General features: G+C 38.1%; 2 protein-coding genes across 2 annotated transcripts; both read right to left on the bottom strand.

Annotated features, from left to right (window-relative positions):
* Nucleotides 1-238: 238 nt before the first annotated feature.
* LOC117412050 (G-protein coupled receptor 83-like) lies at nt 239-5,002 on the bottom strand. The gene is made up of 4 exons (XM_034020016.3): nt 4,302-5,002; nt 2,866-2,991; nt 2,421-2,554; nt 239-2,079 (listed from the first exon to the last, which is right to left on the bottom strand). The coding sequence occupies exons 1-4, from the start codon at nt 4,677-4,679 to the stop codon at nt 1,455-1,457; spliced, it is 1,263 nt and encodes a 420-aa protein (XP_033875907.3). The 5' UTR covers nt 4,680-5,002; the 3' UTR covers nt 239-1,454.
* Nucleotides 5,003-37,025: 32,023 nt separating this feature from the next.
* LOC117412459 (hephaestin-like) lies at nt 37,026-62,064 on the bottom strand. Its single transcript, XM_059001387.1, has 21 exons — nt 61,935-62,064; nt 59,200-59,384; nt 58,145-58,389; nt 57,232-57,444; nt 56,843-57,022; nt 56,146-56,394; nt 54,642-54,810; nt 53,906-54,033; nt 53,101-53,232; nt 52,464-52,675; nt 51,208-51,358; nt 50,726-50,938; nt 49,430-49,628; nt 48,696-48,835; nt 48,043-48,174; nt 46,568-46,674; nt 44,930-45,155; nt 44,070-44,209; nt 43,490-43,652; nt 42,469-42,498; nt 37,026-41,835 (listed from the first exon to the last, which is right to left on the bottom strand). Exons 2-21 carry the CDS (start codon nt 59,358-59,360, stop codon nt 41,630-41,632), a joined length of 3,396 nt encoding a protein of 1,131 aa, XP_058857370.1. The 5' UTR covers nt 59,361-59,384; nt 61,935-62,064; the 3' UTR covers nt 37,026-41,629.
* Nucleotides 62,065-62,483: the final 419 nt, after the last annotated feature.

Below are 62,483 nucleotides of genomic sequence, written 5' to 3'. Positions count from 1 at the left end.
TGCAACTCGTTAAATGAGCCGGTAACTTGTTGCCAAATTGCTATTTTCTGGACAGAGGTGTGCCGTTCACTTACAGGGTTAGATTCCAGTTGCTGTGCTGTATTACGGGGGAGCGACTGGAGTGGACATTGACTGAACCGGTGGAGTCCCATGCTGGCAAGGATGCAGCGACGGCGCCCTCTTCTGGAGGAATTTTGGGTGCCATGTTTTAATGTTAACCTTTTGGTAAATAACAGAGCAATTAATCTTTGTCTCGGGTGGAATATTTACCAGACACGGAGAGGGCTGCAAGAGATGGAAGATGTTAAAATGCATGATAGCGCGTAGGCTGCTGTAATTAAAATTTAATGTAGTGAATCACTGCTCTCCATTTTTTATTCAGACAGCAACACCGATAAAACGGCTAAAAAGAGAACATTTATAAAAAGCCTGGGGGAGGGAAATACAAAACAAACAACATGAATATTAATATAATCCTTACAATCATAAGCAATCCTTAAATAGAAACAGGTGTTTATACACATTACCGTCACACATTAACATCTTCAGATCTGCAGATTACAATGACATACACATGATCACCTGAGCCTACAAACTGATGTAATTGTGATGCTCAAGCACTTGAAAGCGAATCATCGTAAGGATTTAAAAGGCATGGTGCATTTACAGCTGCCCTGTTCTTTAGTCCTTTAGAAAGCTGTGGGAATGGCCTGTTTCTCGCTCTTTCAAGATCTGTTGCAGTACTGTCTATTGACTTATGTGCCCGATTGGTTTCCATTAAAACAAACTATTTGAGAGACATCTTAAAACGTTTGTAAAAGTCTTGCATTAGATTTCTTAATGTAGCCATTGCTGGTATTTTGTTTACAAGTTTGTTTTATTGTGATGTTAAACAGCTTCTCCATCTACAGAAGTATTTATAAACTATAGTTGTAAATGTACAATACTGACGTGCCAGATTTTTTCTTATATTGTTCCATTCCAATAAAACTCCCTCACACCTTTTATCCTAACCTTGAAGGAGAGCTTTGAATATAACTTATTATCCACAGCCTATTGGCTAAGACCCCAGTCATTCCACATTTTCAAACACTGTACATGGAAGTGACCTGTGTCTGGATTTGAGCAAATTTGACGGGTTTTACAACACAACACATGCCATTTAAAATACATTTTATATCAGTTTAAGTTGGAATTTTTAAAACATCACGTAGACATGGGCTGTTTTCTGTTTTAAATAGCTGACCAAACAGCCTGTAGCATTCGAAGTCCCTTTTATTTATAAAGAATTTTAATTACATCAAGAAACTACAGCTAAAAATACCTTAACACTAAGCAGAACTGTACTGTATTTCATCTTGGCACTCAGGATCGACTGAGGACACATTTCATACACTCGACATCACTGTCCCCATCATTACCCTTGCTTGCTGTGTTTCCTGGTTTAGTACATTTTAGCTCACAACAACAATTGGCTCTGCAATGGAAATCTCAGTTCTCCCAGAGTTCACATTGGAAGTGGACCTCACACTTCGGCCAGGCTTGTTCTTTTTGTAGTTTGCATTCTCTGTCCATGCGTTTCTGTAAGGGGGTGAGACAGTGGGCAGGGCATGTGGGTTGACAGTCCTTTGTCTTCTGCACATGCTCAGCAGGGACTTGAGCTCCGAGCGGAAGCTCTCGTTCAGCCAGCAGTAGATGAAGGGGTTGTAACAGGTGCTGCTCATGGCAACCCAGTGGAACGCAAAGTACAAGGCATTGTTGGTGTTGATGGCCTTGCTGGAGACCAGGACAACGTAGCAGTTCAGTGGAAACCAGCACACGGCGAAGACCACCACCACCAGCATGAGCATCTTCAGGGTCATCTTCTTCTTGCGCTGGTGAGCATAGTACTGTTCCATCGTGACATCTCCGATGGCGTTCCTCATCCACAGCTTCTTGGCCACCACAATGTAAGCCACCGAGATGGCAAACAAAGGCAGGACATACAGCAGGACGAAGGTAGCCAAGTCTAAGTACTTCCAGAAGAGATCTGCTGGCTGGGGGAAGCTGTGGAGGCACACCATCCGGACCTTTTTGTTACTTGAAATGCAATGAAAGAAGACATTTATTATTGAGACATAATATTGCACTGAATGAGCCAGTCAGTTTTTGCTGAGTGCAGTAGGCAATGTTGCAAGGGAATTTTTTTTGTAGTGGAGCCACATATTGTCCAATTCATAATACAGCATTTCTTTAATTATACATACAAATACATGTTTATAATAACAATAGGGACAATAATAATTGTTAATGATAACGACAACAATATCCTTTTCAGTACATGACATGTACTTAAACATGAAGTTAAATATCAAGTCTAGTATATTCCAGTAAAGCATTGTTAACTCATGCATCTGATACAGGAACTGCTGCTGGCTTACCCAAATTGAAAGCGGAAAAGCTTCTGATAGATGGCATGGGGTAAGGAGAAGCAGGTTGCCAACACCCAGATGATAACAATACCGATCACTCCTTTAACTGTGGACATGCGAGGTTTAAGGGGATGCATGATCACCTGAAAAAATACAGTACCCATACAGCTCAGTTAAAAAGAACAACATAGACCCTCGTATAATAATATATATTATATTAAAATGATCATTTTTTATTATATATATATATATATATATACACACACACACACACACACACACACACAATAATTCAAGCTTAAGCTAGGGACAATGTGATGATGTTGTTTATTTCTGTTCCATTATTTAATAGTTCTTTAAAGCACAGGGGTAGGGACTTCATATTTCAGACTGAATCTTTTTCACCGTGCTTGTGCTTCTGTTACTACATTGCTGTGGTATGGAGCCTACTCACCTGATGGCGGTCCAGTGCAATAGCAGTAAGGGTCAATACGGAGACGTGAACCGAGCAGTACTGTGCAAAACGACTGACATGACACATCAGCTTGCCAAATACCCAGGTACTGTTCACAAACCTCACCTGGAAAAAGAGATAGCAAATATCTTATTGAACTATAGAGCCAAGAGTCAAAACTAAATACATAACCTATTTATTCTGGCGGCTTCTAAAACGTTTTTCCCATTCCCATAATAATAATAATAATAATAATAATAATAATAATAATAATAATAATAATAATAATCAGGACCGCATCTCTCGAGAAAATAAATGTAACAATCTAGCCAATATTGCAATACAGAAATTCTGGGGCAATAATCTACAGGGCAGCAGAGCTCTGTATTGATTTGTTTTTGTGTACTTGTTTCGTTTCTTTTTTTTTTTCCATAGGCTGATTCAGACCTTAACTCCCTAAAGGAACCGCAGAGAGCTTGCTGTTTACTATTGGACTGAATTTGTTTTAAGGAAACAATACTAGCTACAGTATGAAGGAACCCACGGTTTCCGATTCGCCGAGGTTCTGTGCATATTACGTACATCTGAAGGGGTTGTTACAAAAATATACGTTAATGTGTTGATCTGACTGTATCTGTATTATGTAGTTATGATTAAATATGCATCCTATGTGGACAGAAACAATGTACGGTACTAAAAATAAAAAAGACCAAGTACTTGCGTCAGTGTGTGGGCTGCGGCTACACAAACTGAATTGCAGATACTGAAAATGTCATTAGTGGACTACTTTTTTTTTCTTAATGTATTTGACAGTGACTCGAGTATCACGAGGAGGAAACTGACCATTTGGATGAGCAGATCCAACCTGTCAGTACATTTTACACCCTGCTTCGTGCACCTCATTGCAAAATAAGAAAGGTATCATCATTTTTTATTTGTGGGACACAGCTGTCCTTTGTACGTTAGTAAAGTATTATGTTACACCTGAATACATCAGCTCGACTGTCCGGGTCTTGCGGATCCAGTAATACATCAAGTTTCTAATCCGCATCTAATGTCCGATGCGTATAAGTATCACTGTGATAACAGTTATTGTTAGATGTTAGCTGAACAGGATTTCACCATTTAATAAGGCTTGCTACAAGAATGCAAATAAACAGTAGCCTCCACAAATAAAATAAGGAAAACTAAACTGTTACCCTTACGTAATAATAATAATAATAATAATAATAATAATAATAATAATAATAATAATAATAATACACTACTCAATGGGCTACTAAGGGGGACTTCAAAGGATTAGCTTCCTTTGAAGCGTAAATTACTTTATTAAAATATGATAATTAAAATAAAAGCATATACATATTTAATACGTCTCGCTGTAACACAGTCTTGACATGATAATAGACGTCCTGTTAAAATCAGCAAGCACTCACCAGTGTGAAAGGGGTGTTGAGCACGGTTATCATTATATCAGCGATGGCCAGGTTGACGATGAACAGGCTGGTACAAGACTGCATCCTCTTGTTCTTGATTATAACATGGCACACAAGAATGTTACCGAACAATGATATGATGATAATGACCGAATAGGCGACTATGAGCAAAGTCCTCACGATGGGGTTCTGCGAGTCGGTCTCATAACCGGTCCTGTTATCATAGATTGCCTCGTCGATGGTAAAGTTCCAGTTGAAAAACGAAGAGCTATTCGGGAACCCATACAGAGTTGATAAAAAGTCTGTTGCATTAACTCCGTCAGTCTTTCTAAAATACTTGGACGCATGAGGCAGAGGCAGCCACGTGTATTTGGTCATTTTGTCAACTTTAGAAGCTTTTCTGATCTTTGAGTCTGTTTTATCAGCTACCCGTGCATTAATACATCATTACCATGTTTTAAAAGCTCTGCTCTTCTAATAGTATAATGTACACCCGCGTTAAAGTAACGCGTATATTTCCCGACATCTAGTCCTGCTTGATAGGGCATATAACTTTAACTACTCTAGGTATCCAGGCTATTCTTCTGCTTGCTGTGGGACTTATCTGATCTGAAAAGTATAACAATCTTCACCCCTTTAATAAGACTGTGCTTTGAGTAGGAATGCGATCATCACAGGTAGAACCGAAACCCCGGTCCTAATACATCTGTTTCAGCATGCATCATACAGCAACCTCTCTCTGCTTTATAGTGCAGCACACAGATCTTGAGTGTGACGCCTCTCTGAAACAACCAATAAAACTCCATCTATACCGACCGACCCCCCCACTAGTGCCAGCTTCTGCCTGTCCACCTCCTCGGAATGTCCAGAGCGCCTCACTGGCCTGTCAAACGTGTTGATCTAGCAGGTAGCACGCAGTGGACGCAGAAACAGTACCTATAGAAAATCAATGTCAAGTCTAGCTACAGGGAAACCTCACTTGAGGGACTGCAAATACAACTAGGAGCTGCATCGTTTATTTAATTAAGTGACAAACAAAACAAAACAAATCAATAACAGCATTTCTTTCAAAGGAAATAATTAAATAATCTAAATCGATTTACTTACTACATTTTGACTGTTTTGTCGTTTATTTGCTTAATATAGCCATCATTAGGTTAATATAATACAAATCACAGAGTGAGTTCGGGCAGTACCATAACACATAGCATTAAAGTCTTATATATATTACTCCGATAAGTTCTATTCAATTCGAATTAATTAGCGTGCCAGCAAATTCATAGCAAATTGTCTTTCTGTCCTATTATAAATAAAAGCAAAAATGTCATCTATTTGTTATCGTGCAGCTGTGCACTGACTCATTATTGTTATTATGTATATTAATAACGACCCATTAACCTGACAACAACTCTGAGTAGAATTTTAATTTGACATCTCCTCATCCATTTGCTTTTGTGTTGCTTCATCAAAACCGCTGCCTGTGCAGGGATATTTCTACAGGACACGACATGCACACGCATCTCAGATAATAATATTTATAAATGCGACTGGAATTACGATTTGTAAACCCTTTCTGATTTTTGTTGAAATTTAAAAAAAAAATGTTGATGAAGGAATAAATTATCTATTGTTTTATTACTGCCTTACATTAAAGAACCTCTGACGGGCTATATTTTATGTTATGTATTTACTTACAGATTGAAAATACATAGTAAAACACTGAGACCAGCTCAGTCACATAAATACTGTACAACACATGACATACAATAGGATCCTAAACACTACAGTATTCAATCAACTGATATCTAGTGATGGGTACCAACGAGTGTTTTATAAAATAAAGGGAAGATATTTCTGTTCTTGTTTCTCTTGTAAACTCAGATGCGTTGTGGAGATGAATATGCCGATCCCAGTCTGGTATGAGTCACAGTTTTTGGTGGTTTGCCCGCTACAAGTCCGGTCTGTGCTTCTCGTTGTCTGAGCTTTAGAATTGTTGAGTGAATGTGATTAAAAAATGTAACGAGTTGACTATCCAGGCTCTCACATCCAGATTGCCTGGTGTGTTTCTCTCTCTCTCTCCCTGTGGCGGGCAGGGCACGTCGGCATTCAGTTCAAGAAAAATCCCTGACCTGAGTGCTCCAGATACAGACAGGTCCAGAGATGGGCAATCTGAACACTTCCAGTCTCTAAGTACTCAATCGAACCCATTTAAACACACGTCCTAAAGAACCTAATCATGTAACATTGCCTTCTGGAACGGCATTGCCTATCCATGGAAGACTGTCCATTTAATACACACTGTGCTCATAAGACCTAACAAAATAGCTATAACACTTTTTTTTCAGAAAGGAAAAAGAGACCCAATAAAGTTGTCGAACCAGAAATCAACAACTCAGATATTTGCCTAAGGGGCTTCTAAATAAAATATTATATAGGTTATTTGACAGCTGTTTCAAAATTGTGCTAATCACGATTTGCAGCAAAATCAAAGTCTGTCTTAAACATTAATCGTTGCTTTATTCAGATTTGATATTTACGCATTGCCATTTGGTATTATCATTATGCCTTACATTAAAGGGTACTGCATTTCCATGAAAGTCGTGTTAAAGATGCACAAAACAGCACTGGCAGCATGAGCCATTCAAAAACGCGTGCAGTAAGTAATGAAATATTTAATGCATTCTTGGAAATGTATTATGTCATATTAGTTCTTGCAAAATAATAATAATAATAATAATAATAATAATAATAATAATAATAATAATAATAATAATAATATTAAGTCTTGAAGGTCAGCATTGCAAGATACAGCTGCCAAAACATCTATGAACTATAAATGTCATATCACTTAGCATCACCTACAGTAAGTAAATGCTTTCAATTGAAATTCAGAGGGACGCTGGTTTAACATGAACTACAGCTGTAGCCTGCTCGCTCCAGTCTTGCTGGCTGGCTACATATTTTTATCTGCCTTCCTGAACATTACCATTGCCATAGGTTTTATATTTTTCTGTCTTACTGTTTCCATGGTAGCAATAAAAAAAAGTAAAGTGTGTGCGGGGAGCCCCGGTTTTGCATTTAAAAAAAAACACTAAATCTCTCCTAATATCCGTTAATAAAAACAAGATCTGATCTTCAAGTAGACAGGCGTCCCATGTGATTGACAGCACTGCCCTAAACCAAGGATTATAGAAAAGGAAGGTTATGCATGAAGCATAGTCACTCTGTGAAGCACTCACTGGCATTCAAACTTACCACCATACAGATAGAGATTCATAATGGAAGCGAATGGTTCCAGCCAGCTAGGGCATTGGTTCAGTTCTGCCCTTTTCTATTCCTATTCTCTGTGTTTTCATTGCATTGGTTCAGTTCTGCCCTTCTCTATTCCTATTCTCTGTGTTTCCATTGCATTGGTTCAGTTCTGCCCTTCTCTATTCCTATTCTCTGTGTTTCCATTGCATTGGTTCAGTTCTGCCCTTCTCTATTGCTATTCTCTGTGTTTTCCATTGCATTGGTTCCGTTCTGCCCTTCTCTATTCCTATTCTCTGTGTTTTCCATTGCATTGGTTCAGTCCTGCCCTTCTCTATTCCTATTCTCTGTGTTTTCATTGCATTGGTTCAGTTCTGCCCTTCTCTATTCCTATTCTTTGTGTTTTCATTGCATTGGTTCAGTTCTGCCCTTCTCTATTCCTATTCTCTGTGTTTTCCATTGCATTGGTTCAGTTCTGCCCTTCTCTATTCCTATTCTCTGTGTTTTCATTGCATTGGTTCAGTTCTGCCCTTCTCTATTCCTATTCTCTGTGTTTTCCATTGCATTGGTTCAGTTCTGCCCTTCTCTATTCCTATTCTCTGTGTTTTCCATTGCATTGGTTCAGTTCTGCCCTTCTCTATTCCTATTCTCTGTGTTTCCATTGCATTGGTTCAGTTCTGCCCTTCTCTATTCCTATTCTATATGTTCCCATTGCAAATTAAAGTACCAAATGCTGCTCAGCTTCTGAGATCCAGCATGGCAATAATGCAACATTAATTTGCTGCAGGATAGGAGTGTTTTTAACAAACCAGAGAATTGTAAAGCCAGCTGTCAATGGCTACCTGGCACAGAAGGAAGCCTATATGTCAGTCAACTTCCCTGAAACTGATTACTTATAACAAAAATTGCTCTGTGCAGAATTTGAGATTGAGGCAACAATTTGTGTGTCTCAGGTAATCACCCCACTTCTCACACTATCTTCGTTGTCAACTTGTCAACCAAAAAGCCTCTATGTGTAAAAAAAACCTCTTGTATTCTTAACCCTGCCCTGTTATCAGACACAAAAACAAAACAGGAAATGAAAGGTGGAAGCAAAGAAATGTGTTTCAGCGACCCTGAGGAGACTTTCAATGTTGAAAATGATTATGAGCCTTGACTGTATCATACATCAGTCTGTAAATACATATGACAATACTTAGATGTTTTTCTTTATTTCATTTTTGTCTTCCAGTCGATGTTGTGCACAATAGGTCTAGAAAAAAATACAAGCCAGCCAAATTGTGTTGCTAAATGCATTGCTTTGACAGGGTGATTGTAATAGGAGGTAATTGTTTGGTTTATGCTGTAGTTTAAGGAGTTTCGTGTTGACTAATGCAAATCACTATTAATTATTTTGTAAATGTGCAGAAAACAATGTTAGCTTTTTAAAGTGTCCATGAAGAATAAGAAGTGTGCATTCTTTCCTATAATATCAGCTGTACTAAATTGTTGCCATGGCATGTGGACAAGTGTAGTCTACTAATGCATTTGAAAGCTGTGTATAGAGCTGTCTAATGTATCCATCTATCTATATCTAAAAACAAATCAAAGCAGGCAAAACTTATTTACTGTAGATGTTTTTTTTTATTTAGTTTTCTTGCCTGCAGAAGGGAAGGTTTCAAAAATAGCACAGCCAGAGAAGTATAAATAATCCTTTCCATTTCCTCTGAAGAGTTGGAATATTCCACCATTCTCCCGGACTTTTGTGAGTCTTTCTCTTTGAATTGAAAGAATAAATCTGCAGAGATCTATACTGTATTTCATATAGAAATCCTGTTCCTCAAAATAATACATCTATACAGTATGCATAAGAGTTAGTCACATACTGGCTTTAGGATAAACTGCTTTATCTTGTGCCCACTTTAGGTCGCTAGACGATAAAGGGTTCATGGTTTGGCAGAGCTTTTATTGAATTGGACACGATGTATGATTCACAAAGGCTTTAAAACTACTTCAGCAAGCTAGCAATCTGCATAACCTGAGTACAAGGAGCATAATGGCAAATATGTATGTGTGTGTATGTGTGTGTGTATATATATATATATATATATATATATATATATATATATATATACTTAAATACTGCCTTTGACCAACACTTTGTAAATAAATTTGGTTTGTCACTGTCACTGTTCCATAATGAATAAGAGGACAGCCAAATTATTCACACTCCTGTAGAAAATGTGAAAATGTGCTGCAAATTCTCAGCAAATTCTCAGATAAACCTCTCTCTTTTCCATAGTATTAGTGTCCTCTATATAGAAACAACAGATTCCTATATTTTCCCATGTATTGCAATATATTTTGTTTCTGCTTGGTGTCCCAGTAGTGTTTATTTTTAACACAGTGTGGGTTCTAAGTGGAAAGGGACTCCAATAAAATCTTCTCAAGGTGAAGAAACATTATTAGAAATATAAAATAAAAAGTTCAACTGCAGGAGGATAAGAGCAGTGGAAAAAACAATAAAGTAATGGATTTTCCAACCCGGAGGGAGCTACAGTTCCTTTAAATATGTCCACAGAACAAGTGTGATAAAGTGAGGCTCCATCCCTACATTAACAACAACAACAGCAACACTGTCCCACTGTGCTGTGCTGTGCTGAGATGATTGAATATATTTGTGCTGCGCTTGTTTTTCCTTAGATATTCTTTGCCATGATCCGGGTACATCGTCAGTCTTTAATGATCTGTGTCAGCTACACTCATGGGATCGGTGGGAAAAAAACAGGAAGCATCACCCCACCAGGGCATTCCTCTTTAATCTCATTTACTCCGGCGGCAGGCTGTACACAGATATTTGCAGTTCCTTTTTAAAATGAAAATCTGGAAAGTTGTTTGCAATGCGTAGGGGGGCAGTTCAGCTTGTGAAATGGATCAGATGTGCTTGAATTAGCACAGTGTTATCTGTGAGTTTCGACTGTGACAGTGCAGGTAACACAAGCAGAATTCCCTTCCATCCTATAATGAATAATTACTGCACAGAGCGCATACAATCGGAGACAGAACCCAGGTTTTTTTTTTTTTTCATTAGCAAGGGAGATTGTTGTCTGCAGGTACACAGAGGCTCCCTGTTGTTGCAGTGATGGGTTGATGGGTTGTATTAATATCCTGGTTCTCAATGGTAAAATGGCACACTTAACAACATGCAAACCATGTTTTTTTGCACCTTGCTCAGGGTCACACAATGAGTTAGTGGCTGAGGTGGGATTTGAACCGGGGACCTCCTGGTTACAAGCCCTTTTCTTTAACCACTGGACCACACAGCCTCCTCGGGAATGTATCAAGGTAGTAAATTGTTAATAACTATAGGAGAGAGGAGGACATTTCAGGAGTTCAAACAGCAATATGTATAAGATGCTATTAGTGACTCACTTTTTACTTGCTTTCATTTTGCCTAAAAGCATTTATTTTTTTCTTCTTTTTTGGTTGCATTTACTTGAGTGGAAAGTGCTGCTGTAAGCTGAGGCAAGTTGAACAGCACACCATGAGTGAATCTGGTTCTGCGTCACTCTCAATGCTCATGGGTCTCCAACGTATTACAGGTTAAAAATAAACTGTCCTTTGACTAAATCGATATTTGAGGTGAACGGCTATTTTAAATAACTGCTGCTTGGGATGGTTGGACATGAACACTGAAACAGTAATCTGTGTCTAAAATAAAGCATGTACTGACATTGATTAACGTACTCATTACATTTCTAATTTCCTGGTGTCGATTAATATTGGCTTCTTAGGTGCTTGTTTTAATGCGTTGTCAATTGCTTGCTGTGTTTTTTTTTTGTTACTTCTGTCGCATCGAATCAGATTGAAAGGATTATTTCTCCATTTTTAACACTTCCAGTAAGTGTTTTACTGATTTCCAACATCTTTCATATTTTGAGATGGAAGGATTCATTGAAGGCTGGAGCATTTTAGTGTGGGATTGTGCGGACCAAAGAACTGTGTGTGAAATTAAGAACCTCACAGCACATGGTCTTGTGTGACCCCCCCTTAACATATTGAACATTTCTAAAGTCTTAAAGTCATATTTTTAAAAAGTTACAATTTGTGGCTTTTATGTTATACATTGACACGCGGTCTTTGTTTGTCTCGCAGCCCTGGTTCCCACCTGAGAAATGAAATATATATATTTGTCACTTATATCCTTTATATACCTACCTGCATGAAAACTTCAGGGTGTGAGAATGAACATTTTTGGTCAGTAGTGCTATATCAACAATAAGCACTCATGTGTGAAAAAGTTAGCCCACTTTGCGCTTTAATTAGGCATCTAAAATGTCTAATTCATGTGATCATTTGTGGCTTTGTGTTCCTTTATTCTTACTATTTAAAATTATTTGCACGTGCGGTCTATTAAAGACATCAATGAAGTTAGACAAGCAATCTCAATTTTTCTATAGCCAGTAGAATGCGGACGCCACTGGGTCACCAGATACTGTGTGAATCTTTGATTTACTAAAGGGCAAACTGGAAGCCTCAAGAGACACCAGGGGAAGGGAAGCGGTTTGCAATAGAAAGCCTGTCTCAAGAGCTCTCTCTTATATATGGATTTTCAGATCAATATGTTGAAAGCAATGTAACATAAATGATCAAATGGATAGAATCTGAGTGGTTTAAATATGATAGGTGATGACAGGCTATGATTTCAACTCTGTTAAAACTGATGAGTAATTATTCTGTTGTAGGTTTTAAGACAGCCAATGGATCACAGTGCCAGTCGATTTCTTGCTCTCAGCCAAGGCCGATTTTATTATTATTATTTGTTTATTTAGCAGACGCCTTTATCCAAGGCGACTTACAGAGACTAGGGTGTGTGAACTATGCATCAGCTGCAGAGTCACTTACAATTACGTCTCACCCGAAAGACAGAGCACAAGGAGGTTAAGTGACTTTCTCAGGGTCACACAATGAGTCAGTGGCTGAGGTGGGATTTGAACCGGGGACCTCCTGGTTACAATCCCTTTTCTTTAACCACTGGACCACAATGTTGAAGTGCCATTAAACTAACCCACTTATCTGGTAATGCAGCAGTATATCCTACCGTAGATGATTAAATTAACATTGCCCTTGGGAGCTACTTCTTGCTCAACCATGCCCTAAGGTTCTTCTCCCTCGGCAGTATGTTTGGTATGCAGAGCCTGCCAACAACACCTGATGAAAAAGTGTTGTAACCACTAATAACCTTTACTTTGCAATTTAAGAAATAAACTGTAAGATATAATCAAACAACCCCTGGGACTGCTGGTGAGGCATGCACTGGCAACTCAGCTGTGAGCTTGTTCAAGGCTGCAGGTAGAAAGCAGGAAGATGCTAAGACCAGGCTCCACTGTGTATTGTTTTGTGTGGAGATGTGTGAGAGTGAAAAGGACCTGTGGTTGCCAGAGACAGTTGTGTATCAAGCAGTTATTCTTCTGTTTGGCTATAAGGAGCTGGAATGCTCAAATGAAGCCCAAGCCGCAGTCAAGTAATTTGTAGACAGGTCCGAGCATTGGATCCATTTAATTTAAATGAGCTGCTCCTTCTTATTAAATAAGCCAGCCAGAGGGTTGCAGAGCCCTACATTTATGGAACACAAACAGAATCATACTTCTTCTTTTTCTTCTTCTTCTTCCTCTTCTTTCTCTTGTTTTGTATTATTATATCAATGGAAGTCTTATTTAATAATAAAAAATCCATACACACTGTAAGTGAAAATAAAACTCAAGAGAAAAGTAAGACTTAAAAGGTTAGGTATAAAAGAATCTGGTGGAAGTTCACAAGGCTTAGAAAAACCAATACGTAACGTGCATGCTGGGTTAGAATGGTCACTGAACATGAGGGGCTTCTCAGACTCTGGTTTCTTTGCTGATCTGGCCATGCAGCATCGCCTGGTAAATTAATTGAACCTGGAAACATTTGGTAACTCTAATTACTGTGTGTTCACATAGTAGTTACTTAATAAATACATGTGTACTTATACATAATTACAGTGTTATTATCCATAGTTACAATATACATAATGCGTAAATCTTTTTTACACAATATATGTGATTACACAATTGTATCAGGAAAAGGTTAGGATTAGGGGGGTAGGATTATGGTTATATCGTTTAAAAAGATTTACACATTAAGTACATTGTAACTGTGCATAATTTACTAAGTAACTAGTATGTACATACTGGTAAGCAGCTCCATTAATAACCCCAGGGTAAAAACTACAGCTGGATTCATCTTGAGTTACAGAGCGTGTTCAGATCCACCATTGTTCAGATAATTCACATAGACGCCATGCTGCTCTCAGACACGGTCCATCAGAGCCTTTAGCAGTCCAGTCTTTACTGCACATCAGAGAATATTCATCGGAGTGAGCTGCACAAGCATGTTTAATGGCTAAGTCATTATCGTCCTGTAAGTGCAACGAATATACAACACATCAAGAGAGATTTATTAAAACAAGCACCATAAAAAGCAATATGGGAACATACAGGAGGAAATGCTATTCTGTTTTCTGGAAGTTGTGTTGCATATCTGTGCATTACACATGATGGATTGTTCTGTGTAATTGTTAGCTTCGCTGGTACTTTTAAAATACTAGTTAGGGATATGAACAAGGCTCGCTTGACAGGAACATATGAGTTTTTAAATAGAAAATGGAATGGTTTGTGCTGAATGTTTTCAACAGGATTTGCCTTTGCCTTTTAAAACACAGTGATGATTAACACAAAAAGACTGAAATGAGCTTCTGCTAATTTCAGGATTCAATAAAACCCAAATCCCAAAGCATTTTTTTTATTCCTAATTTGTTTATCCCTTAAACCTCTTGTGTGTTCACTTGACCTTGACTGACACATTATTCAGCCACCTGCTCCTGTACCTACGTTACCCATTAGATAATGTGGCCCAGGGGCCATGATGGTTTGGTTTCCTTGTATAAAAAAGGGAAGTACAACATCTCCCAAGATAACAATTAGGAATGCATGCAAATCCTGTCCTTTTAAAAGAAGAAGGTCGTGGCATGTGCTAAACTGGCTCTGCATATCAACAAGACTCTTACACACCAAACTAAGAAGCTCGAGGGTGGGGTATAATAAACAGCTTTAAGTACCTGCTAAAAAGCACATCAGATATAATAAGCAATTTACTCAAACAGATAGATATTCAATTGCAGTACCTTCACTAAATCTCTGGTTTAATGAACACCAGAGCAGCAGTTAAAGCACTTTATTGTGGTGGTGAGGTCAATTCAGTGAGCTCTGCTTATTTAATACTCATTAATGTATACAGTAAGTGCTACTGGAAGGAGTTGACCAATGACAGTTGCATTTTACTACTTTAGATGAATTATTTGTGCCTTTGTCTCTTCTTTCATGTGTACATTTCTTAAATGTGGAGGATCTTTAGAACTACTGGTGATGCAGTGTTTTACTTTTTTACATACACTTGACAAATGAAAAGATGATAGATTGCTTTTTTCAATTTAATGGGTACATTTTGGTTTCAGTTCCAATGCAGTATAATTAAATTGTTTCATAAACTGTGTGGTGAAAGATGCTTGACATGTGTCAACCAAATATCATTACGTCAAAAAAAGCTGGCAAGCCAAGATCATTGGATTGGATTTGATGTCTAAGGAATCCACAAATAGTTTAACTCTCTTTTTTATTTTAACCTTCATTATAGGTTCTACTAAATATGTACTACATTGAAACAATGCAATGCAAATTATATCACTCAAAATAAGATGCGATAGAATTACAGTCTGTGTAACATTAACCCAGGATGACACCAAATTCATCTATACTTTTAAAATGTCAATTACTTACTGATGGAGTCAAACTTTACCTGGTAAGAAAATGCACTAACATTGAAGTGGCCTTAATATAAGATTTCTTGCAATGTGTGTGGAAAAGAGGTTTGGAGCGGTAATAAATAGAAATACAAACAAATAAAAAAAGGAAACTGAAAGATATTGACGGTTCTGTTCTCTTGCTGTCTTACTACACCACCACTGCACTTTCTCAATGTGTAATAGGTTCCAGAAGTTTGATTTATTTTGTGTTAGCTTGCAGAACTTTAAAATGCTAACATAATAAATACTGCCCCAGAAGCAAATGTGTAGAAGAAATATATTGTATTCCATAGTTAGTACTTTATTAATACTATAGTAGTACAGTACACCCACACACAAACATGGGCTGTTAGTTAAATAGAGAAGAAACCAACTGGAGTACCAAAGTCAATCGTTCGTGAAGTCATGATGTCACAGTCATAGGTGTAATTCACACGGGGGACATGTCCCCCTCACTTTTTCAATGTCAGTACTAAAACTATTTCTCAATAATGTATATGTATAATCAATTCTAGAGTCTCCACTAGTCTCCACTACAATTGCATTCTACAGCCTTCTAATAGGTTTTATATAGTATGTGTGAATAGGGCCCATTATGTTCATTAAGACCCAGAACATCTATTGGGCATTTTAATGATCACAAAGAAGACTGTCGATAAAATGTTATTAAGACAGATTCAAATCTAAAAATAGAACTTTATTTGAAAACCTTGTCGGTGGATTGACGCGAGTGAACCCTGCTCAAAATGAGGTCATCATGAGGTGTGATAATTACTAATTTTCTCTTGAGACCCTTGAGACCCAATTAAAACTGTCTGTGTAATGTTTCGTGACCTCTCCTGCTTTATAACTGACTCCAGGCGTAAGTGTCTCGAGAGAGAACAACACAACGTCAAGTAACAAGCAGGAACGACTGCAGAAGAGGATAACAGTAAATACCGGTATATATATATTTATTTTTTGCCATTTTATTGTGTTGGATGTTATTTGATAAATGAAGTCTAAGCTGCAGTGAAAGTTTTAAGATTCAATGACGTTGACCACTCTACTGTGGGCCTGGTTTGCTGAAACAGGAGCTTTATTAAATCTTGGTTTACTCTACAAAGATCTAAATGTTATCATTTCATTTCATTACTGGATATTATTCAGTCGTATTGAGTTGGGAAAAGAAAAGAACTCAATAATGCATACGATATTATCAATTGCATATTTTAATAATACAATAGAAACCAAATTACTTTGGTTTAAGCAGGAAACACTTTTTAATAAGATTTTTAATAGGCAGTTTGAATCTGAATCTCATCAGATCAGTAAAATGGGATGAGACTGAGAAAATAGTTTCATTTTGTGGGCAACACATTAGGCTAAAAGCCAGTGCTGGTAGGATAATAATATCCTACCTATGTGTAGTACAGTATGCCATAGTTGGCTCACGAATACCAAGTGTTTGTTTGGAGGCTCCCAGGAATTCATAGTATTTAAAAATCAGACTGCTACTGCATCAGATTTGCTTGCGTCAGGGACTGAATGCGCTCTAAGCAAATATTCTCATCTCTCTCTGCGGCAAACATCTGTAGAAAAACCGAAGGTTAAGAATATGATTTTACTGCTTTGCATATTGACCGCCTTCGAAGGAGGCAATCTGTCATGTATTTCACCGAACAGACAATCTGTGGTCTTACCAATCTACCATTGTGTCCTCGTGTACGATTTGAGGTCAATCCTTTTCAAATGCAGTTAATTGAATGTACAAACCGTCCACTTGTGTTTCTGTAATAAAAAGTAGAGCAATCTCTTGTTAAAGTTTTAAGATTAGCTGAAAGTGTTTTTCTTGGCATCCATTTGAAAACACATATCCAAGCACAACACAAAACAATCCCAGGTTGTAGTGGCCAATAGAGGCTGATAATCAGAGAGTAAAGTGCTGTGTTGTTAGCTTGTCGCCTTCCTTTTTGTCTAACTTGCTGCAAAACCCATTACTTTGCTGTCTGAGTGCATTTCAAATGCATTGCTCTTCCCATTTCCAATCCCTTCTATCTGCTTTCTTCTTAATTATAAAGGATGGACTTGTCTTTGAATCTCAAAGTCACTTTTCAACCCCCCCCTTGATTTATATTGTCATATGCTCCCTTGCCTTTACAAACACTGTGGGGTGCTAAGTGTAAAAAAAAATATATATATATATATATATATATATATATATATATATATATATATATATATATATATATATATATTACGAGGTGTGTTTTTTTTTCTTCCGGATTTAACTTTTTCACATAGTTTTTCCTGGATTTAACCAAAAAAGAAGCATACGTTGGGTAGCAATTATGCATAGAACTGTTTTTTTTTTTTTTGGAATGGTATGTTTTTCAGATATCAGTGCAAGAACCTGAAGGAGAAACTGATCAATGCAATCTTACCCTTTTCGTTTTTTGAGCTTTTGTTTTATTTGCACCATTTCATCATAGTTTCCCTTCGTCTTTGGTCAGGGGTATGTGTCAGTTGCATGGGGCAAGGAAGGGGACAGTGTGCCCCCCCCCAGTTGATTTGACCCAAGGAGTCAGTGTGCCCCCCCCCCCAATTGATCTGACCACCAGAGATTCAAATCGAATGCACTCATGTCATGCTGACCAGCCCTGTTACGTTAAACTGAGCACAAAAGGAAATGCAAGAAAAGGTATCAGTCTACTCCCAGGACCTCACCTTCTGTATAGTTATGAACAAAGCCCTGAATCGAGATATACATGATACAGAAACTATATCTGCTTTGGTCAACACTTCCAGTGTCATTAAAAAATGAAAGCTTAGGGTAAATTTAGGGAGGGAGTTATTACTCATGGTATTGGAAAAACTGATAAAGGGGTTTCATATATCTCCAACATTACAATTACTAACAGCAGGTTCTATTTTTCTATAGGAGTCCATAATACTAGGCAATCTTGGACAAAAATAAATTGTAAGGCTTTTATGTAAAGGTAGGCTTAATTCTTGCTTGGTACAAAAAAAAAAAAGCATTCACAATACAAACAAAGAATCATTGCAAAAAATCTGTAGTGTATGCAGCAAAGCTAATATGTTCATTATGAACTTTCCAGGTCCATTACAGTGTGTGTCTTCAGTTTCACAGTTTCCCCAGGAACAATACATTGCCTACTGCCGGTATTAAGGATACTGCAAACATGTGTGGGTGTTACAGCTTGAACATTAAACATATTCATTGGAAGACATCCAGGAGCAGTACTCTTCTCATTCTGCTTCACAAGAGCTGCCAACACTTTGAGCCTTGGGAAACGTTTGGAATTCAGAAACCAAATTATAAACCGTATGAACTGTAGTTAAGAGGATAATCAACAAAAAAGCAATGCACTTGGAATTCAAGTGTAGGCGCACACACACTGCAAGTTACTTTGGAGTTGTTTATTGTATTCCTTACTAAGCTAAAACTAAGACATGCTTGTTTATCCTCTTACTGAAAATAAAAAAAAGAACCGGAAAATAAAGTGACGAAACCACAATTTTCAACAAATCCCCGAGCTGTAACAAATATAGTGAATCCTGGTAAAGCTCTGTATCACCAGCGGTTAGCTGCAATTTTATTGTGCAAATGTACTTTTGTGTCTTAATTTGTGAGGAATGTGATTAAAGGTTTTATTTGTTTAGATCTGCCTCAAGCATCACGATATAGAAACTGCATTTTTAATGTTCATTATAAATTCAAGTCTGAGTCATAAGACTCGAAACCCAACTTTCTAATGCCAGTGGAACTACAAGTACATACAGCTAGAGGGGAGGATGCAACCCCTTTGCATCATTGAATATTGTACATGGGATGTGTTTGTTCCTCAATATTTCAACCCTCTGCTGATAGTCTACTTCTGATTTAGCTTCACATCATTTTGCACGTTTCGGTGTACTTGGACCCACAACAGTATTTAGTGCACTCACTGTCTTTGCTTTTTTTGCACTTCTGGCACAAATATACTTGCTGCTAGGTACAGAGCTAACAGGCTTCCACCTGCTTTAATAAGCAAGCACATTGAATCATGACAAATACATCTTGATACCACTCCACCATTGCAGCAGTTCGCTGTCCAGATTTAGATTACTCGTGTCTGCCTGTAATGATGTGTTTCAGCATATACCTTCCAAACCTAATTTTAAAAGCAAACAGGCGTTTTGGGTTTCTCTTAAAGCCCTTGGCACTTAGTAATAATAAACTCAAGCATCAAAAGTGCCATGCCTGGATTAGAGATTGGATTCACATAACTGCAGAATCTATAGATTATTCGACAATTAAAACAATCTATTGAATGTTACTTTGATTGGTGCAGACCTACAGCACACGATGTGAATAATGAAGCTATACAGTTGAGCTTTTGAGATGATTAATGTGTATGCCTCTAGTGAGATGATTAATGTTTATGCCTCTAGTATAACAAACTTTTTTTTTTTTTTTTACTGTTATATGCTGAATGCATTGTGCTAGTGCAAAACTTGCAATTATTTAGTTAATCGGATTAATTGTTGTGGCAATGCAGTTTATTTGCACTCAGTATTTGAATGGATGATTCTGATTATGCCTTTGCTTGAAATGAGATACATATATTGTGGAACTCCTCCACCAGCGTAGGTTTGCAGCATTAGCATATTTATGTCACTTTTTTATGGCATAATGGAGGAGAATAATCAGAAAGAAAACTGTAGGAACTGCTGGAACTATATGAGTCAGAAGCAAAGAGGAATGATGAATGCCACCTGTGCGCACTTCCATTGCACTTTGAAGCACATGCAGTATAATAGAATAAAGAAACGATGAGAACAGTTAGATACCACAGGCCCTCCACTGAACAAAGATGAAAGAAAAAGAGTTGCAATAACCCAGTCCATCCTGGGACTATCTTTAGTACTTAATGTACTTCAGTAGGTATCTTTTCATCTATAGCCACAGCATCGCCATGCTGGGGGAGCAGCACATTGTGAAAATGGGCTGCTGGGTTTATAGATAGTGTTTTGATTTTATCACTCTGCATTATATATTTCTCTCAGAAATACAGGCATGTGCAGACAGGCTGAGCTGCACGAATGCAATCATGGCTTTTCATGCAATGTACCCTGATTGCTCCCCATTACAGATACAGAGAGAGACCCTTATACAGTAGTACTTTCCATGGGATATACAGCCAACATAGCACTCCCTTCATCCGTGACTCAATGTGGATGCAAGGAAGTTCAGGATGGTGCATTGAGTTGTTAGCATTGGAAAAGACACAGTAATTGAGGGTTGAAGATGGCAAAACATGAGTTGCCAGGCTTCAAAGTGCAAATGACTGATAAAAATTTAAATTACAAAAAGCTCCAGTGTTTTGCTAATTATAATGAAGTGTAAGTAATAATCTACTAATAAACAACATTTCTGGCAGTGTATGCGAACGTGAGTCTTTTATACATTAAGAACGTCTTCAAACCCGGGAGGGTAATATTTTAATTAATTGTTCAGGTGCATGTAGTTACAATCAGATAATTAAAATCAGGTTGCTTCTGCAAGTTTCGAAGCAAAGTGTCTTTAATAGTGAAGGAATGGACATGTGGCAGATTAATCACTTGGCAGAAAGGCTCCCTCTGATTCCAATATTCTCTGATTCTAAAGATTCGGTCTTCCTGCTGTGAAGCATGAAAGTTACAAAATGGGACCATGATTGCAATTTCATTGGGGACCATGATTGCGATTACATTTTGACAGATGTCGATTGTGAGCCATTATATTTTGACAGATGTCTAAATGCCCTGAAGTATGCTTTTTCTTTGTCGTAATTACACATCAATACAGAATCTTACTTTTATCGAAGGTTTGCCTGAGATCTGTCTGTTTAATTACTTCTGCAGTACTGCTCAACTCATTTAAAATGTTACTGCAAGTTAACCATGTTATAAGCATAACCATGTACACTAAACTAAAGAGGGCTGTGTTTAAGTGCAGTACACTATTGTACAAACATAGTATCACAGCGTAAAATCTTGCCAGTAAAATCAATGTCAATTTACTATTTTTTTTTTCAGAAGTTCCATTGTAACTTTTTTTATTTTGTTCCTCCTTCCCTCTCATTCAACAAAGATTCTGTAAACATGTACTGATAATATTTGTATGGTGTAATACAGCTTTATTAACCCTTTAAGTACCAAATACATTTTTCTTTGAAACAATCAGAACACAATCTGTATTTATGTATACATTCTAAATCAATATATCTTCACTGAAAAAAAAATGAAATCCTTCGCTTTGGCTACAAACTGCTGCATCCTCTTTTGAGGCCAGTCAAGTTAGACGTACATGTAATCAGACCAGTGAAATGTCAATGCCGACTATGAAGCTCAACACAGAAAATGGAGCTTTGCCATCACTATGGGTAAAAAAAAAACAAAAAAAAAACATGCTGTTCTTCTTTTCTGATGGGTTTGAATTCAGCGTACCAAGCAACCCATTTTAATGTTAGGTGGGTGTTGAAACTGAGCAACATCTATTTGCGTTCTAGTAAGAAAAACTTTTGGTCACCATTAGTCCCCTAGCATCTTACAATCCCACACAAAGAAAATAAAGAGATGGGAGAGGTCAAACACAGCCATCATCACAGAGGAACCAGGATGAAGGATTAACTTGCATATAAAAATGTCAAAAAAAAGGTTTCCATATTGAAGCAAAATGAGTTTTTCAGAGCGTTTAAACTTTATTAACATTTCCAATGGTACTTCATTTTAACTACTATGCATCGTATATTGTCCTTTCCTATGCTTGGCATTACATACTGCAGCTTTGATTGTGCATGTACAGTATACTGTGGCTCTGGAGTTGTGCACGAATTACACGTCATGAACCTGATGGTTTTAAGGAATATTTTATAAACAGTCTCTGAACTGTAAACTTAATTGAAATATTATTATTATTATTATTTATTTCTTAGCAGACGCCCTTATCCAGGGCGACTTACAATTGTTACATGATATCACATTATTTTTACATACAATTACCCATTTATACAGTTGGGTTTTTACTGGAGCAATTTAGGTAAAGTACCTTGCTCAAGGGTACAGCAGCAGTGTCCCCTACCAGGGATTGAACCCACAACCCTCCAGTCAAGAGTCCAGAGCCCTAACCACTACGCCACGCTGCTGTCCTAAAATAAATTGTTTTTTTATTATAGGCTCTGATATTTCAGTGCTCACTGTTCTGTAATGAACATAGTGCACAGTGTAAATATGTATATAAAGAAATGAAAATAAGCTATGTAATGCTAACTATAAAATATATATATATATATATATAGTGTAATGAAATAAATGAGTCTTTGGAACGAAGCCAAATGGACGCCTTTCTTCTTGAAACTAGTTTCTATTCCCACAATATGATGGCCTCAGGCATTTTTCACATTTTGTCATTAATTACTAGTGCTGGAATAAAACTCCTAAGCTGGTTGTGAAAATTTCCTCCCTTATCAGGCAGGAGGAAAATGTACACACCACAGACTGAACTGCTTGAAAGGAATTGGCAAACGAGGTGAGCTGCCGGAGAGGAACAAGAGCTCAGATGACTGCTGGGATCACATCACAGGTCCCAGCAGTGTTTTGTGCAAAACTGCTGACATACTAATGAGCTCGGAGCCCACTGATTTCAGCTCCACAACTGCTAGAAGAGCCATTTGCCTAACTCGACAAATCACACCGATGCGTGCTCCCAAACAAATCACACCGATGCGTGCTCCTGTTCTGTTCTCCCTCTATTATCAATCAATCAATCAATCAATCAAAGACTATAAAACACCAGACTATAAAAATGTGTTTTTAATGGAGATTTAAAAACACCAATGAGGGAGCTTCCATTACAGTACTGGGCAGCTCATTCCATCATTTCGGTGCAATATAGCAGAAGCATCTACCACCTGAGTTTTTCTCTGAATAATGGGTATAGAAAGTATCCTGGCATCCTCAGATCGGAGTGACCGAATGGGGACGTATGGTGTTAAAAGATCTTTAAGGTAAGGTGGGGCAAGGCCTAATCTATCCTAAATCGGACAGAAAGCCAGTGTAGAGATGCCAGCACAGGAATGATATGATCTCGCCTCTTAGTCCCAGTTAGAACTCTTGCAGCAGCATGTTATACAAGTTGCAGATGAGATATCACATTGCTATCAATACCAATTAAAAAAACTTTTACAATGATCACTTCTTGACGTTAGAAAAGCATGTATCAATCGCTCAGCATCCTGTCTGGGAAAAAAATACCCCTCAATCTGGCAATGTTTCTTGAATGAAAAAAATACATTTTTGTAACATTCTTAATGTGTGCCTGAAATGAGAGGTCTGGGTCTGCTTTATTATGAGCCTGTGTACAATCTCCTATTTAGAAAGCTGAATCCAGAATTCATTAATGGTATGGGTAAAAGTTTGGAGTTCTTGCCAATCCAGTCCCTGCTGGGTTGAAGCAGAGCATCTCAATTAAATAGATACTTCACCCATTTTACACCCTCCCAGTCACCCCTCTAATAACATCTATAATTGTTTTTCTATTACTTTATAATACACATTCTGCAAAAAAAAAAATCTCATTACAGTCCTCAGCCAAGTCTATTAACCACAAAACAGCAGTACAATCCCTACCTACCCACATACACTCCAACATCCAATTTTCCCAAAATGCACCTGGGCATGCTTTTCTAAAAAGTAATAATCGATGCATTTGGAATGTATAAAAGTTTAATTTAATGACTTTCTCTTAACAGAAGTTTCTGCACTGAGATAGTCTCACAGTAAATATATGCAGTTTTGTAACTGTGCATGACAGATGGTTATTATATTACCGAATAATAGAATTATTCATGAAACTGTATTTGGCAGAGAGAATCGGTTCAGTTGAGATTAGAGACATTGACTGCCTTTCCCATGCAGTAAAAAAAGGCGTCCCTTGAACTTAACAGAAACACTGTATCCAAACCATATGAATATCAAATGGTTGAGTTTAATGAGATCTGACTGAAAAATGAAGGGCTTATTCACTTGCGAGGCTGTTGTCAGTTTTGAGTTGCAGAGCCCGTGGTTGTGATGCATTGCTTCGTTATCAGTTGCACCTGATCATCATTTTTATTTTGACTTGTCTACAGCAAGTAATTAGACCCTTTAAAGGGATACTTTATATAATCTACAGCTATGGCCAAAAGCTTTGCATCACTATACAGAATTAACTAATTTTTGCTTCATAAAGTCGAATGAAACCTGCTGAATAATGTTACGTTAACATATTGAATTACATACTGCTTTGTAGTTTTCCATATACCTAATGAAAAACTGACACATAGAAAAATGTGACATTTCGAAATCTAACATGAAATACTATACTACTATTATTGCTTCCGGTAGACTTTTGCGATATCATTTTGTAGTTTCTTTGATTACATGATGTAAATAAAAGATCTAAATGACGTTCATATTGTTTTTTTTTTTTATTATTTGATTTATTATGTATTCAATCCTAAAATTATTGGTAATGCAAAACTTTTGACTATATCTATACACATTCATAATATTTACTTCCCTGCCAGTTTAATATGGCATTGTGAGTTATCTGTCATTATCTATTGATGTTTCTCAATGTCTTGAAGACAAACATTTTTACTGGAAGTCTTTCTCAGTGTATTGCCTTTGCATTTTTTCACACATACTGCTGTATATATGTATGGATATATGTATGTATATATATATATATATATATATATATATATATATATATATATACATACTACTATATATATATATATATATATATTTATATATATATACTACTTTCTCGACTAGATAACCTCTGAAATACATTTAAAGACTCTTGTCTGCAGTATTGCATGTGTACATGTATTGCTGTAATTCTGCATCTTGGCTATGAAAATACAGAGAAGGGTTTCAGTTACCCAACTAGATTTCCACTATAAAGGTATCTTAATTAAGTCGTTGGTATTTCTTTGAGGCAATCAGCATAATGCCAAATGTACTTGTTCCACCCTGCTTTAATGATGTTTCACAAAGCACACAAATCACGTTGGAAATTAACTGCACAAACAAACAGCTGCTTCAATCTAATTTCTATGGTTTAAACTCCTATCCAAATGCATATTAACTTTCCAATGATAATTTCTATAAAACAAATTGTTCTACCATAGGAACTGCAAAACACTGCTTTATGTGTTTCTAGTGAGTGGTATAGAAGACCACGCCAGAAGTTAATAAAAAATGAATTTGCACAAATTGAATTAGTATAAGCCCTTGATAATGAGACAATCACATTTCTCATTACAAGCGCATTTGAATTCTAAAGAGTAAATTACCATACATTAAATTGCAAGGCTTTTTCTCCCTGAGAGTTGCTGCTGTTTTGTATTTTTTAAAAACAAAACGTTGCTTTTACTTGCATCCAGGTTCGTTTTTTTTAAATTTTAGAGGCAAAAAGGAATGTTTAAAATGTGTTTAGATATTTCTAGATTTTTAATCATCCAGCCTCCCTTTCTGACATTTTCAGAAACTAACAGTCTTTCTGCAATCTGACTAATGGCCTCTCTCGCCCTTCAAGAGGGTTAACTCAGTGCCTCATAATGAAGACTCTAGGTCAATCTGCCCATGCCCGTGCGTGTTAGTGATGTATAGAGCTGGGTGCTAGTAGAACGGAACCCACAGGCCAGTATTATAAATGAGTTGCGTCATTTAATTTGTCCATCCATAACTTGATCAGGTTTCTAGGGTAAAAGCATATTTGAGAGTTTTCTAACTTCAAATAAAGGGGTGTTTAAACCCCTCGGCCCACTTGCAAAAGCACATTGCATAACACCAACTCCATCATGAGTAATCACATCGAATGGCTCCACCATTAGACTTTTCTGTATAAAACACAGTACTCAATCACCACAGTACATTTTACTAAGAGACATAGATAATGCAACACTCATTATTTGTCAAAAGGACCCAGATACAGCAATCACAATCTCTCACTGTTTAACTTTATGAACTAGCACTTGAGAAACAGGAATGAAGGTGCATGTCTTTTGTTATATCATACCATGACTATAACTACTCATCCATTTCCAAATGGCATGTGTTACCAATCCAGCAGTCATACTCCTTACTGTACCTACACTCTGAGTGCTCTTGTTCTGAATCAGCATAACTGGCTTCCTGTGCAGAATAAGCTTGGTTTTACCCTACTCAATTGCACATGTCTGTAGCATGCCCCACTAATCCTGTTAACAGTTATAGGTACTGGGTTTAAAAACAAAACCAAGAACTAAATACATATCTGCAAAATGCAACACACATTGTTCCCCACATCACTGATTATTGCAAATACTAACCCTGGCTTGCATCCTGAAATATTTTTATTCTTCAAGCCATAATGTGCAAGACAGCAGATAAGTCGTTGGCATGTGTTTTCACACCCCCCGCCCCCCCCCCCCCCCGGCAGCACAAATGTATTGAATTGTATTCACAGCTATTGCTCTGCAAGGTGAGAATGGTGGTTTGCTCTAGCAATGGCCTTGTGGGTGCTATTTTAAAAATGAAACATAGGGAAGCAGCCGGCAGGGTCAAAGATGGGTTAATGGAATTGATGGCGGCTAGCCAATGCGACATTGGCGTCTTGCGTGATGAATAGTTATTCACCAATTATCATTTAGCACCTTACAACAATTCTAAAATTGGGAATGAATGACTTTTCTTTGTATCTGCCTGTGAGGGTGCGACCCTCACTGTAATATTGAATTGGCTGTTATTGTGAGTATTATTGTGATTGGTATTCTACTGGCGATAGAGCCGTGGTTTATTATGTATTGTGCATGCTGTTGATCAAGTGTGTTTCATATATGACAGTGTATTGCTGTATTTAGATTAGGGTGCTTCCATTAACGAAGTTGCCGTAGCTATACATGTGGAACAAAGGTTTTGTTATAGCCATATGTTCGATAATCTTCCAGTAGAAGGGGTAATGCTAATTTTCAGTCTTTACTGATAATAGTTAAGGACTAAAGAATAATAATGACAATGATAATAATAACGAGTAAACAATATAGTAGTTTAGTGATCGGGTTGTAAACAAATACGTATATAAATATTTATACCTGTGAACGCTACTAAGAGACTGTTTAATGCGTTCCAAACAACTCTGTTTTCCTGAGAAAATAATGTCAAATGCAACCATGCAAGTAAATGCAGTGTAATTACAAAAGACGCTAGAAAATGCCAACATATCATAACAGTTCAGCACTGACTGCCATAAGCTGCGTTTTCATTTTAGCTTCTTCTTTTCTGAAAATTAAGATCATTCAATTGCTTTTGATCTGTTTGGTCCCCCAGATTGGCCACATGTTTGTTCCAGATAAATAATCAAATGCCATTCTCCGACTTTAGAAGTGCTAATAGCATTGGATAGAAAATCGTGATAGATCTGGCTCAGCCGTTATTGGGTTCCTATCGCATCAACCTCTTAAATGTATAGCATGTCATTTTCAATCCAATTGAACATCATCTTTAAGATGTTTCTGAAATTGTTTCTTATGATTTTGGGGTTTATGATAATCCATCATGTTTAAGTAGTAACTCTATTTGATCAAGTCTTTATTTAACAATACCTATGATACATAAATTCAAATGATATTTTAGTTTTTACTTATATATAGGAAAATACGGTCATTTTTGCCATTCTGTCCTGTTGGGGTATATCCATTAGATATATTACCTAAAAATATTCCAGTAGCAATCATTACTGTTTGTAAATTGACACATCAGAATATGCTTGTTGACCTTTTATAATAATCAAATCATCATGGTATATTAATCATAATGTCTTGGAGAACAATGATGGTGATATTTATGAATGCAGAAAATATTCCATTCCTACTATAATAAGAACTGGCTGCTGTTGCAATAGGTATTTAACCAATTAAGTACCAAATATTTTTTTCTTTGAAAAAAACACAAGCTGTATTTATGTATTTTGATACATTACATTTAACCTCAACTTTTGCAGTTAACAAAATTATGGTAAGTTATCGTGGATTGGTATGTCTTCTGTAGCTGGGCGCAGCAAGTAATACAAACAAATAGATGAAGACTAAAGTAAATGTATATTGATTTATAAAGCAAGATTTATTCTCAATATAAATCACCACTGTATATCAGGTGATTTAATATGATTCAGTGGCAAAGCAACACAGTAATGTATCTGTCATCAAGAAATATACCTTATGGCTTAGACTAGGGGTAAACACAATACAAAAAGATAAATACATATATTTGGTAGAACACTGTTGCTGAAACATTAGGTTTCATACAGATATTCGGACTTCTATTATAGTTCATCTATATGTACAGTAGATGAAGAATGTTGCTGCCTCTCAATTTCTTCAGTTGCGTCTGTAATGCAGTCGATACAGCTCCCAAGCTGTTTGTCAAAGAGCATCAGAAGATTGACAAGGCCATCATTTCCCAGAGGCTCTGGTCCCTTTCTCCACTGTGTTACAGTGGTAATGAGCACGCTCGGGTCTGTATAAATAAATAAACATGAACGACTAGTAGCAGTGCCTTTGAACCGAAAGTGTTATGCACTACTAGCTGTGGCTGTGTCTCCTGTGCAGTACCTACAGCTATAGCCAAAAGTTTTGCATCACCCTATAGAATTAACACATTTGCATAACAGATATGTTCATGCATGAAGGTGCTCTGCAGGTTGGCATCTCAAATTATATTCAAAACAACCCTCCATCCGCAGCATTCATTCAGTCTCTCCTGAAGTATCTTCAGTGTGTAATTACGCAAGCCCTGAATTTAAATCCTTTAGCCAAGAACATCATTTGAATCATCTTGTGATGGGGCCAACCATTAGAAACCTCCCTGGTCTTTCTTTTGCATTTAAAAGGGGGGATTTCTGAGCAGCATGTAATTGCAGCAGAGTTTAAGAGGGCATATGCGATTAAAGCTGAATTGAAGAACCTAAACCAAAAGAAGAAATGCCACGCTGCGGAAGCTACTTTTCTTTATCAGCGTTTACTTGGTTAGTTTTATAACATGCTTTATGATTGTGAACATTAATAGTATTTGGATTGACGCTTGTCATAGCAGTACAACTTGCACTGATTTCTTTTGTTTCTACTGAATGCTGCCATCAATAAAGCTGCAGATCACCCTAGAGGTGGGTAGATGTGTCAGAATGAGCAGAACTGCTTCACAATAAGGCTGACTCTTCTTTGCAGTGGATAGTATCTCTAAGGTGCTTGATTCACTAACCTGATCTATTATGCCAAAATGAACCCCAGGTACTGTAACTCTTCTATTAAATGCAACATGTACGTCAATCTCATCTAACATTTTTCTGGAGGCTAATTTTATCAAAAACTGTTTAATATAAGACCCTGGACAATCCCTTCAGCTTCCCACCAAACACAATGAATCTTGGTTTTGATTGATAGCGGCGAGATCCTATCCTAAAATGGCACTGTATTTAATCATTATCCCCTGATATAGGGAACAAACAGTAGATGGGTTTAGAGCCTCTATCTCCTGCCACTCTGTCATTGATCTATTCATTTCAAAGTGGAATTGCAATAAATATCCAAAGAACAGCATGAAATAATCAAATTGTCCGTAACGTCAAAATGCTCAAGCAGAAGTCTAAGGTAAAACTATTATATAAGTCAATTATATGGCTAGTGCCTTCTTCAGTGCACTTCAGTTTTACCTAAAAATACAATTTTTATTAAAGACAGAAATCTGCATAGCAAGAATTTGATCCAACAGGTAACCTTAACTGCAAAAAGTTCATATTTGTTTTTATTCTTCAGATCTCATTCGGTACTTACTGTTAATTTTAGAACTTTATAGAAATGTCCCCTCTTTTCATCTCAAACTTCAGAGGAAGCTCACCCTCTAATTAGTTCATGATGCGTTGTCCTTTTACTACTAATTATAGTAAAAAAAAAACTCAAGTGTTTTGTTTAATACAGTAAGTGGTAAGAGTGGCTTTTATGTGGTTTTAAACCCCCGTCAACCTTGCAGAGATGTGCAAAAATATCATAAGTAAATGCGAGACATTATTCCAATTTGCTTTTGTCTAGGGGTAATTGAGAAATACACAGTAGGATTTAGAGGGATGGTGGGGTAGAACACTCAGCTGAGTGCAGAAATTAAACAACCAACCAACCAATCAACAGGGGGTTACATTCTGCTGATGGAAAAACCAAACAGATATTGTTACCCATACATAGATTTTCATTTGATTTCTGCTAGTGAGGTCCCAACAGCCTACTATTAGAAGAAGACGCTGTTCCTCCTTATCAGACACACTATACTAGCAAAGCTATTTATTACCATGTACGTTAGTGATCTATATTTATATCAGCCCCTGCTTAGAACATTTAGAACATAAAAGGGCACTTTTACAAGAAGCAAGGTTCTCAAAAAACCCTGGCCCTTCATGTTGCAATATTTATTGATCAAATGAGAAATGCATGCAAGTGTGCCTCCACAGATGAGATTTTAAAAATCCATTGTGAGAACTTGTGTATTTGGAAATGAATAAAACATTTACTAAATATGCCGGTAAAGTAATTTTAAAAAAAAAGAAATAAAGAAAATACATACGATACCTCATAAGATTTATTGAAATAAATGACTCTTGGGGATTCATTGATTTAGTTGAATGCACTTTTCCACTGGCTGCTTATAAGTGTTTCTATTAAGATTAGAAAACAAGTCATTTTAGAAGTCACTTAAAAATAAAAAAAGCTATTAATATACAAACCATATTGGAATTACACAGATCAAAAACTTGTCAGATCAACGTTGTCAGGATACACTGTCACACTGTCACATTGCATCTGGAAGCAGACGTGTGTGTCTGATAGTTTTGTCAGCAGCATGATGATTTGTGTAAAAGGTAGAAGCCTGCCAAACTTAGCCGTACACCACAGGCACTGAAACTGTGTCTTCAGCTCCAGGTAAATGTACTAAATGTGATGCATGTCATTGCCAGCTTGTTCGTGTATTATTTCGTGACTGAGTTGCTGATGCTTTTGTTTATTACTTTGATTACTTCCACTGATGCATCGATGAATGCTGTGTGAAATCCGAGCTCCATATTAACAGTTGTTCTTTTGATTTGCAGGGGATTTGGATCTGTCTCAAATGAGACGTGTCCTTTTTTGCACCATGGGCACCTTACCTAACTGCTATTCAAATAACTGTATTCCACTTCATCATACATCATGGAATTCAGTGATGTTACCTAGAAGTACTGAACCAGCTCTGCATAAATCTGTTTTTATTTTAATAAAAAAATGATGAGGTTTTAGAGAGCTTACTACTGGTCTGATATTTACACCACTAGCTCAGTCTTCTTTTAGTCTTATTTTAAATCCATATGGAACACTGTAGCTTTGAATGGCAATCTAGCATTTATAAATTATACATGGCTTCATCTTTGTACTATATCACTAACTAATCCATCAAAACGACATAAACAGCTGAGCCATGCCTTGTGACTGTTTGTTTTCTCAAAGCTGTTTTTAATGAACTAAATCCACTTTGATATTCATGTTCCTGACTGCTGTTTGTTTCTTTGCCTTCAGCAGTATGAATGGTGCTATATCAATGTTATTTCACAATTTCAATGATTCACAAATCTGGTCAATTCTTGGTTAATATTGTGAGCTGATTCCTGCTATGTATTATCCATAAGAAACATACTATATCTCTAAGCAGTAGGAGTTGCTATTAATAACTCAAATCTAAAGAAACGTATTCATTGTCTTTCAAGTCAGGGATAAATTATTGAAAGAGCTAATATCTAATCAGAAGTATTTTCTTACTAGGGGAAGGTTGTGTGTGATGTTTCTTTAATCTTACTCAAAAAGGAAAAAAGGAGCTAGGATTACTCTTTATTCCACATCATTTTAGTAGATTTAGGCTATGGAAGTAGTAATAAAAGAGAATATTATTCTGAACTTTTTATGTATGTATTCAGAAAGCCCTAGTTTCAAGGATCAAAGGGAATTTTTGAATGTTGCTCATGCAAAATATACGTCATAATCTTTTCACACTTACCTTGACAAGAAAACAAGATTTTCTGAGTTAACAGAATGATTCATTTTTTAGATTAGTACAGTGATTAGTGTGTTTAATGGAGGGGGATGTTTGATAAAATAGCCATCATATAATATACTGTAGGCATCTGAGCATGAAAGCAATTTTGGCAGTAGTCATGCTTCTGGGCATTAAACAAAACCATACGTGAGTGTTTTCCTCCTGAATGCAAGGACAGAGTAAGAGAAAAACATCAGTACTCAATGAAGACATAAACCATTCACAAAAGAGTGAAACATCATCTACTGAAGAGGGAATTTCAACCTCAGTGACTTATAGTTGACTCTTTTAAATAACATAAAGCATGGTAAATGTGCTGGGTCACTTTAGAGACTTGTGTTTTCCCCAGTATTTGTCCATGCTTATAAAGCCCCTCCTCTTTGTACCATGCTGTTGTTTTTATTGCCATAATTTACCCTGTTTCCTACCTTTGTCGTTCTTGTCTCTGCTTTGCCATGCTTCAACTTGAAATGACACATTTGTGTCACACATTTATGATTCATACATGAAATAAAAGGTTTATTTAAGAACCGTGGCGTTCCAGTTTTAGTGCGGGTTGAGCTACCATCGTCACCGTGGCTGAGTGACGGTTATTGTGAGTACTACAAAGACGTGGCCACCGTGTGAATAGGACCGAGGATAGGAATTAGTTTATGGGTTTGAATGTATATGGAGGGTGTGTCAGGGAGAAGGTCCTACAGCGAGACCTCCCTTTTAGAGCATATCCTTATAAAACTCAAAGCCAGTAAAAGCAGTGTGGCAGGGCAGAAACCCATCTGCCTTCATATTTAAAATGAATGGAACATATTAAAACAGAATACAAGTGTACTGTATAGGGCCCATTTTCACCTTTTCAGAATCAAATTATTACCTGTCACATCTTGTTCCTATTTCAGCCACCCAACTGCGATGACATTTTAATGTAGCCTGCATGTGCCAACACCATGGGCTGGCTCTGTGCCCTCCTTGTGAGTGAAATATTGAAAATCCTTGCATTCTGATTATCTAAATCTATCGGAGTGGGTCCTCGGCCTTTGAACAGAATACCTTTCGATCTTAAATTCCGTTATGAAAAGAATAAAATGTCTTACAAAGAAATCAAGACAAACTGGGTTTTTTTTTGTATCTGTGTTTTAATTAAATGAATGTTAATCTATTTTTATGGTGTTGATTTACAATCTGGACATTAACTGAATAATGCTTTGCTCTTATTGGGACTGAAGCCATTGTAATTTGTATCTTGCTCTTAATTTAATTCTTGATATGCATTTGTATACAACTGTAAGTCGTCTTGGGTATGGGCGTCTGCTAAGAAATTAATAATAATAATAATAATAATAATAATAATAATAATAATAATAATAATAGGTATGCTATGTAAACAGTAGGAATGTGCCGAATAACAGTTATGAATGGGTATCTGTGATGACAATTGGTGCCTTAATTCTGTATAAAATCCCATTTGCTGCATCTTATTTGATGTGTTCCAAGTGGTTGGTGAAGGAGATTGAACTCCTTCATATAAGCAGAACCAGTAGTAAGTTTAATATAGAGCTATATTGAATTCAGATCTGCTAGTTTTGTACATATATTATTCCTCTTATCAACACTCATAACTTGAAAAGGAAGAAGGTATGCTTTCATTTAAAGTATTCTATTATAAACCCATGTACTTCAAAGCTGTGGAGTCTTTCAATCATGAATATGCAGGTACGGCTATTATTTTGAATGCCATTTCGTAGGCAATACAACTTTGGTTGTGTTCATTAAATTCCTTTGATGTTGCAAAATTGACAAGCATCAAAGCTAAGAAAAGAGGTAATATTTTAAAAGCACAGACCTGAAGAGAATACGTTGTAGGACAAGTGTAATTTCTTTTAACTCATATGCCAATGCATATAAAGTAAGAATGGATACAAGCTGAGCCAGGCACACATTTTTCATGAATAAGTGCAGGAAACTCATACGCTAAAAAAAAAAGAAAACGGAACAAAGAAGGAACGGTTGATCCACACGTCCACTAATCTGCACGTCATCATTAGTGTACATCAACAATGCAATGCCTGTGCATGGTAACCATTCATTTTCCAGTTTCAAACCACAATTAGGCATTTTTATGTTTTGCAGACTTGAGAATTGCATTTAAAAAAAAAGCTTTTATTTTTCTTTTATATTCAATGTGATTGACGTGGCACTATATAATTCATTATTATATGTATTCTCCCTCTTTGTGAAGCTGCATTTGTGCCATATAAATATGTGAGAAACGTCATCGTGTGTGTGTGTGTGTGTGTGTCCATCTGTCTGCGGTTATTGTTCTTATACAGTTCTACGACTATGCACCAATAAAACGCTGTGAACACGGTTTATATTTTCTGCACTCTTAAGGATAGTTCATACACTAGTACAGGGTGGTCCGTCAGCCCCGTCAATTCATTCATATGTGTTTGTGGGTTGCTTTTAGCTCCCTATGAGATATTCAGATACAAATAAGCCCTGTATAAAGCTAATTTGATACGAATCATATGCAAAGTTTGAAATGTATGCATTTTTTCAGGATCAAACAGTAATAATGACAAAGCCTCTTCAAATTGAATTAGATAACTTCTCTGAGCACTTTATGTCGGTTTTTTTCTTTGCTGGTAATAGCTGGGGATTTTTTTTTTTTTTTTTTACTTGGGTCAAGGTATGCAATTATAATAAGGATGATTAAACAATATTCCTTTCTGAATGTACTTTGCATCTTTTCATCTGCAATCGGCAACACGATGGGGGGAAAAACAGCTAGTTTATTAACTTTTTATTATATATCTTTTTTAATACCATGTGAGTGGAGCGGGAATCACAAGGAGTGGAGCGGAGCGGAGGAGGAGCGGTGAACGGAATTGTCACCACTCACATTCTCTGAACACAACACAGACGCTCGCCGTTAAAATATTGTCTTTAACCCAGGATTTGCACATCACAGGAGAGTAGAAGTGAGTAAACTCTGTATCCCTTTTATAAGAAGTGGGTAAAAGATATATTGCCCAAATTCAAAGTGGGTAAAGGCTGTTTACCTGTGTATACCCTCGACTACACCACTGCACACACATATCTATATGTACTCAGTAGCGACTGGTATAAGGAACAGCATTTGTCTTTCAAGCGTCACTAACCCACAGATTGCTCTCTGCAGCTACGCTGCTGGCTATCAGTTCCCTATTGATTAAAATCAGAGAACATGTTGCATGAGCAAGGATGATATAGTGTACATTGGATACACTTTGATGCTCAGAAGACAAGTCGTGCTTCTTTTTTTTTTGTCACAATTCAATACAGCCCATAGCAGTCAGTACCATTCCACTGAATCTCTGCCGTTTAGTCTCAGATCAGGCATATAATATTTTGCTTCAGGGTGTTCTGGTATAGATATAAAAAACATGTATTTCAGCTGATGTGCTGATGAGCAGTGGTGCGTCCCATGAAAAGCTTTAACTACCCTGTCATACTTCCTACACCTTGAGTGCGCGGTTGCATTGATCTAGCAGTGAAGCAGGGCGCGTTGTTCAACTGCCACCTGGTTCCTCCTCGTCAGTGGAGGTTTGCTTTGATGGTTTGTCCAGCCAGCTGCTCCCCTGTCAAGCACATCTGATCAGTGTGGTGTTTGCTCAACGTGATGCTGCTCCTCCTCATCGAGGAAGACTGTAGCAGGGTCGCGGCAAGAAAGAGACTTACGAAACTGCAGTGTAAAGCACAAGCGTGCACTTTAATAAACAAAATAACACAAAACAAACAAAACGGCGCAAAGGCCAAAACAAAACGTTCAAACAAAACACAGTTCGTAGGCTGGGCATTCGCTTTCACTACTTGCAGATATAATCTAGTAACACAGCAACAACACAGATTCAAAACTCACCAACTCCTCTCCTCCCAAGCACAGGATTTCTGCCTGTTTTTATGCAGGTGGGCACTCTCCAGTTAGCACCAATCTGCACTAACTGGATAGTGGCCACACCTGTGGTTGCTGGCAGAGACATTAACACTGTCCCTGCCACAATTACTCTTTTGATGTATATATCCTTTATGAATACCCATCCTAAACCTGATCCTACAATATACAACCAGTCCATCTCTTTAACATACAGGAAGAAACGGGCAGGGAACCATCTCCCTTCATATCAAGGGTTGAATGTTTTTATTATAGTTCCTTGTATTATTGTTTTGAGCGGTTTCTGTTAGAGAAAGTTGACCAGAGATGTTCATCATTGCCATGCTCTGTGTTCTGCGTTTGTAAAAAGATTCATCCTGGGTGCTAGAGCTTCAGCATGATTTTCACTGGAATGTGAAAGGTTATTGCTATCATTTATTAGCTGTGAAATATATAGGTCATGTCTTGTTTTTACAAAATTGCATTTTCTTCTTTGGAGAGCACGAACACAGTAAGTATTTCACCGTCTCCTGGGTTCAATAACAAGTTTCAAATTGGTAGCTTTATTTATTGTGCATGACAGATACACACTTACTGTACATCACTTAAATGTTTCGTCAGTAGGGTTAATCAATGAAGCACCATTATTACAGAGACAATGTTTTTACAGCAGTGGTGTGTAAAGGACTCTTTAGGGACCACAGACTCGTCAATTCCATTCAACAGAGAGCCGTGTTTTGCTTCTTTGTTTAATATTGTTAAGAGGGAGGGCGCAAAGGCAGATATTTCAGTGTAATTACAGTCATTGCAGCCTTCGTTTCATAGCAGTGCAATCGTTTTTCATGGCAGACGTCTGCCTTGTTCACCTTGTCAATGGAGAGTTTAATGTTCCAATCACATGCAAATATCAATCTATCATGTTTTAAATGTGGAAATAAATGACTAGGGGCCTGCTTCATTCTGTATGTGTTTGTTTGTCAAACAATTCACCAAGGCCTTTTGTTTGGCGTCTTTCTCAAGTCACCAAAGGTTAATTAAGACATCCCTCACAGCCTAGCATTGTGATTATCCAGCAAGAACTCAAAGGGAGCAGTACTTAGTCTAGATGGTTTACAGAACCAGACCTCCACCCCTTCACTGGCTGATCCCTTGCAAACTTGAGCAAAATCAATAAGATTAAATTGCCATCTTTGTTGGGCATCAAACCCCATTATTGGCTTTTTGATTGGACTAGGGCTGATGTGGATTAAATACACAGCAGGCAATTTAGTCCACTGGTTAATGAAAAAAAAAAAAAAAAAGTAGCCGAATACATACATTTAATTCACTGTATGGTTACGTGCTTTTTTACATCTTTACTATTTTTTTCTACATTTTGTGAGATGTCTCTCTTTTAAAAGCTCTGCAATGGAGTTCTGAAGGAATGAAGAGCAGGGGCTCTGTCCTTATTTAGACATCCTATATCTTTATGGTTCAGAAGAGTGTGTCACATACAAGACTCAAGACTAATTGCATTTGTTGTGGCAAGACACAACTTCATGTTATAATGATGTCAACCTGTGACAGGATAGCACTGGGAAAAGAAAGAAAATGGGCACATTATGGTGCGTGACCTTTTTAAATCAACAAGCCCAGTTGGCCGGGATTAGGGGGACCATATGACACTCGACAGTTCAGGATCTTTAACTCTCACCCTCTCATCCTAATACAGTACCTTTTACTTCGGAAAACAATGATCCCGAAGCCATATTGCCAGCAACTTAAAATTCAGCTGCAATTAAGTCTGAATATTACCCTGTTTTCCTTAGATCAACCTGGCAAAGTGATGCCAGTGGGAATACCAGGTGTATACCACATGCCAATAACTTGAAACACTTCCCATCACGAATTATGATGTATGATAAAGCAATGTGAAAAAAACATGGTTAACTTTGGTAAGGAATGTGAAACACATGATATAAGCATAGCAAATGCATGGCAAAGCCTGCAACATCACTGCATATTTTCTTGGGACTGTGTTAAGTTTATTACAGTCTATCTCAGGGGTTTACATCGAATTTGTTCCGATTAGAATGGATGCATGCTACTGTGGGAAGTCTGCTCAATTTGCAGACAGCTAGACAGAGACGTACGTGTATAAGCAAACCTTCAAGAGGGTTTTTTTACTCTCCTCTGAGGTACCGAATGTGATGGGATCCTAAAGTGAAGTGTTGCCAGTAAGCACGCAGTTTTGAAATTGTTAAATTCTAAGCCTGGTATTGAGGAAACCAGAGCAGCTCAGTGTGCGTCAGTCACGCTTTAACAATGATACCACGAGACTTCCTGTTCTCTGGGGGCTGCTGCAATACTGATTACATTACGCAAGGGGGAATCTAACAGTTTAATTACAAGATAATGAGTTTTGCTCCTTTTTTATTAGATTTGGTAAAAAATCATACTTATCACCCAGCATGCAATCTTTAAAAATCAAATGAAAGTTTTGTTGGTTTTTTTTCTAAGTGATTTCAACCCAAATATGTGTTTTTCATTCAGAGCGGTGATTAATTCACTTGGATATATCTGCTGCTGCTGTAGCGGAGGAACAAATCCCTTTACTGTATACACATCTTTAAATGTTTTATTAAGGGCTTGGATATTTATTAACAAGGAATAATTACACAGAACTAATATAAAGCTTTGTATCATCTAATAAAGAAATTCTATTTGCCTTCGTAACACATACTTTGACTTCCCTCTTTGTGATAATATTACAATGACGTGACTACAAGGCATTTCCACACAGACACTCGGCTTCTCTAGGGAGGTGGCATCAATTTTGTGTGACCTTGTGATTTTGCAGCACTGCTGTCTCTAACCCATTCTCAGCCCATCCCCGTGATGAAGATAATGCTACAGTGCTCAGCTGCCTGGCTCTTTATGCAATTTATTTTTTCCTGATCGTCAGTGCAAAGTGACCAGCTGACTCTGTAATCACACAGCCGGTTGGGACTAGTTGCATCAGATAAATAACACAATAGTGTCAGTTAAAAGTAGAACAACGACTCAGATTACATGGATTTTAATGAGTCGGTTCCATGAATTATTGAAGTGTAAATGTTTCTGATCTCAGATTGATTGATATTGGGGTTTTTTAGAGTGTTTTTTAGTGATGTGAAATTACTGCTGTCTGTTTCTGGTCATCTTGCCAGGACACACTTGTAACCGAGGCATCTGTCTCAATGGGTTTATTCCTGCTTTAAGAATGAATAAATAAATAGAAAAAATAGTTTTGAATGAATTCATCCATTAACCACAGACACCCAATAATAAATGATCATGTAAAAACTATAAGGAACATGACAGTTGAAGCCTCTTTCCAGCTAACAAGAAATAAAATATGAAAGCATTACTGAACTCTTCAAATAAACATGTTGCTTTTATCATTTACATCACAGCACTAAGTGCAACACTACAGTAATCAGATGTGCCATTAAGAGTGACTGGGAAAACACATTTAATTGAAAGGAAGGGACATAGAAAATATATTTTGTAGACTTTAATGAGAGATAAAATATTCTTAAAAGGGCAGAAACAGCACCAAAGTGCTACAGGCTGTGTTTCCTATTAACCTAATTGATACGGTTGGGCACAAATCGGATTTCAAAAAGGAACTGATGCTATCAGTCTTTGATTGAAAATCCATTCCTATTTTTATCATGCGTTCTGTAGAAGGAAGAACTAGAACATACAATGTTATTACAAATTCCAGTCACGCAGTTCAGGGTCAGTGCTTTCCAATTAGTTCAAGCCTGAATCCCGTAATAATCTACAAAGGTAAAGTTTTTCCTACTTATGAATATGTTGGATTGACCTACATCTGTCATTTGTGAAGCTCCCCTTCATATAAAACCGCATCTGGACCGATGTATTCTACTCACACTTCATAAGCGCTTATTATTCCCACACAATACTGTTATTGAGCAGGAAAGCAAGTCTGAAAAGACATTTCCTTATAGAGTGATATCATATTACTGTATGTGACCTAATATTCATCAGGCATGATTGTCCTCTCTACTGTAGCAACAAAAAACCTTGCAGCAGGTCGGTAGAACAGCAGGCCATTCACTGTATAAAACCTTTAACAGACTTTTAGTATTGTTCTGTGTTCTTTGCCATGCTCCCTACATGTCTTGTCAGTCAGTGGTAGGTTTTGGTTGATATTATATCAATAAGCAAATCGAAGCATGGGCTTACTGAGATTCTCCTGGACTGGGTCGCACAGTGATCAGGCATTGATTGGAAGACAATGAGATGACAGAGGTGTGCCCCTTCAGATAGGTAACACTGCTGTTAACTGCTACCTAATTAAATCCTATACACGGCACCACTGAACTGTTTGAATCAGACATGGAGGACATTTTCTCTATTATATTCAGTGTTCAAACGTAATGAAAGCATGCAGTAATTTAATGAACACAGCACAAAATTCTTCACGTATTATCCACCCTGGAGAGTAAAGACCATGAGTGTTTGTGTGGATGTGTGTTTGTGTGGGCGTGTGTTTGTGTGTGAGTATTTGTGTGGGCGTGTTTTTGTGTGTGAGTGTTTGCTTTAAAACCTGATTCAAATCGACTAAGGTACTGTACTGTAGGACTTGGTATTGGTAAAATCCATTAGGAAAAAAAACAAAAAAAACACATCAAGAATAAAAAATTAAAGAGCCGGTAACAGTGGCTAGGGAGAGTGATTTCCAGTCTGTACTCCGTCTCATTGTTCAAACAATAGAAAGATGTTACATGCTACATCTGTGCTGCGAGATTAACATCATGCCAACAGAACAACTGGGACGCAATAAATCAGACCATCACACAGCAGCTCGCATCGACCTAACATTGCCCGAGGCAGAAAGGATGAATTCCCATAAATATGAGGATGCAGACACGAACGAACTGAAAAAAGATATCAAGACAGTACTGACATCTTGTTCTCAGTCCTTCGTGCATCTGGGGAATCAATCAGCGCTCGCTGGCTTCAGCAGATGGAACTCCAGAGAGTGCCTGTAACAAATGCTGGAAAATTCAAGTCCTTTGATTTTACCATCTGTTTAGATTTCAATAAAAATATAAAATGTACTGTATCAACATTGGTTATTTAATTTCACTACGACAGGAGTAAGGAATGGGGTACAAGGTAGCTCCTCTTTCGCTTCTTCTTTCTTGAGACGATAGCCAGTACTCCCACAAGGACTAGGGAGATGAGAAGAAGAATAATGCCTCCAACCAACGTGCCGGTCAGCGCGTGCTCTGCTTCATCGTTTGACAAGATCATCCCAAACAGCGAGATCTCCCCCTGCCCTGGGTCTGCAACTGAAGGGGGAATGATTGTGGGTTACAGGTCGTGTCATTTCATCCATTATGAAAAAAAAGACATTAGTTCAATTTTAGCCCTTTATTAAAAGTGTAAACCAAGGTTTTAAAATCACATCTTGGCTCGTCAGCACTGGCAATATTATCACTGGTCACCCTCTCTCTTCTTCTTTGCTTGTATTATATCCTTTTAATTTGGAATTTGCAGATATTTCAAAGACAACATCACAGATTATAGTCCAGTTGTTGCTGCTGCTTCCTGGTATGAAACCACTTCCTGTTCTGTAGCTGAGGTTCACGGCCTGCAATCAGACCTATCCCACAGGAAGTGATACTGTACTAAGTAGAAACAGATTTATTTTTTCTTGTTGTACTTGAAAAGATCATCAGCACAAGCCAAGGTTAGGATCGGTTATAATGCTGCTGATGCCAAAGTAAATGGATTTTAAAACCCTGGAAAGCACTCCTTTAAGAGATGTTCAACCAGTTCCTGTGCCCCAACCATTTTAGAAATTCTTCTGTTTTCAGAGCCGGTGTTAACATTATTTTCTTTCAGAATCACAGGCTTTTCAGGTGTTGTTTTTGCTGACAATTATTAGCATTCAATTGTAGAATAAAATCAAATACAATTACCTGAAATGCTGAATGTGTCAATCACAAGCTCTGGAATAAAATAAACATGTGAACTCTTAGTCAAAATTACAAGATCATTGATTTTTTCCCCAGTTATTTTAAGCTTCACAATAAACACATTTGTAGGTTTATTTGCTGCATTTAAAGGGAATGAGTTTTTAACTAAATGCCCATCAATCCCACAATTGAAACATTTCATAGTGTCTGAAGTAGCAAAAATCGCAAAATCAGTGCCATCTACTTTAAATTTTAGAACAATATTTGTTTTAAACCATAAACAACTGTCTCCTAAAGGAGACTACATGTTGCAATAGTGGAGATTTAAATCCTAATGGGATTCTTTTTGGAGCCGACACAATCTGCCTGTGTCGGAATAACTCTTTCACAATTAGATCATTCTTTAGAAAAGGTGGCATGTTTTGAATTCATTATTTTTCTTACTGACACCACTAATGGCGAAACAGCAACAAGAGTCATCCAGAATAATTTCATTCTCTGCTATTTTATGTACTAGATCAGTCTTACTTAAAAAAGCCACAACCAATCCATTCATTCTAGACGCTGACTTTATATTTTCATACCCAACTACTTTCCCAATTGCTAACATGCACTTCTCTATGGGAACAAAGCCTTCTGTAATTATTTTGACTCCATGCTTACGAGTCAATCTTTCAAGGAGAAAAAAAAAAACCCTGCGCCATAGTGGCCGCAAACGTTTACAAATGTTTTCTAAATTACTTAACAAACAAACTATTTATATAGAAAATAACAAACACATATATAAAGAAAGAAAAACAAAACACTTACCAATCCCCTCCACCTCACTCACTCCCCTCTCCCAGCATGCACCACACAGAACAGGCAGAACAGGTAGATAGATACATAGATAGATATAGAAGTTTCAAGATACTGTATTTTCCTCCAATTTAATTCAAGTTTTGGTGTTATTGAATATGCTGCACTGTATATATATATATATATATAGATAGATATATATATATAGACTCCTAGGGTTCCTTGCCTCTCTTGGGGTGCACAGTGTACGTGGTCTCCATGCCTGCGTGGATGTGATCGGTCACATGGCAGTGAAGCAGCCAGGTGCCCGGGTTGCTGACGGTCATCTCGATCGTCTGGAAGGTGGCCGGGAACAAATCAAACACATCTGCCCGGTGGGGTGTCCCATCCTGAAGTGTTTGAGGATAATAACACGACATGAGAAACAAGCAGCACTGGGAAACATCCTAGTCTTTGCTGCTGACACAACACCTAGCATTGTGCAGCCCTACCGATACGGAATACACTATAGATACAATAGGGGCAGAGTGATGTTGTGTATATCCTTTTGACGTCCTGAGATTCTTACACAATATTTGCAATACAAATGCACTTTGAGTCATGCAGACACAGACATTATCAAAATAGGCAGGCTCTGTAAACCCTTGTCCCCACGAGGCTGCGTATGCTATGCTCACACAATACAGATACATGACACTTCTAGAATTGCCCTTGGCTGATCCTCCCGGAAACTCGTAACCCTAATCAGAAAAACAACAAGAATCTGCTCTTTAAGCCAGAACAGCCATAAATAAAAAGTCACTCACCATATATGTAAAGCTCTCAGCATGAAAGTGGACTGTGTGCATGTCAATCTCTTGTCCCATTCCTAGGAGATACCAGTCTACCCGTTCTCCCTCATACATTGCAAGTCCGTGTAAATTACCATAAATTTTCCCATTTATTGCTGAAAGACAAAAATTTTACCTGAACAGATTCTATTTTAAAAAATAATTATAGAATGATTGCTCTATTAATACAACGAAGAGTTGTGTTGTTCTGACGCAGTGAAGTGTTATCAGCACTGCCTGATCCAATCAGCCAAAGTTAAGAAAAAAAAAATGATAGAATAATTTAAGAGTTTGCAGGCAATCAGGCATTGCTAAAAAAGTCTGGCTTTAATCTAAATCACAGCGACATACAGTATACTCATAAGCAATATTAATACCACAAGCATTGGTCTCAAAGTATGGCATGCATTCTGTTAAAATGCCAACGTATCAAAGCCACTTGTGTGAACTGCCTAACTGAAACATTCTGTGTCGTATTAATACAGGGGTCCCTATTCCAGCTGTGCGTGTTCACTCATGCAGCACAGTAATAACTCCTTTGTCTGCTCTGTATATTGGAGATGTCTCAGACACATGGCTTGTTTTTCGAGTGGACTTATTTACATCAAAATGAAACATGTCGTACCCAGACTGTCCGTGCATCCTGGTTTAAAATTGTCATTTCAATCAAGCATTGTAATCAATTCACAATAGCATCTAGACTGGAAACACCACCTGTCTGCTGTTTCGAAACTGAAGTTCTATTATTATTATTATTATTATTATTATTATTATTATTATTATTATTATTATTATTATTATTACATTTCGATGTGAGAGGAGGTGCATCAACTTACCATGCATTTTATTGCTTTCACGAAACCTTTCATTTTGTTGATTGATTTCACTGATTTCTTTTTTGTTGTATATTTTTATATTGTTCTCAAGGTACCAGGACTGATTCTCATCAAAAATTAAAAAGAGGAGGCTGAATTCTCTGTCGACGTCTTTCCTGGTTCTTTCAGCATTAAGGGTACCCTTTCGACATGTGATTAAAGGACCAATCAAGCCGCTGTGCAAATCCTAACAAAAGATGAAGAAGATGAAGTTAAAACTGTGGTCTGGTCTGTGCAACAGTAGTGGATGAACCCAGTACATCACCAGCTACTCAGCTTGAGTACTGTGTAAACCTCATATTAACTTCATGTTTTTACCCAACACGTATTGAGTACATCCAGCCATTGAAAAAACTATAGCATATACTATTTTACAAAGTACATGCATTTTGTACACAGTTCACACTTTATATACAAGGTTCACAGTCTACTCGGGTGCTGGTTTTCTTTTTATATAGCTGCATACATGAGGTGTGTTTTTACATAAGATGCATGTTATAACAAGAGTGTTATACAAAGTAAGTGTTATACAAGGTAGCCCAAGACAGTTCAGTAATGTGCGTTTAAGACAGGGTGTATGCTATACAGAGATGCATATTGTATTGCAAATATATAGGCTAGTTTACACAAATCTTATTCTTAAGCTATTTGCAGAGGCACAGCGGGGTTTTGGGTTTTTTTTTTTTTAACCTATTTATCATCTGTATGCATGCACTTACAGTTGCCAAGGTTACAGTATGGCTTGGCCAAAAATATTTTTAATTCAGAAAGAATGCATTCATTCTACACACAGCTGGTGCCACAGCTATCTGATTGCAAGGCTTTATTATAAAATATTAAATACTCCTGATGGTTCATGCATTAGCCTTTCATCTTAAAGGCTTGGGATCTGATTTGAAGTGTTTGTAATGCACAACATCAACATCTCTAGAAATACAAAGAGGAGAAATGTGTTTGTAAGCCCCAGAGGTGAGGTGAACTGCAGTATCAGAGACCAGGTGAACTGCAGTATCAGAGACCAGGTGAACTGCAGTATCAGAGACCAGGTGAACTGCAGTATCAGAGACCAGGTGAACTGCAGTATCAGAGACCAGGTGAACTGCAGTATCAGAGACCAGGTGCAGTCAGGTCATTTAAACTGGTCCTCTATGCTACAGATCTTCCCATATACAAGATTCCAATAGTAAAAGCATAGCAATGTCTGATACAGCATAGGGAAGCATTGTAAAAAAATAGTGGGGTATGGTAAAGCATATTAATATGCATGGCAAACCAGGGTAAACTATGGTAAAACTGCAAAAATAAAGTGCAAAAATATGGTTAACTTTTATAAGGTTTAGCCAGATGAACTTGATAGACTTTGCCATGCATCTGGCCCTATGGGTTCAAAACCTGCAATAAACAGTTCGACTCATCTTTCTGAGGATGGTTTCAGAGTATTCAACTCAAGTGTGGAAAGGTGTTTTTGTTGAATTGTGTTTTTTTGTAGGGCAAAGTTAAAAGTTTAATTTAAAAAGTTTACCACTTTGCTGTAAACTTTATTTTATGGTTTTTGTAAAACTCCAGCCGAATGGGAAAATCCAATAACTAAGCAATTACCTTTACTGGGTCTACCATGGAGTAATAGGCCCATGCGTTACAAGCAGAGTCCGCCGGGCCGGGTCCAGACCTCTCTGGGATGTTCCATCTGTATGTAATAATCTCTCCTGCTCAGAGTAACAACAGACTTAACAGTTACCAATGCAAAATATATATGGACATGCATGTTATATTACTGGGTTATTAATGGAATTCATCCAGAAATCTCAACAGCATAGAGAATATACTTTGCAAACATGCTAATGAACTAAATGTTCATGCAGGAGAATTTGCACATTTGTGTTAGAACTGCCTTCTGTTATGAGAACAACTTTGTCTTCAGTTAATGATCTTAATTGCTCCAGGTAGAAATTAATTGGGAGCTTAAACCAACTGAGTGGATCGGAAGTGCAAATAAGAGGTGTGTTATCACTGTGCCCGTGTACAACTCAGATTGAATTGTATATTAACTAACGTGCAACTTTCTTCCTGTGAAGTTCCAGACAGTGGTGCACACTCCTGCATTAAATCAATGGCGTTTTTCAACTCCCACTGTGCTTTGTCAGCTTTTAAAACATGTCTGCGATGTCACCCTTTGACCTTTTGATTGATTAACTCTAATAATCTTCAAACTAAAAGTAGCTGTGTGGCTTTGAAGAGAAGGGGAGTGAAGAGCAGATATATTTTTGATTTGTCAGCAAAACCACAGTCAGAACCATTCAACAGAAAACTGAATACCATTTTATTATGCAACACTCATGTCAACAATTAGTTAATTATATTATTACACATTTCAAATGTAACACTTAGAAAAGGGCTTGCAATTTCAGTTTAGCATTTCACATTTCATATAGCTTTTGCATTTATGTTGTTTAACCATTCGAACAAGGTTACAGCCTACTTAAATATTGCCTGAATACTTCTTGAAAACCGACCACTGGCAATGATATTTAGGTCGTCATCTGTTTTAGGTTTGGCAAAACAATCAATGACTTTACTGTCCATTCCTGGTTCACATTCCTTTGTTTTTTGCATTTTTATTTTTCTAATGCCACGTTCATGTTTTACAGCTAACAGTCCTCGCTACTATCTTCACTTACAACAGACACAGATATCCGTGCAATTCAAACTCAAACTCCGAGGAACTCATGACAACATTCCCACAATATGAGAGACACTTTTTAACTGTTTGAGCTAAGTGTAACAAAAGAGCAAAAATCTAATCCAATTACCAAATGAACAATCAAGTGAATCGCATTATCGAACAAGTAGCATTTAAGAAGAAATGCTTTAAGTGGCACAAACAACTCACACTGTTGAACTTAACGGCACTGAAACAGTGAATTATTGTTACCGATTCAGCACTTATCATTGTATATCTGTTACTGAGACCTGCAACCTGAAGTGAAAAGAATGTGTTAGGTGCCTCATTCAAATACAGAAGGAAGGTTCTAACCATTCCTGTTGAGAAGGGAGTGGAGCTCTGCTCTGCGTACCTGGTTCAGCAGCAGGGATATTGCCTCCGTTGGTCTCCTGGGCACCATGTGCATGTAGAGAGTACTTGCGGGAGGCTTTATTTTTAAAAACTATCAAAATAATATCTCCGACCTCAGCCCGGATCAGGGGACCTGTAACGGAAGATTAGTGTTTAAGCACAGTGCAGATAGACACAAATATATATATATATATATATATATATATAAAGATACAGGGTCACTTTTAAATACACAGTTGTGGGGGCTGAAATTCAAAGCTCAATATACAGTAGTCTAATAAATGCAGTGGGATAAGACTCATTTCTTTTTTGATAATTAGCTTTGCAGACTGCCTCATGTCTACTGTGGTAGAAGATAGCAATAATAATAATAATATCTTTATTTTTATATAGCGCCTTTCATAGCAGACCACCATCACAAAGCGCTTTACAGAGGTAGGCTGTGAACTAGGCATTATATGGACATTGATTTAACACCTCATCCGCAGGATGGAGTGCAAGGAGGTTAAGTGACTTGCTCAGGGTCACACAGTGAGTCAGCAGTGGCAGAGGTGGGATTTGAACCAGGGACCTTCTGGTTACATGCCCTGAACTTTAACCACTGGACCACACTGTCAGCTTCGTTTCCAGTAAGTTTACAAGGTAGAGATATACCCAGTATCCCCAGATGCTCCTCCTCAGCTGTGCGCGCTCTGCGTGTTGTAAAGGTCCCGTCTGTATATTCTCTGTACACAACTTTCTGGTACTTTGACCCAATCAGACCCTCCTCTTTGCCAACAAAGACGTGTCCGTAACTGTGGATGGAATTACACAATATCCCAACAATCAAGTAATTGATTGTGACCAGAACATTAAAACAACAACAAAATCACAATCTTTGACAACAGTTCAACTGAAAAAGTTTGGATGGCATGCTTTCACTCCAGGGTAAGTCTATTAAGGTTCAGCGACTACAGAAACATTTTCCGTTCATAGAAGTAATAGTTTTATGGATTCATTACAAAGCTATAAAACAGGCAACTAATAAAACAATAAGCACGCTTTGCTTAACCCGTTGCTTAGCTGCCAGTAATAAGTTTGTATTTCAGTCCTGTCCTTAGCAACCCAGATTATATGAGACTTCTTAGCTGGTAAAGTATTCTCTGCTCAAGTAAATCAAACAAGAGGCCCCAGAGTCACAACAATGCTATTATTATGTGTTATTTTTACTCTTTTTATTATGCATTTCTCTAGGGCCCTTGATCAGTTATTTGATCTCGACTGTGGGTTCATACACATACTGCCAAATATTGAAATAAGACTCAAATGAAACATTAAAGAAGACACGCGCATCCCTTATCATGCCTAATTAAAAGCAGGCATGTCTAAATCAAGCGGCAGTGCATCACCTGTCCTGTGCAGAGCTGTTCATTTTCTCCAGCTCCCAGACCCGGTCCGGAGAGTAATCCCATTCCATCTCCTCAGCTGCCAGGTAATACGTCGGCTGCACCCTGTAGTGCGGCAGTGAAGGGGCTTCGTCTTTGTTACACTCGAAAACCTGGTACTCCTGCTTCATTCCACTCGTTTGACAGATGATCCCAAAACTGCCTGGGAACAGAGAGAAGGAATTCCTCGGGTGAGTGGTCACTCCTCATGGTACCTAATAGGAATCCATCACACAGAGAAAGTCAATTGAATTCTCAGTTCTTGTGTGTGTGTGTTTATATATATATATATATATATATATATATATATATATATATATATATATATATACCTGTAATTGTGTTTACCATTAGTGATGTCTGTATAATGCCATTTTAGTTTAAGTTCAATGGATCATTAAAATTGATCATTATTTAATTCAGTTAGATTATTATTGTAATGTTAAAATCAAATGGGCCACTATACTGACAGTTCTGCAGCCTTTTATAATTTAGATAACCTCACTATTCTTACCATTATTCGTGTTCAAATTACGGAAAATATTGTATGTTTTCTGAAAGCAGTGTAGGACATTATTACAATAGAAATGGTCATTACCAAGTCCTTGCTGAAGTACATTGCCTGTTGAAAAGGAGCATTCTTAAATGATACTGAGTGGTAGACAAACTGTGCCAGTGAGTTCTCTAGACAGATGACGGAAATGTGCTGAGCACTCCATCTCTCAGAGTTGCCTGAACAGGAGCTCATTATCCAGACAATAGCAAAACAAACACAAAAGAGGTGCTTGAGAGGCACAAGCAGTTCTTGTCTGTTCCAGGAACCCAGCAGGCCATGATGGCTCTGGATTAGACTGTCATACAACTTAAAAGAAATGTAATAGTACATTTAGACAAGCTATTGCATGTCAACGTCTTGTCCTAGAACAGATTGTAATGGCTTTGCAGAATATATGCAGATACACACATGCACACACACACACACACACACACACGCACACAGGGTTATTTTTTTAAATATCAGGCTCTAATCATCAAACTCTTCTAATTGAACACAGGGTTAAAATAATATATCATAACAAGCCATTAACAAAAGATGACAATGTTTTAACAGTCTAGCTTTATTCATCAGTTGATGACCCAAAGAAGTGGGATCCATGCCATCGTTTACTTGCTACTATGAAGCTGCTATGAATACTATAGTATAAACAACCAGCCTTGTCTCAACCCATTTGAACGCTGTCTGTAACTTATTGCCCTTACCAATGCTGTCTGGCTGCATCAGAGCCGATGCGGAGGTGTGAGGCAGCAGCGTGAGCGAGTCTCTGTGTCTGCCATGGAGCTGGAGGGTGTTCCCCTGGAACACCATGGCATGGATATCCTCCTGACTGCCCAGGCCCAGCAGCTGCCACGACACGTTGCTCCCCCGGCACATCTGCAGCCCCGGCAGGGTGTTGTAAGAGAAGCCATTGATCGCTGCAATCAACAAGGGCAATCAATCAACAAGGGCATGGACTGATTATCACTCACGAGGCAATCATTTGGGCTGAATCTGAAATTACTGGGGAAAAAAACTAAACTACCATTCATCTACACGGATTGCACATGCAATTAAAGAGCCGCTGTAAAAATAAGTGTTTCCTATCAGTTCATGTAAGAAAGGCTATGGTTTGGGTTTGGGTTAAGATTAGGGTTAAAGTTAAGGTTAGGGTTAGGGTTAGGTGAATGTGAAGCATGTGACTTACTGTTCATGACGTTGGATTCCTTGAACCCAGCGTCTTCGAAATTGATGTCGTAGACGTTCATGGAGGCGTGCTTCAGGCTCTGTCTCAGATACCAGCTTAGATTCTCATCAAACTTTGTGAACAGCAGGAAAAACTCATTGTCTACTTCTTTCTGGTGTGAAAAAGGAGATACAGATTCGTGGAATCGGGATTCTTAGGTAGCAAAACACCACAGCGGATTTCACACTGGAATGGTATAGTATACTTTCCAAACAAATAAAACTATATTTTGACAGACATTCCCTGTGCAAGTTTAATCCCTAGCAAAGTGTAGTAAAGCAATACCGGTAGCATAAAATTCAATTGCAATCCTGTCAAAGCACAGGAACTGCATGGTAAAGCATGGTACACCACAGTAAGTGTACAGCAGTGTTGTGTGATACCGTTACGGACTGTGCCCCCTGTCTGTGAGATGAGATAAGATGAGATGAGATGAGGTTAAAGCTCTAAAACCACGAATGCAGATGTGCCCGGCTCTTTTGCACACTGGTTAACACGCTCGCTTGTAGTGCGTGGGGTCTCCAGTTCCCACGAGCCTCCTCTCTGTTAGAGATTACTTTGGGAGTACATGGGCTTCCCCATGGGTCACAGGACGGTGTAAAAAGACGGTGTACGCCATTGACGTCTTAAGTAGGGGACCCAGCTCATTTGCATATCTCTGACAATTGGTTAGATACAATCTCTCGGTATAAATCCGTGACGGTAAATCACATCTAAAACCATTACTGGCCAGTAAAATAACCAGGCAGTAGTTTTATAAATCACATGTTAAATAGTGCCCAGTCATTTTTTTCAATGGCCGGAAAAGTACTACCATTTATTTTTTTAATATAGCCCAAGGTGTCTTAAAAAACCAGAGCGGAACATTCATGGTTTGCAAAACCCCTGCGGGATATTCTTTCACTGGGGATTCTAACTACATCTAAGGGTGTTGATTGTTGTAGTGCATTAGTATCATACAGTTGATTCTGTGTGTAACCCTAGATACAAGTTAATACTGGTACTAGTGTAGTCCTGTACACCATTATGATACCATTGGTATGAAACATACCATTCTACCAATGGCTTGTAGCTCTGTAAACGTCCTTACTTTACCTTGCTTTAACTGCCCTTTGTACATAGCACTGGCATTGTGGTGCCACAGCACTGTAACTGAAATTGATTTGCTTAGTTTATCTCTGGTTTTTAATCTGAAACGAGAGCTATCCATGTGCTACCTGGTGGTTCCCTCTTGTCAGAGTGCCAGCTTTGCAGATGAGCAGCGGCCCTACCAGGCCTGAGTTTGTATCTCTGACGGGATCCACTGCTGAGAAGTACATCCGGGTCAAACAAGGCGGGTCGCTAGGGGTCGGTCCCGCATACTCAGGCACAGTCCATTCGTAAGTGAACTTCCGAAGAGGTTCCACAGACTCCCCGTCTCCCGAAACCCCTAAAAACAATTTGCCCTGTATATGTTAACACTTCTGAGTCTTGCATTTACAGTATACCACTGTTCCTTAGTACAAAGCCTAATGCACGTCTCTTTCATCCATTAGGGATTACTGGTGATATTTTGATATTTTAGGACCTTTTTATTTTATTCTGTTACATGTTCCCATGTATTGCTGTGACTGTTTACTTAAGGTGTTTCTATTGTTTTAATAATTTTTTTACATTTTGACCACTTTTTAAAACTTTTAAATTGCATTCCTTGCCTCAAGATGGCTTCCCATGTACCCGCATGGACCTCTCAGAACTACATTTCCCATCATCCTCCTGCCCACATATGTAACTAAGATGGATTTACCAGTGATCAGGAGGATGATGGGAAATATAGTATATATCTATATATATATATATATTGCAAGCACATACCATCATTGTACCGGGTTCCTTCAAAGTCTTTCTTGTAAATGACACCATGTGGCTGGATACTGTAAGCTCGGGACGCTCTGTTTAAGAAAGTGACCAAGATCGTATCCCCGACTTCCGCCTTTATCACTGGGCCTGCAGCGAGGGAAGAGTTGTTGATATTTGATTTTAGTTTGGTTGGGTTGGTAGGTCTTACCCTGCAGAAAGTATATTTCTGAGTACAATAATGGGCTCTGTTTAGCACACATAGCACAAAAGCAAGTTATTGCCCAGGACTGGAGAATTCTATAAGTAAAACAGAAAATAGAAGACATTAAAACAATATGACAGTGCAAAGTCTCTAATCCCATAATTCTATATTTTTTGCTTCATTAGTGCCTTCTGCGTGAACCTGCAGTCTGCCCTATGCCTGACCTGCAGTCTGCCCTACGCCTGACCTGCAGTCTGCCCTACGCCTGACCTGCAGTCTGCCCTACGCCTGACCTGCAGTCTGCCCTACGCCTGACCTGCAGTCTGCCCTACGCCTGACCTGCAGTCTGCCCTACGCCTGACCTGCAGTCTGCCCTACGCCTGACCTGCAGTCTGCCCTACGCCTGACCTGCAGTCTGCCCTACGCCTGACCTGCAGTCTGCCCTACGCCTGACCTGCAGTCTGCCCTACGCCTGACCTGCAGTCTGCCCTACGCCTGACCTGCAGTCTGCCCTACGCCTGACCTGCAGTCTGCCCTACGCCTGACTCTTAATGAGTGATGAAGAGTAAATGTGCTCCTGAGACAAAGCTGAGGAATACTGTGTGGAATAGACTTTACCAAGTATCCCCAGGTGCTCTTCAGAAGTGCTCCTGAGTTTTTCAGTGTCAAATCTTTCATCGGTATATTCCACATACTTCGCTTTCCAATATACCCCTCCGAGTCTGTCCTCACCACGAACAGAATAGCTGCAAAATCATTTATATATATATAATTTCATTTATTTAAATATTATTATAGTCCTTGTACATTATCTCCAGTATTTACACATTATAGGCTCAATTTAAGCAATGGCAGACCTAAGTACCGCCATCCTTGAAATCATTAAATAAGACCATAAATAATTTAAATTTTTAACTTACAATTTTATTATCTATCTTAGTGTTGCACAGCTCTGGACATTGCAATCCACTCCAGTCCAGTTCTAAAGTAGTAAACTGAACCTGCTATGAGTCAATTAATTTTGGTTGGATTTGAATAAAGACAATGATAAACTAAGCAAATCAATGTCGATTGCAATGCTGTGACACCACAATGCCAGTGCTATGTACAAAGGGCCATTAAAACAAGGACATTTACAGTGCTACAAGCCATTGGTATCTTGGCATTCCTAGGTATCATAGTGGTGTGAATGAATACACTGAATTGTACCATGGTAGCAAATCAGTATCAAGGTACTACTGTGTCAGATTGGGCACCACTGACCTATCAGAACGTTCCGCGGTCACTACACTGCTGCAGTGACCATATGTGGAGCGCCCTGATTTGTGCTTCACTGTCTCGGAGGACCGTTTACCTATGATCCATTTCCAAAGCCTGCCCAACATCTTTCTCGGTCCTCGAAGACCCATAATTCCACAGCACTTGCTGGGCAGCGATGAAGTATTTTCGAACTTTCTCCGTTAAATGATTAACTGAAGACATCTTGGTACACTTCTTCACATTAAACAGGGCTCCTAAACCAGCTGCAAAAAAACAAGGCAAAAACAACACAGTTGATAGCAGCTGGTCTCACTAGAAAAACCTCACATCTTTCAAAGTAACTTTCATTAAGAAACAGCAGAGAGAGAGAGAGAGCAGACGTGCAGTCCCAGGGGAGACTGCGAGGACTGGCACTGACAATATTATTGCACCTGCGTTATATTGGTAATAAGGGCAGTAGTTCAGTGACATGCCTTCTTCAGTTTGAATTTGCACCAGTATATGTGTTGCTTTTAGACAAACGACAAGAGCAATGACAGCCAAGAAAATTACACTGTGTTGGATCTGAAACAATACACAGACTATGAGTGCTATCTTTTTTCCCATTCTAAAATCTATGAAAATACATAGAATATACTGAAAAATGTGTGTTATGTTTTTAATGTAGCCTTACTTCCTTATCTATATAAATTGTTTATCAACAAGCAATCACGGTGATGGCAAAAACACATTTTATCAGCTGTATCTAGCTAGTGGGATCTGACAGTCACAGAGAAGAAAGCTCTTTCATGTTTTTAAAAACCTTAAACCTCTAAATTAGAGCCGTGCAATTAAATTGCCAACCATGGTGGCATTTAATTACATGTTTCGGAGCATGACAACTTCAAACACCGGAAAGACATGGTTGCCTACTCTGCAATACTGACCATTTATCAAGGAAATATATCAACAACACCCAGCTGTACTTAATTAGGAAAGCTGCAAGATACTAAAATTAATCTCATGTAGCAGGTGACATTATCAGACAAAATGCTAATTATGGCCTGATTCGCCATGCTGATCAGCTTGGAAAACAAAAGAAGATTCCGTAATGTTTTGAATGCTTGGGAAATGATTCCCATCGGGGATCTGGTTTTAATCTCACAGATTAACTATTCCCTCTGTTTCATCAATCAGTGCATTGCTAACCTGCTCCTTCGGGGTTCCTAATTGTCACCTGCAATTTCATGTGCTTCTTAAAAATAACATATCTTACAACTATAAGCTGCCCCTGTGCTGCGTCTGAATTTGGATTGACTAGGATCTCTCTTAGGCAGTCATTTTCATTAGAGAGAGAGAGACAGCATGTTATCTTTTTTGTGTGCATGGATGCGTGTCTGCGTGTGTGTCTATAAAGTGTCTTTTCAAATAAGACGCACTGTTAGATTTGAAGACTAGCCTTGATTTCTCCTCAGAAAGCACTCTAGTTTTATACTGGGCTTGGTAATTATCTCTGCACGCCACCTGCACTCCAAAGATAACTGTTCGTAAAATCCATACTATACATTTTTTATTGATCGGCATTAACAACACAAGAGAAATAAAAGAACTTTCTTTACCTGGCAGGTGTTCATTGCAGCTCAAAAGCCATTTCCCAATGTTCCTGGGCACCATCTCGGCAGTCACAAAAGTGGCTGGAAATAGACTGACCACATCTGTGCGCTGGTGTCTCACAGTCAGTGCCTGTCCATGAAAGAAGGCCGTGTGGACGTCTGTCTCGCTTCCCATCCCCAATAAATGCCACGATATTGAGTTTCCTGCACACATCTCCAAGCCGGGTAGATTTCCATACATGAAGCCGTTGATAGCTGCATTAAACAAACATTTTAAATACCATCCGATATCATTATTATCGTTAGCTTATTATTGTATTCTAAAATGAGTGCTAACCAATGCTTTACAATCCAATTTCCTACCTTATCAGCTGTATTAACATTATTACTGCCTGTGCCCCAACCCTTTATATTTATTTTGGTAAACCTTTTCTATCTTAATTTGCAGGCTATGCAAATACTAAAATACTAGAGCTGTATCCTGGTCACATGATTTGATTGCAGCTTGACCATTGAAATTTGAACCAGAACACAAAAAGAGACTGGAAACCAGGGAGCTGCAGAAACGCATCTAGAGTGCTTTCATCAAGTGCAAAATGCAAGCTAAGACCCAAGAGATCTTCCAGAGTCATTGGCATTGCTGGTGTTATGGATATGGATTTCACAGCCTCGGTTAGCCCTCCTTTAAATGATTACACCCTACAGTGCATGATGTTGCTGTCTCTGAACGCCTCGTCATCTCGGTCCACGGTCCCGGGATCGCTGCAGAACCTCTGAATGTTCTCCTCAAGGTACCAGCTCAGGTTCTCATCAACGTTCATAAACATCAACAGGAAATCCTTGTCCACATCGGAACGAGTTAAAGACACACCATCTAAGATGCCTTAAAAACACACACAATATTATCATTATTATCATTATTATTATTATTATTATTATTAGTAGTAGTAGTAGTAGTAGCAGTAGTGGTAGTCGTAGTAGTATATTTGTAATACATGCTAAACTGTCATCCTATAAACCGAAGGATTTAACACTGTAGTCAATCACACTGCAGAGGCGCAGTTACAGTAAACTCCTGGGTTCAGATCTGACCTGGCTTGCAGGTGAGCAGAGCCCCGATCAGGCCGGATGCGATGTCTCGGGGTGCGTCCACATGGGAGTGGTAGGCCCATGTCAGACAGCTCGGATCGTCAGTCGTTGGGGCGTGGTCCACGTTCACATTCCAGGTGTATTTGTGGGACCCGCCCGGAGGAACGGCATCATCCAGCTTAGCACTGCCAGACATCAGGTCTGGGTACAGAGCACCTGGACGAAGAGGAGCAAAGGTTTAATGTTAAACTGAACTTCTACTGCAAAATGCACCGCTCTGAGGAAACACAACCAAAGTAGGGGGAAGGAAATGTCCTTCACCAAGTCCTGATTTTTCAGAAATACCTTGCTGAGAATTACTAAAACGATCATGGGCTAACAATCTAGCTGAACCCCCTCCATTGTTACCAGGATAAATGTAGTCATTATTTGAAGAACTACAGGTCTGGTGATTCCTATAATAACTATAATCAGTTCAGAGCAGGCTTGTGCACTTCGGCTGTTTTTTCTCAGAACAATATCCTACCTGAACTAGAAATTAAACCTTCTGAAACTCAGCTCAAACTGGAAAAGTATTTTTATTACCTACTTCTCCAAATAACATTTAGGGGGAAAAGGGCAGTAAAAAATGTTATAAATATGTAAAATAAGGGTGTCCAATCACGGTCCTAGAGGGTCATGATTCCACTCCAGGTTTAACAGGTAAAATGAGATCATGAACTTCAGGGTCTGCATGGAGGTTCAATTGGTTCAATTTGAAACTGGGTTGGAACAAAGACCAAAAGTGGAAAGCCAAACTTTGGACACTCCTTGTGTAAAGTAATATTAAAGTAAATGAAAAGACTTAAGACAGCAATAGTAACAATATGCAAAAACGGAACAAGGACTGTGATCTCTCCAGAGTTTCAGGGCTTGCCTTCAGAGTCCTTCTTGTAGAAGACGCCATGCGGATGGATGGAGTAGGGCCGCAAGGCAAAGTTTTTCAGGTGAATGATGATCTCATCCCCCACTTCAGCTCTGATCAACGGGCCCAGGAACCCGAGCCAAGTTGGTTGGGTCACTTCAGTGCTGTACGTGGAGTCAGAGTATTGTTTATACACTGCTTTCTTATAAACTCTGCCTATCCTATCTGCACCTCCGGAGAGGAAATTAGCAGCTTCCCTGTAAAATAAAAAAGAGGACGCATTTGAGTAAACATTGCATTTTTAGAAAGCCTGGTAGTTAAATACTTGTACCCTGTGTACAAGGGGAATTCGAGTGCTGGTTCTATTATTGAGATGAATTAGAACGCTCTTTACAGAACCCTGAGTCCAGGATGTTGTGCCACATGTAGCACTTTGTATTCTAGTCTTTAGAGAACATTCATTCACTCTGTGCTCTATAGAGCAATGTGTGACTAATTACTCTCATTTTGAATTTCAATAAAACAATCTTGAATTGATTCTCCACGCAGTTGCCTATTGAATTTAGCACTTTCCCCCTTATCAAAATGTTTTCATGCTCACAACCAGAATTGGAAATGCTTTGAGACCTCCGGCGGATAGCAGCTTGCAATTGGAAAGGGATCACTGATAAATCCAAGCTACAGTAATAATCAGTTCTTTCAGCGGGGCAACTGCAGTCATTTGGAGGCAGCTTCACCTCACGCTGTGTGCTGGTAGTACTTTTGTAACAGCACATCTCCTATTATAATTGTGCATGTTAAGGTCACCGGGGAGGTAATGAGAAGGAGCTGTAGTTAAGATGTGATGCAACCCCCACCAGAAGGAATACGTATAATAACTGACATTATCTTCAAAAGAATGAATGTCCTCTGCTGTCACCGGACTATCCAAATGCTATACTGTCACACATGGAAATAACTGGACTGGAAGTAAACGTGAAAGTACGAATGAATGGTCAATGCAGTTAGACTAATGGTGACATACTCCTACAGGTTAACTGAGCACACCCTTGGCATATTCTACTTACTCGTCCTCTGTGAAGTTTTGTCCTGTTATTTCATTCCTGCCAGTCGGGATGTAATCCCACTCAATTTCCCGAATTCCCAAGAAATAGAGTCTGGTGGCACCTCTGATTGAGACCAGCAGGTTCAAAAAGCAAAAAGCTCGGAGTGCCAGAGACATTTTCATTTGTGTCTGCTTCCAGGTTGAACTCTTGCAAGACAACACAACACAGTTTAAATTGGAAACCCAACCCCCCCACCCCCACATCCCAAGCATTTCACAGCAACAGGTATGGTAGTTATCTTTTTAATGCCATTACATCTTAACTAGGCTACCAGACCTGGGGGATGAGATCATCAGACATTTTAAATTAGCTATCCTAGGGTATTCATTCTGCAGTTATTTTTCTACTTGGCTATTAAATACAGTATACATACTTACAATTGTATTTATATATGTATTAAGCAGTTTTATATATGTGTGTCTGTGCGTGTGTGTGTGTGTGTGTGTGTGCGCGTGTGTGTGTGTGCGTGCATGTGTGTGTGTGTGTGTGTGTGTGCGTGTGTGTGTGCAATATTTAAGCACCTGGCAGTAAAGGGAAGTGGAGGTGAAAAGGGCTTTCCAATTCAATTACACAGAACAGCTCAGTGGTATTGCTTCTGTGGAACCAACCTCTGTGTGTCTCGGTTATTTATAGATATACTTCAGAAACTACAGTTAAAATCAGACAAATATTTCTGCAACAATGACTTTCACTAAAGATGCTAAGAGTTCTCATCAAGAAAAAGCTCATTTAACATACACAGTACCAATAATTTCTGTACTATTGATTAAAATCCACATGATTTCACCATTCTATATTCACGTCGTCCAGCAAAAAAGGCTGATGCTATCTAGTTGTCAAAGGTTTCGGCTAATGCCTTCAGCACTTTATAAGAAAGCTGATGGGTTGGTAGTCCAGTTTGCATAAATGAATCATCTGGATATGACTGGACTTGCACTCAAGAAGAAAATAAATGTATTAAAAAGAGGGTTATCTTTTTTCACATGGTGCTACTTATATATGATAATTAACCTTCCTACAAAGTGTCAATACTACAGTATTATAAAACTATATGCCTTTGCTCATGTCAACGGCCTGTGCCTCTGCTCAGGTCGTGACTGCAGACTGAACCATTCAGTTAATTTAAACGTACACATATTTTACAGTGTACAGCAAAACGATTGATGGCTGATTCATAATGCATTTAATTCACTAATGTGATTCAAGGACCTTTTTAAGTTTTAAGTGTGGCTAGATGGGTACATCAATTGGAAAAAGAAAAAGGATTCATAACAGTCACGCACATTGCACTCTTGAGTTAAAAGTGACAGGAGTTGTGCCATATTTTTTTCAATTACTGTTGATGTAGTGACGCAACTGAATGTGGTACAGTATATGCAATACGTATTCTTTACTATATACAAGCTGCATCTCCCAGTTTCAGTCAAGATGCACTGTAATAGAAGGCTGAAATTGTACTTTGATGGCAGTGTAATGTGTACTGCACAAAAATGTATTAAATCCAAATAGAATTTAGCCAAAAATCCAAATTCCGTCTGCTAGTAAAACAAGTGAATGTCGTATCTGCTGTACGGTAAACATTCTATTTTATTAACGGATCATAAAAGTTTATCTGTTCTTTCATTTTTGAGTAGCATCTCTTCCATCTGTCTGTGCTATCAACTTCCACCTTGATCACAGTGACCTTGGGGTTTCTGTCAACTTTCCCTATTCACATTGTGGATTCACTTTCACTTTGTTGAATTAGATCATAATAGCTTCTCTTTCATTGTATGTATGCGTGTATGTCATATTGTATTTTTCTTGTTCAATACTTCTATATATGCTTTTGCCTAGTATACTGGACACTCCAATAAGATAGCTAAAAACTATTTCAATTGGGGTATAGCGACTTCTAAATATTTGTGAATGTTGACACATGTACAGGTTGCACCACATGTACCAGATAAATGATAGGACATCTAATATTTTACATATTTAAAAATACAAAGCAAGCACACAAACCAACCTGGATAGATGATGTACCATTTAGTTATTTAAAAAGCATGATGGGATTTTAAATGTGCAATGAATTGTTTGTGATTATTGTGAGACTTGAATAGTGATCTCAGAAATGTATGGCTTCTCTTTGAAAAGCTTGTCCTTTCTTGTTCAAATTTTAGTGTGAAATACAGTTGATTCAAAACTGTGTTCCAGGGCACATCACACTCCTTGACACAAAGGGTGTTACAAGAGCGTAATGGCTTGTAACTAGATTCAGTTCCTTAATCACTGTTAAAACAAAAAAAAACTAAAACTCAGCCTATTTCCAGCAATACTGTTACTTTTTACTTTTGTCTCTCTCGCATAAGCATGTCAAAGTCAGAAAAAAGATTAAAGTTTTCATCTGAAGTCAGCTACAGTATTTTATTAACATTATCAAACAAATATCAATCTGATTGATGTGACTTTGAGGTAAGCATTGCAATCACATTAAAGTTGTCACTTGATGGCTCTACAGCGTACAGACGTTTGAGTCTCAGGTGACAGTATGGTTAGTGTAAGTTCGTAATTCAGTCGAGAATTCCGTCACACAAGAATGACTGCATTCACCAGTTTTGATGGCTTAAGACAGTACCCTGTACACATAAGGCTTTTTATAACACAGATAGCAGGCTTTGATTGAAATACTAAACAATGAATTGAAAATGACTTACTTTTCTTCAGTGGGTTTTCCTTCATTACCGAACACTGTAGAATGTGCAGCTTTGTTCCATTATGAAATGACCGTGTGGCTCACTGCACTGGAAATTCCCAGGAGTCTGTTCTGCTGCTATCTAACAGTACAAAGTCTTAACAATAAAAGAATATCTTCCAAGTCAGAGGAATTTGCCTATTTACGACTTTAATGTATTTACCAATGGAGGTAAAGTAAATGGGTGCGGGTGATAGCACTGTCTGAGTCAGGGGATCAATAATAAGAGCCTGTACCTGTGTGGATTGGGCTCTTCTCTAAAGCATGTTTTAGTAATGTTTGAATGACGTACTTAGTTAAAAACAAACCCTTTGACCAAAGGTTGTCCATTTGTTTCACCGTGACCATATCACATTCAACACAGTCCACTATGCTGTTCAATGGAGCCATCTACTGTTTCTTAATGAGTTTGGAAAGACAACAAGGGAGCGACCCAGAGCTGGGTAAGTTTGATACTGCACCATTCCCTTCTAAACTTCTAAATGTATTTCCTCCATTCATTGGCAGCTAG

Source organism: Acipenser ruthenus, chromosome 26 (assembly GCF_902713425.1).
Source record: "Acipenser ruthenus chromosome 26, fAciRut3.2 maternal haplotype, whole genome shotgun sequence".
In the NCBI taxonomy this organism is placed as follows: Eukaryota; Metazoa; Chordata; class Actinopteri; order Acipenseriformes; family Acipenseridae; genus Acipenser; species Acipenser ruthenus.
Note: the sequence above shows the minus strand (reverse complement) of the source record. Positions and strands in the feature narration are given on the sequence as shown.

Coding starts and splice junctions, on each gene's coding strand:
- LOC117412050 (XM_034020016.3), bottom strand. CDS start 4,679: ATGACCAAATACACGTGGCTGCCTCTGCCTCATGCGTCCAAGTATTTT. Junction 2,992..4,301: donor TCAACACCCCTTTCACACTG/GTGAGTGCTTGC, acceptor CTCTTTTTCCAG/GTGAGGTTTGTGAACAGTAC. Junction 2,080..2,420: donor CTTTTCCGCTTTCAATTTGG/GTAAGCCAGCAG, acceptor TTGCATTTCAAG/TAACAAAAAGGTCCGGATGG.
- LOC117412459 (XM_059001387.1), bottom strand. CDS start 59,360: ATGAAAATGTCTCTGGCACTCCGAGCTTTTTGCTTTTTGAACCTGCTG. Junction 57,023..57,231: donor TCTGCTCACCTGCAAGCCAG/GTCAGATCTGAA, acceptor TGTGTTTTTAAG/GCATCTTAGATGGTGTGTCT. Junction 51,359..52,463: donor TGACAAGAGGGAACCACCAG/GTAGCACATGGA, acceptor TTTTCACACCAG/AAAGAAGTAGACAATGAGTT.